The sequence below is a fragment of the Ochotona princeps genome, chromosome 2 (genome assembly GCF_030435755.1).
Source record: "Ochotona princeps isolate mOchPri1 chromosome 2, mOchPri1.hap1, whole genome shotgun sequence".
In the NCBI taxonomy this organism is placed as follows: domain Eukaryota; kingdom Metazoa; phylum Chordata; class Mammalia; order Lagomorpha; family Ochotonidae; genus Ochotona; species Ochotona princeps.
Genome location: NC_080833.1, coordinates 75571163 through 75643251, shown reverse-complemented (window position 1 = coordinate 75643251; position 72089 = coordinate 75571163). Strand labels below are relative to the sequence as shown.

Sequence of the window (72089 nt, the reverse complement as noted above, 5' to 3'; positions counted from 1 at the left end):
ATAAAAAGATTGGAGGGATCTATACACAGAAATTCTGAAGTAAATATATATATATGTAAAAATGTTTATATATATGTAAATGTTGATCATTATTTTGGTATAAACAATATGAACTATTTTTTAAATGATAAATTATGGTTTATGTGCACCTTCTATTGACCTAATTACATTTGTTAAGAAACTGAAACATGTAAAAAACATAAGAGATACTACTGGGTGATCTGTCTGCTGATGGTGTGGTAGGGTTAAAGCTTTCCTGTCTTGAGATGAGTCTTACATCCAGATTCCTCTTCCCTTCCAGCATGTATCAAGCAGGATAACTGTAATGTCTTTACGTGACTGTGAACTGAAAATTCAAACTTGGCACTGTTGTTTTTATGCCTACTTAAAACCTTTATTTTCACATTTTCTGTCTATGAACTCTTTAAAGCTCAGCTATTTACTGCCTACAGCAGCAACATCCCAATCACATAGAATCAGTTCTTGGTCTGAAATCAGAGTAATTATTCACACACATGGCCCTCCGTCTCTTCATTTTGTTTTGCAAAGGTTATCTATCTATCTATCTATCTATCTATCTATCTATCTATCTATCTATCTATCCATCCATCCATTCATTATTTGAAGGTCATAGTTTAGAGAAAAAGGAAAGAGAGAAAGATATCTTCTCCCATCTAGTGATTCATTCCCCAAACAGCTACAACTCCCAGAGCTACGCCAATTCAAAGCCAGGAATCAGGAGCTTCTTCCAGGTCCCCCACCTAGGGTCCAAGGATTTGAATGATTCTCCACTGCTTTTCCAGGCAATAATTAGGGAGCTGACTTGGAGTAGAACAGCTTGAATACCAACCAGCACCCATATGGGATGCCAGCACCACAGGTACAGACTTAGCCTACTGCGCCAGGATGCCAACCTCCAAATTTTTAAATTTGTTTTTGACACAACATTTGGTGGCGCTCCTTACTAATATATCCTGTTTTTGCTTACAATTATATGTTGACTGATGTGTTGTTCTGTGAAGTCATCTTATCGAGGGCAGGAGCTGTCGTGGATATTCATATGCACAAAACCAAATGTACAACCAGTCCAGTAAAGAGCCATTGAAGTGAATTTATAGCATTTTGGTGCTCAGTGCAGTTATTATTGAGAAACTACTCATAATGGAATACTTGCATGCTTAATAGTATATGTCTGTATTTAAGCACTTTATGAAATATTCTATCTACAGTGAGAGTTTCATTTGTTCATCTCAATAGCTAAGTAAACTGATGTAGTATGGGCCCGTTGTGATGGTTCAGTGGCTAAATCCTTGCCTCACATGTTCCAAGATCCCATTTGGCAGCTGATACATTTCTCAGCTGCTCCACTTCTCCTCCAGTTCCATGTTAGTGGCCTGAGAAAGCAGCAGAGGATGGCCCAAAGGCTTGGGACCCTGTACCCATGTAGGAGACTGGGAAGAAGCCCCTGGCTCCTGACTTCAGGTCAGCTCAGCTCCAGTCATTGCAGTCACGTGGGAAGTAAACCACAGATGGAAGATCTTTCCACCTGTCTCTCTTTCTCTCAGTAAATCTGCCTTTCCAATAAAAATAAGTAAATATTTTTAACAAAGAAAAATTGAAGCAATCAATATACATATAAAATGAAGTTCCATTTTTAGCATTATGATTGTGTTTTCCAGGGAGACCCTAAGAATGACTCGTGGATCTTTGCCCTGGCTGTGCTTCTGAGCAGCACCTTGGTCTACAACAGCCTGGGCACCATCAACCACCAGGCCCTGGAGCAGCTGCAGTATCCTTCCAAGAAAGCAGCCACCAGGTGTCACTGTGTTTAGTGCAATGGAATCAGACTTTCTTTATATGAATCAATTTTCTTGGTTAAGTAGGAAGGGACAGAGAGATATGCTAAGGTTTCTGCAGCTCGTTTCTAAGTAAGATGTGAAATTTGTGGTATGGGGTGTTTTTTTCTTAACTAAATCCCAGCTATGTGACTGAACTCTCTCAGTTAATCAGGACAAGAGCTTCCCCGACATCTGATGAAGCAGAGGACTGCACAGAATTTGTCCATTTATTCCCAGATTTTGTTTGGGCTGTACGGGATTTCAGCCTGGAGCTGAAGTTACAGGAACGCCACATCACGGAAGATGAGTACCTGGAGAATGCCTTGAAACTGATTCCAGGTATTTAAATGTGGACTGGGGGTGACTTGTTCAGTATAAATGTGGTCTCAACAGTCTTGTCCTTTTGTACTTAAAATAAATGTTTATTTGTGACAGCATTGAGGTTTGTGGTAATGGTGACTGATGAATGGCCATGACTTTACCAACCGTTACCGAAAATTTTCACAGGAAGAGATTTAAACTCCAAGAAGATATTTGGTGCTTTATTTATTTAATGTTTACTAATCAATTTGAGTTATTCAGTATCATGGAAAAATGTGAGGACTATGATCAATGCTGTCACATATGAGCCTCATGTATTTTATTACTTAATAGGTTAATTTCTTCTTCCTATACTATTTTGAAAAAAGTAGCGTATTTCAAAGTTAGTAAAAAAATCACTATGAAATAAAAAGAGCTAATTTTAAAAACAAATTTCACTTGATATATTTTACTCTCCTTAATTGTTTCATCCTTCATAATTACAGCCACAATAGTACAAGGAAAAAAACACTGCTATGTGCCTCTAATTATAATGCTGAATCTTCCATTTTTTGTTTAACATCATGGTTTTCTTCAGTCTACATCCTTAGGCAATGTGTTACCATTTTTCTACTCTAAATGTAGAGTGTTAATTGTATTAGAGGAGCAGAGAGCAAATAACACTTACTAGATCTATATCCTGTTTTTCATTCTTTTTTTTCATAATGGAGAAAATTTTTTTTATTCATTGATTACATTGTATTATGTGATACTGTTCCGTTGGAACTGGGAATCACCCTACCCCTCCCCGCATCCTCCCCCCATGATGGAGTATTCCACCTTGTTGCATATCCACTGTTCAAGTACAGTTGAGATTCCCTCTTTGCAAGCATAAACTAAACATAGAGTCCGACATCTTATAGTCCAGTCAAGTTCCTCGGCTTCTTGGGGAGACCCTGTCCGGTCCGAGGGCAGAAGCATCAGAGTATCAACCCAATCAATTAAAGGCTCCAACATACCCTCAGCAATAATTAACTTCGTTGTGTAATTAATAGTTATAGTATTGAGTAACCAATATGTTGAAAACAATCGCTATTTCTTAACCACCTTCTGTGATCACCTCATTGACAATTCAGTTTTAGTTTATACACAACATATAACATACATAAAATAACATGTTTTACATAACATCATATCCTCTTAAATTAATGCAAACATGTGGTATCCAACCTTTTGGGGTTGGCTCATTTCCCTTAGCATTATGGTTTCCAATTGGGCCCATATGGCCACAAAGAACTGCATTTTGTTTTTTTTAATAGCTGAGTAGTATTCCATGGAGTAGATGAACCATAGCTTTCTTATCCAGTCTTCTGCTGATGGGCATTTTGGCTGCTTCCATGTTTTTGCAATTACTGATTGTGCTGCTATGAACATAGGGGTGCATGTTGGTCTGTCTTTCATTCTTGTCTTTTATTCTTATTGTTTATTCTTTCAACAAGTAGTTATTTTGAAAAACAATATGGTTCTAAGAATCCTTCTTCAAAACACTGACAAGCCTGCAAAAGCTCACTTTGAGGAGCAGTGCTTTCCTCAAATTATATTAAGACAAACTTTACTTTGAAGTTTACTGTTGTAATGATGTATGAATTTTTTTCTTTTTTAACATTTTATTATTATTATTATCATTTTATGATACAATTCCATAGGCTCCTGGCATCTCCCTTATCCCCTTCCCAATTCCCTCGCCCCCCCCCAGTTCCTCTATATTATTACTAACATATAGTTCTTCATACACAGTCATATATCCATCATTGCGGGCATGGACAATGGCAGAGAGCCCAGAATCCTATTGTCAAGATATAATGAACAGTTTCATTATAAGTCCATCTTTGTCTGGAAGCAGCAATGCATACTACATTGTATCCTCACATCTGGATGTTAGTCTCCATTTCACAGCTACTGTACATCCCCTCAAATAAAAAGTCATAATACAAAATCAGGCAAGAAGAGAATGGAGTGACATATTCCAGATTCTAAAAGAAAAAAATTGTTGGCCTAGGATAACATATCCAGCAAAGCTTTCTTTTGTCTTTGACAATGAAATAAAAATCTTCCACAGTCAAGAAAAGTTAAAAGAATTTGCCTCTTCCATACCTGCCCTACAAATGATGCTTCAAGATGTTCTCTTCACAGAGAAGAGGAATAGCACCAAACAAAACCAAAGGCAAATGGGAAGAACAGCCCAGTAAAATGACAGCAGAAGACTAAACCAAGGAACAATCCATTCCTAAAGTGACAGGACCAACACATCATCCATACATATTAACCCTGAATGTAAATGGCTTAAGCTAAATCAAACGTCATAGATTAGTAGACTGAATTAAAAAAACAAAACCCATCTATTTATTGTCTAGAAGAGACACACTTCACCAACAAAAATCAGCAGAAACTAAATCTCATGGGTTTTGTTGTTTTCTGTTAGTTTCATCTCTTCAAAACACTGTGTAATGGAGACTGTCATATCTAGTAACATGTCATTTAACTACAGGCATTGTAAATTTCTATTTTTCTTTTCATTGTTGATTTTGTATCATGACTTTTCATTTAAGGGAATGTACAGCAGTTGTGTAATGGAGACTGTCATATCTAGTAACATGTCATTTAACTTCATGGCATTGTAAATTTCTATTTTTCTTTCTATTGTTGATTTTGAATCATGACTTTTCATTTAAGGGGATGTACAGTGGCTGTGAAATGGAGACTAACATTCAGATGTGAGGATGTAGTGTGGCATGCATTTCTACTTTCAGACAAAGATGGACTTACAATGAAACTGTTTACTATGTCTTGACAATAGGATTCTGGACTCTCTGACATTGTCCAGGCCCACAATGATGGACATATGACTGAGTATGAAGAACTTTATGTTAGTAATGATATAGCGGAACTGGGGGGAGGGAACTGGGGAGGGGATAAGGGAATATGAAACTGTACTATAAAATAATAACAATAATAAAAAATGTATTAAAAATAGAAAGTAATCACATTCTAAAAGCAAAAAAATCCCACTTTCTTCTGATTAAATCATTCAATGACTCATAGATCCTACAGTAGCATCATTTTCTGCAAGAAGGTTCTTGATTTTCATTTCTTCAGCTACACGTTAGTCATTTAGTAGCATGTTATTTAACTTCATGGTGATGTTAATTTCTTTTTTCTCCCTGATGTTAATTTTGTTTTGTGGTTTTTCATTTAAGGGGATGTATAGTAGCTGTGTAATGGAGACTGTCATATCTAGTAACATATCATTTAACTTCATGGCATTGTAAATTTCTCTTTTTCTTTCTATTGTTGATGTATGAATTATTGATTCAAAATATTTTCTTTTAATGCCTTGAATTTTATCTATTATCTTACATTGCCCCCCAAGATATCTGAATCTGATTCTTTCTTATTTCTATTATACTTTAAGTTCATGTTTCACTTCTGATGATTGACTGCAATATCATAAATGTATTTCTGTAAATTTTATTGTCAATTATTAAAAACATTTAGAAATAGTGATTCTATGTACCACAAAAGGTGGACCCAGGACCCAAAATAACTTTTTTATTTGCAATGGATACATCCCATTCCTCCTAAGAGTGTTTCTTTGAATTAGTTCTATGCAGAAATGGATTCACCATGCCTTGGGTGGATTAAACTAAGACTGTCTTGTAGAATTGTGAAAAGCAAGATTTACAGGGATAGATGCTACAGCAATGCAAACGCTCTTGAAAATCCCTCAGCTCCTTTGCCTTCAAACTACCTTTTCACTGAGTGTGCCTTTTGATATTCTGTAGGAGAGAATCCCAGAATCCAAAATTCCAACATGACTAGAAACTGCATCAGAGATTTCTTTCCAAAACGAAAGTGCTTTGTCTTTCCCCGACCTACAAATGACAACAGTCTATTAGCTCACATTCAAGAAGTGTCAGAAGATCAACTGGAATCCACTTTCAAGTCTCAATCAGAAGAATTCTGCTCCTATATCTCCACTCATGGAAAGGTCAAGACCTTGGGGTCAGGAATCACTGTCACTGGAAAGCGTGAGTTTCTTTAGTCACTCGTCTCAAAGGATGTCTCTCTGTGATTCAGTGTGGTTTGTCAGTTATTTTGTTTATTTCTGTATAGAACTGTGGCAGATATAACATACAGAGATGCAATTTCCCCAATAAATTATCTCTATTTATGCAGACTTACTGAGTCCTAGTTTATCTCCTGAAAGGAATTCATTAGTGGTGCAAGCAACTCATTAATGATGCTGTTAAAGAAAAATATTCAAGATAAGAGTTTCTATAGGATTTGAGTTTCTCAGTGAGAATACACAAAATGTTATAGAAGTTTAGGCCATTCAGAATATAACCAATAGACCATGATCAAATAAAAACTAATCAACAGTTTCAGAAAGCCATTTATGCCTAAACATACAGGACTTTCTTCACAGAAGTGGGATCATGTCAGTCACACAGTCCTCATGTTGAGATCAGCTCATGGTTGAATTAATATATTTTCTGGCTGGCTTAAAATGACTAAAGCTACTTTTGACAAAGGGGCTAGCATTTCATTTGGAATGTGAGTTTCACAAATTATGTAATTTCTTTTCTATTATTAATTTATTTTATCCTTTTTACTTGGAAAAGTGGTTTTCAAAAACAGGTAAGGTAATATTACAGTGTTAATTAATTATAGTTTAACTTTACAATTTGGTGAATTTGAGAATTAGAATAGAACAGATAAATAGGAAAGACAGCCATGTTGTTGCATAGAGCAGAAATTATAGGGAAAGATTGAAAATGAAGAACATGAGCAAACGCAGAAGAAGGGAAAAATGGAAGAAAAGGGAGAAGAGAGAATTTTCTAGAGAAACAGAATTTTGTGTATTTTAGAATGTTGACTTGTAAAGCTTGTGAAAATCCTAAGTATTACACGTTATTCAGGGCTGGGCTGTCTGGTAGAGATGTACGTGAATGCCATCAACAGTGGAGCAGTGCCTTGCCTGGAGAACGCAGTGACAACTCTGGCTGAACGTGAAAACGCTGCAGCTGTGGAGAAGGCAGCCGCCCACTACATGGCCCAGATGGCTGAGCGAGTGATGCTGCCCGCAGACACACTCCAGGAGTTGCTGGACATGCACACAGTCTGTGAGAAGGAAGCCATTGAAGTATTCATGGAGCACTCCTTCAAGGATGACAATCTGAAATTCCAGAAGACTCTCATGGTACACACTTTAACATTTATCCTTCCTGACTCTATACTTCTTGAATCTTGCCGAAAGTTTAACTTCTGACCCTATGATCATCTCCCTACTATAGTAGAAGAGATTTGCATTCTCAAGAATGGAAGAGATCTGTAGAAAGTGCTGTACCCTTTTCTTAAAGAAGGGACATTTTGTTTTTTAGAACTACAAAGTAATTATAATGAGTTTAGCAGCTTTAGAACTGCACATATTATTATCACACAGTTCTGCAGATCAAGCATCAATAAAATGTTTGGATCTTCTGCTCAGCGTAGACAGACTGAAAGAATATACCACATGGGCTTAGTCCAGGGGCTGTCATTATGGCGCCCTGGGTTAAGCTGTCTGCCACCTATGACAACAGAATGGCCTAGCAGTACAGGTTAAAGTCTTGGCTGTATCAGTTCTGATCCAATGCCCTGTTGATTCAACTAAGTAATCAGTGCGTGATGATTAAACTATTAGAACTCCTGTCACCCACATGGAAGATCTAGATGATTTTCTGGTTTCTGATGCATCTCAGGATGCTGCAGTCATCTAAGGAGTTAATCAGCAGTTGGAAACTCTATTTTTCTTTCTCTCCCATTGTTACTCTTGCTTTTCAAATAATTAAATGTATCTTAAGAAACCCAAATAAAATTTTAAAAGGTTGATGTTTAGAAATAAAGGACTTAGGACTTAAAGGAGGATTTTTAAGAAGCCCATTCCATTTTTAAGCTAGGAATGTTAATCAAATCTTTGTCCTGTTTCTGATTACCCTGATTTCCTTTTCTGACAGAGAAAACTTCCTTTGAAGGGCTTATAAGTTTGGTCAATGCCAAGTAGGATATTCTCCATTTGGAGCCAATGTGTGCTCTGTATCATGATCTAATCACAGGATGGTTGTCATCGCAGTTTCGCACCTAGCAACTACTCTGGGTATTGACATCAAATTAGGAAGAGTCATGGAAGATCCCATCATAGGCACCTTTGTTCAAAGTGTATCCTTCAGTCTGTCCAGATCTGAACTAAATAAACAAAAAATTTCCTTAGTTTGTACTGAGGAAATCCAGATGGAATTTAACTTTCAAGTCTAAACAAAAAATTTCTTCCGTACATATTCAAAAACTTAAGATACCATTAAAAAATTTTAAAAATATATTAAAATATGCTTATAAATTCCAGCAAATTTGATGTACCAATTTCTTATTTTGTTATATTTCTGCCCATAACAACCAGTGTGTTCTGAGAAAGTTTTATTTCCAAACTAAAATTCAATTTTCTGTTATTCAGTCTCAGTGAACTTAATCATCCTACATGTTAAAGAACTAGAAAACTCAACTCTTCCAGGCCATTCTTGACAAATATTCAGCCTGTTCTTAGGAGACATAAGGAGTTCTACAAATGTTAAAAAACCAATCATAGTCTGTTCCATTCTGAGAGGTCATCTGAGAGCTTCTCTCAAGGGTATCACAGAAACCCTCCCTTCAAATAACTTCTTTGTAATGTGTGTTCCTAATTTTCCCTGGCAGGAAACCATAGAGGAGAAGAAGGAATATTTCTTGGAACAGAATGAAGAAGCATCTTCCAAATATTGCCAGACTGAGATTAAGAAGCTTTCAGAGTCCCTGATGGAAAATATTTCAAGAGGAACTTTCTGTGTTCCTCAAGGCCACAAACTCTACCAAGAAGCAAGAAGAAAGGTTGAACAGGACTATAAGCTGGTGCCCAGGAAAGGAGTGAAGGTAACAAATTTTAAGGAGATATTGGGCAGGATGGATCAATAGAAGAGATTCCTGGGGTCTTAGCTTCTATCTTTAAGAATGAGGACCACAAAATTCTCATGGAGAGAAAGCAGATCATGAAAATCACTACAGTTTAGAACAGATGATGTGTTGCAGGCTTGGTCCTCAGTGTGATCATGTGAAAAGTGAAATGTGGCCTCACGAGAGGCCCTTAGGTCATGAGAGGCTGCCTTCAAGTGAGATTCAGCTAAGAGTTCTCAGTGGATCCTAAGTTCATTTTGCTAAGATCAAGTAGTCATAAAAGTCTGGCGGACACCTGAATTATTCTCTGTCTTCCTTTCTGGAAATATGATCGCTTCATTCTAAAAAATCTGCTGTGATGCCATGCTCTGTGACAGCCAGAGCCACCCTTTTCAGAGACATGTCCTGAAGCTTCCAGAGCTGTGAGCTAAATAAACTTCTTATTAAGTAGCCTGCCTCAAAGCTGTTATTAGAAAATAGAACCAGGAGACCAGCTTGGTGGCATAGCTGTCCAGGCCTCTGCCTGTAGCGCCAGCATACCATATGGGCAGCAGATCATGTCCCAGCTTCTCTACTTTTGATTCAGCTCCCTAATCATGGCCCAGGAAGGCAGCAGAGGCTAGTCCTTGAGTTCCTGCACACCGGAGAGACTCCTGCCTCTTCACTCCTGGCTGCTAACTTTGAATAGGCTCAGCTCTGACTAATGTAGATGTTTAGGGAATGACCAGTGGATGGAGGATCTCCCTCTCTCCCTCTCTCTCTTTCATTTTCATTGTCAACCTGACTTACAAATAAAAATAAATGAATTTTTATAGAAAGGAAAGTTGAATCAGACTCACTCAGCAATGTTTTGACATTTGTGGACTTTTAAAATCCATACATAGTTATGCATTCCTATACAAACGACAAATATTTCTTTTCAGATTCTTGGGAGTCAAGAAATCAGGTGCAATAGTTTTTATTTTTTCTCTCAAGTGAATAATTTTTATGCGGAGTATGGAAAATGGTTTTCAAGATGCTTATGATCATTGGGATGAACAAATTCATAGTGCATTGGATATGGTTTGAATTTGGTCATCATAGTGGCATGCACTGATAACACTGCTGATGACCACTGCTAACATTCATTGCACATTAATTCCCTATGCAAGGCATAATTTAAAATTATTTTATTGGGTTATCAGTTTAATTCCTAGCACACTATTAAGTAGTTCCTAAATCATTCCAATTATACATATAGGAATTGTGAGGCACTAGACATTTTAGCTGCTTAAGATCACACAATTAGCATGTAGCTGGGCTGATGAGACTGTTTTTGTACTTAAAGATATTAAAAATACTTTTTTTTGCAAAGCTTCATACTGTTTTCAAAATGGTGATAGCAATTTATACCCCACTAACAATTGTGCAAAAGATTTACCTTATTTCCACATACTGACCAGCAAGTGTAACCTTCTGAATCATCAATAGTAGCCATTATTTTTTTATTTTTTGAGAAGGATTTATTTTTATTTCTGTGAAAGTCAGAATGACAGAAAAAGAAGGAGAGACAGAGAAAGAGATCTTCAACCTGCTAGTCAATGTAAATAAAATAAGCATAAGAGTTATCTATGCCTTGCATGTTTGATCACTTCACAATAGCTAAGAAATGGAATCAACACACATGTTTAGTTCCTTACGACTAGTTGAAGAAAAAGTGCTTAGTACACAAGGTAATATTACTCATCCACAAAATGGATGAAATCCTGTCTTTTGTAACAAAGTGGATGCAATGGAGACCATTAGGCTTCGTGAAATAGGCCAATCCCAAAAAAACAAATATCACAAATTTTCTCTATCAGAGTGTAAATAGAAGTAATGGATTTGAACAAAATTGGCATCTTGAGATTTGATTACTACTGCTTATATCTCATTTCTACACTTGTAAACAATAGTGATCTTTTACTTACTACTTCCTGATTTTTTTTCAATTTTTTATTGCAAAGTCAGATATACAGAGAAGAGGAGAGACAGAGAGGAAGATCTTCCATCCAATGATTCACTCCCCAAGTGACCACAATGGCCGGTGCTGTGCCGATCTGAAGCCAGGAGCCAGTAACTTCCTCCAGGTCTCCCACATGGGTGCAGGGTCCCAATGCATTGGGCTGTCCTCGACTGCTTTCCCAGGCCACAAGCAGGGAGCTGGATGGGAAGTGGAGCTGCCGGGATTAGAACCGGCGCCCACATGGGATCCCGGCACTTTGAAGACGAGGACTTCAGCCGCTAGGCCACTGCGGTGGGCCCCTCTACTGTTTTCTAAGGGCACAATGTTGCAAATTACCATTGTAGCAAGTGTTAGTGGGTATCTTTCATGGTTTGGTGTGTATTTTCCAAATGTTTAGTGCCCCAGCCCTGCCTCCCTTGGCTTTGTGCTCCATTCAAGGAGCCCTGGTTCCTCAACACACCCAGCTCCAGCCATCCTTAGAGTCAGTCCCTAGCAATTCAAACCCCAACCCTGCCCCACACATGTAGGAGATCCCCAAAGATGTACTGGCTCCTGGTTAAGACTTGGCCTAGCCTTGACCTGCATGGCAATATGAGGAGTGAACCAGCAGAGTGAACCATCTCTTACTCTGTTTCTCCCTCTCCATAACACTACTGTTGAAATAAATAGATTCATAAAAGAACACTATAAAAGCAGGGGGCTAAATCCTGTGCTTTTGAAGCCAAAGCCAAAGAATCATTGCAAAGACTAGTGTCAGATGTCTATTCCCTTTTCTTTTCTACTAGTAGGTTGGTAATATCAAGTCTTCTGGTAAAACCTTGAATCTTTAACATTTACTTGATTTTTTTTAAAGATGTAAAATAAAGGGCCTGTCTCACTACCTTACAGTATCCAGATTTCCTAACATTACTTCTTGAGGAAAAACTTTTTCTCCCTGTGTCTTCCTGATACCTTGATTCAAATCAGCTTACCTTTTTTCAATCAGTAAATGACCTTCATTCAAATCAGCATGTGCCTGGCTTATTTCCTGGCTTTCTGTGCTATTCCACTGGTTTGTGTATTGGCTTTTATGATGATGCCAATGGTACTATAGCTGTGTGGTGATTTGTTAAGTTAAATAGGCGGATGCCTGAAGTTTGTTATTCAGGATTGTTTTGGCTGCCCAGTGTCCTTTGTTCTAGACATGAATTGCAGGATTGTTTTTGTTATTTTTGCAAAGAGCTCATTGTAATATTGATAGAGATTGTGCTGATGCCACAAGGTACTTGTGTAGTATGGACATTTTAACAACATTTATACCTCTAACCAATGAATATAAGAAACATTTGTTTTACCTCTTCAATTTTTTTCAAAAGTGGTTTGAACTTTACAGATAACATATCTTACACCATTTTGCTAATTTTATCTCCAAGTATTCTATGGCTTTATACTATCATAATGAGAATGTTTCCTTACTTTTAAAAATAGTTGTTAATGCTATATTTTATTATTTTACATTTTATATAAATTGTTATTTTATATTGACTTTATATTTTGCAATTTCATCTTATTTGTTAATAACTTTCAGTGTACTTCTGTGTGTATTTTCAAAGGTAAGAAAATCAGTAACTTGAATAGGTATTTATGATTACAGGGCCACTACCATGTAATGTACAATAGAAAAGGTTGGGTACAACCTATGTATCTATTAATGGATGAAGGGTGGGAACAACTCTTAAATACATTTAAACATTTATATACACACATGCACACATATCCAGGCATATAAAGAAACTCTGCCATTTATGATAATGCAGACATACAAAACATTGCGTTAAGAGACAAATACTACATAATTTACTTGAGGAAGAAAACGAAGTTAACATAATGACAAAGAGGAAAATGACAGTAACCAACTCCTAGGACATGGCAGAAAAGGGAATATTTGCAGGGGAGGAGGGTATGGTGTTTCAATCGGCTAATCTTCTGCATGTAAGTGTGCGTTCATGTCTTGGGTGCTCCACTTCCCATCTATCTCCCTGTTTATGGCCTGGGAAAGCAGTGAAGATGGCCCAAGCCTTGGGGCACTTTATACTCATGGGAGACACAGAAGCAGCTCCTGGCTTCAGATCAGCTCAGCTCTGGCTGTTGTAGCTATTTGGGGAGTGAACCAGCAGATAGAAGATCTTTCTGTCTCTCCTTATTTCTACAAATCTACCTTTACAATAAAAATAAATAAACCCTTAAAACAGGATAGGGAATACTGGAAAATAATTACATTATATTATGAGATGAAACATTTCTGTACAGTTAATGTACAGCAGAGTGAACATAGCTAAGAAACTGCGTTATATGCTTGGAAATGAGCCACGAGAGTGGATCTCCAGTGTTTTAACTGCAAAAAATCAAAATTATATGTGGTTATAGTTACTCTAAATAGGTTATAGTAAAAGCAACACAAGGCACGCATACACACATAAAAGCATCATGTTATACACCTTAGAATGCACACAATTGGTATTTGTCAATCGTGATTCAATAACTATGGGGAGAAACCACAGAAGGTATTTTAGGAAAGCCTGTTGCTGAAGGACGTAAAAGTTACAGGTCAAGTAACCATGGATATTATCCTAACTAACAAAGGGAACAGCATGCAAGCAGAAGAAAAGAATTTGCAAATCCTGTAAGCAACAGAGGCAATGAGTTGTAGAATTGCACAGCAATCAGTCAGGCTCTATCCTGAATAGGTAGACTACATCACGGGTACAGGAGATTGAACCTAAGAAGGGGACTATTCTGGAAACGGAATGCTTTACTAAAGAACTTGGCATTTCTGCTCTGGCCTAAGAAGGATCTAGAACCAACAAGTTTACATCTGTACTTCTTTAAAAAAAAACATTTATTTCTTTTTATTGGAAAGTCAGATACATAGAGGAGGAGAGACAGAGAGGAAGACCTTCATCCTCTGATTCACTCCCCCAACTGGCCACAACAGCTGGTACTGAGCATAACAGAAGCCGAGAGCCAGGAGTTTCTTCCAGGAATCTGACATGGGTGTATGGTCCCAAGGCTTTGGGCCATCCTCAACTGCTTCCCCAGGCCACAATCTGGGAGCTGGAGGGGAAGCAAGGTTGCCAGAATTAGAGCTGGAACCCACGTGGGATCATGACACGTGCAAGACAAGGACTTAAGTCACTAGGCTACAGCATTTGGATTTTACCGAACAATAATTTCCACATCAGGGCCCAGCGCAGTGGACTAGCTACTAAAGGCCTCACCTTACAAGTGTCAGAATCCCATATGGGTGCTGGTTCTAATATCGGCTGCCCCACTTCCCATCCAGCTCCCTGTGTGTGGCTTGGGAAAGCAGTAGAGGACAATCCAAAGCCTTGGGACCCTGCACCTGCGTGGAAACCTGGAAGAGGTTTTGGGCTCCTGGTTTCGGATTGGCTTAGCTCCAGCTGTTGTGGTTGCTTGGGGGAGTAAATCATTGGACAGATCTTCTTGTCTCTCCTCCTCTCTATTTATCTAACCTTCCAATAAAAATAAATCTTTAAAAAATATTAAGTTTCACATCAAAGATTTAGATACTTGATATGTTTTTCCTCCTTCTTGGCTCCCTAGGCAAGTGAGGTCCTCCGGTGCTTCTTGGAGTCACTTGAAGCAACAGAAAAATTCATCCTGAATGCAGACAAGGCTCTCACGGAGATGGAGAAGACATTAGAAGGTACAGGGACACAGCCCAGCTCACAGGAGGGTGGATGGGTTCTTTGGTATCTTCCTATGAATTGGGCAAGGAGAGTTTCTGGAAGCCAGAGTTTTCTGCCTCCTATAGAGCACATACTCTGCTAAAACTAAAAGTCACAAGAACAGTTGGGTTGCACATCCAGCTTGTTGGCGCCTTTCTTGCACATTTTGAAACATGCTCTGGTTGCATTCCTTGTGAGAATTCAGAGCTTCTCTTCCGGTTCCTGCCTGTCTTTGAAAGTTGATTGGTATAGAACTCAGGAAGATAGAACTCAGGACTGATTTTCTTTTCTTCTAAATTTTTGTGGAGCAGCTAAGAATACCAAGAGGGAGGCAATGGAAGATCAACACAGAATAACCCAAGAAGTCATCATCCACCTAAAGGAGAATTGGGAAAAGGAAAAAGAGAACCTCCTGCAACAGCAGGAAAAGCTGATAGAGCAAAAGCTGAGAGAGCAGGAAGAGAGGCTGAAACAAAAGCTGAAGGTGAGTGTGGTGGGAACTGGGAAGTGCCAGAAGGACAGGGTCAGGCCCTGGGTCCTTAGAACAGAAAAACCAAATTTGAAGCACAGGTGTGATCCCAGAGAAAATCTGAAAGATTAATGTTCCACTGCATCCTCAACTGCATCTGGCTCTGACTGGAGCATTGGAATCTAGAAGGTTCCAGCACATTCTGTAGTGTCAGATTTTGAGAGGCACACTTGGCATCCCCAAGATAGACTGCTAGTTGTTGCTGCTATAAGATGGTCTTATGAAGTACCAGTTCAATAGGACCTTGTTCCACTAGCGTGCAGGACTCCTGACACAACCTATAGAGACTTGAAAGAGATCTGTCCAGTCTGATGTAAAGTGTGGAATGCTGTAACCTTTAAATCTACCCCATTTGTTTCCTGATCTGCCTGGTGCCTCCTGTACAACTAAAGTAAACATGCACTCTTGATCAAATCTCACCAGTGTAAAACCAAGGCTTTCCATTATGCAAATCCAAATTTCTATTTATGCTCAACAGACTCTTACAAAACACTCTAAAATGGTGGAAAAGTAGGCATGTGTGCTTTAAACACCGACATTATTAAATACAACATATCGAATCACATTAAGAGGGGTTTTAAAGAGTACACTCTTTCCATTTTATAGGTTGTAGAAGAAATGCTCAATAAAGAATTTAAAACTATAAAGGAAGTAATTGAAGAGCTAAATCGACGAATTCCAGACTTTGGAAACAATGAAAAAAGCGATTTTTTCTCATGGATTCTAAATAATATTGTTACTCTTACAGATTTGTTTTGGAAAGCTAAGAAACTTTAAATGAGGCATTTTTTAAAATGAATTTTAAAAAGCAAGTAATTTAAATGCATTGGATTATAAAGGTCACAGCAAATGCATGATAATTCCTAGAACACAGTTCTAATCAATTTTTTGTTACTATTATATTAACACAAAAGGAACAATTTTCAGTGTGGTTCACTAATACAATTGTAATAATGTCATCATATTCCTGTGCCTCCTCTCTCCTCTCCCTTCCTTCTTTCCTTTCTTTTTTCCCCTCTCTCTCTTTGACTTTTTCTCTTTTTTCTCTTGACTTCCTTCCACCCTACTTTTCTTTCTTTCTTAGTTGAGAGATGAAAATTTTAATTTGCATTATAATTAAAGCTTGATGATGTTTTTCTTGTTTTAAGTTTGTGCCTATTTTATTTATTTTATTTTAATATACATATATTAAAAATTTATTTGTTTTCATTGGAAAGCTAGATATACGGAGAGGAGAGAAGAGACAGAGAAGAAGATCTGTTCGTTGATTCATTCCCCAAGCTGCCACAATGGCCAGAGCTGAGTCGATCCAAAGCCAGGAGACCAGAACCTCTTCCAGATATCCCACATGAGTATACGGTCCCAAGGCTTTGCACTGTCCTTGACTGCTTTCCCAAGCCACACGCAGGGAGCTGGCTGGGAAGTGGGGCAGCCGATATTAGAACCAGCACCCATATGGGATACTGGCACCTACAAGGTGAGGATTTAGCCGCTAAGCTACCATGCCTGGCCCTACATTTTTAATTGGAAAGTCAGATATAAAAAGAGGAGGAGAAAAATAGAGGAAGATCTTCCATCTGTTGATTCACTCCCCAAGTGGCCACAATGGCCTGAGCTGAGCCAAAGTCAGGAGCCTCAAGCTTCATCCAGGTCTCTCACATAGGTGCACGGTCCCAAGGCTTTGTGCTGTCCTCTACTGCTTTCCCAGGCCACAAGCAGGAAGCTGGATGGGAAGTATGACAGCGGGACACATATCAGTGTCCATATGGGGTCCCAGCACTTGAATGAGGAGTATTGGCCTACTGAGACATTGCACGAGGCCTTGTGTGCTCACTGTAAAATATGGATAGCATAGAAGTTTGGTTCAAGATATTTTAAAAATAAAGTGAAATTGTTAAAGATTATTAGGGCCAGATATCCCAGAGAACTAGCTTCTTTTTCAGTTAATTATTTTGAAAAAAAAAAATGGGAAACAAGTTGGGAAATACTGACAGCATTTATAGAAGAAATTTGTGAACCAAAATGACACAGCAGGATGAATAGGCGTAATTTGCATTACAAATCTAGAGGTATGATATAAACTGTGATGGGCCCTTCAATCAGAAATCCGAGTACTTTCTTGCTTCCATGTAAATTCATCAGAGAGCCACTGCCTGCCCAAGGTTGTGAAGCAATGCCTAATTTCTTCCCAGTTTCTCACCCAAAAAACTGGCATGAGCAATCTGCAGCTGAGCCAGTCCTCAGAACCCATCAGTACTGATGAGGAGAATGCTTGGCAGGTGGCACACTCAGATGATCTTGTAAAGGGCAGTGGGGTGGTGATGGCAACTGGCGTGACTGCTTCTCCTGCAACCTTCTCACTACACACAGTCAGCAATGGGTACATGACAGAGTCAACAAGAACATATTGGCATAAAATTATATAGATCAAGAAAGAATCAGGACAGAGATGCAAGAAAATAAAAGCAGAGTAGAAGGGATGTTCAACTACTCAGAAAATTAGATATACAATATCATTTGCAGTAATCAAATTTATTTAAATACACACAGCCAAGGCAAAAAATTTGTCACATACTTCAGCATTGATAATAATTGTGAAATTATTATCAGCTCTTCTGGGTCTCCCATGCGGGTGCAGGGTCCCAAGGCTTTGGGGCATCCTCTACTGCTTTCCCAGGTCACAAGTAAGGAGCTGGATGGGAAGCAGGGCCGCCGGGATTAGAACCGGGGACCATACGGTATCCTGGCATGTGCAAGGCAAGGACTTTAATCACTATGCTATCACGCTGGGCCCAGCTTTCCTTGCATTTAATCTATCTTAAGGTCAAACATTTTTGTTGTTACACATACCAAAAAAATGCTTTCTTTTCTAAATCACCAACTCCTACTAGGGCAAATCACATGCAAATATGCCACCTTATGGATTTAAATCAGAACTAGTTATTAGCCATCCACAGAAAACTTCTCTGTAAAATGGAATGAATGTTCACATTGCTCAAAACATATTTCCATGGACCAGCTCTGTAACATAGCAGTGGACATTCCACATGGTGGCCAGCTTGAGATCTTGCTGTTTCACTCCTGATCCAGCTGCCTGCGAATGCACCTGGGAAAGCAGTGAAAGAGCCTGAAGCCCTTGGACCCCTGTATCCATGTCTAGAAAAAGTTCAGAGCACCTAACTTTATTTTTTTATTTTTTTTTAAGGTTTATTTATTTTATTACAAAGTCAGATATACAGAGAGGAGGAGAGACAGAGAGGAAGGTCTTCCATCCGATGATTCACTCCCCAAGTGAGCCGCAACAGACCAGTGCGCGCCGATCCGAAGCCAGGAACCTGGAACCTCTTCCAGGTCTCCCACGTGGGTGCAGGGTCCCAATGCATTGGGCCATCCTCGACTGCTTTCCCAGGCCACAAGCAGGGAGCTGGATGGGAAGTGGAGCTACCGGAATTAGAACCAGCGCCCATATGGGATCCCAGGGCGTTCAAGGTGAGGACTTTAGCCGCTAGGCCACGCCGCCGGACCCCAGAGCACCTAACTTTAGACCGGCCCAGACATGTAAATTAGGACAGCCATCATGGAAAAGTTTTAAGGCTCTTCCCAAAAGAGTAAACTAGAACTGTCACATGACCCAGTATTTCCACTGTGGGTTACATGTGGGAGGGAAATAAAGACAGTCTGTGAAAGAGACAGCTGCACTTACAGGTTTATTGCAGCACTGTTCACAATAGCTAAGACAGAAAACTAACAGAAGAGTTCATCTAATGATGAATGGGGAAGCAAAATGGGCACATATCTACAATGGAACACAAACCAAGAAACTGTAAGGCCAAGCTAGAAATGGAGAGGACAGCTCCATTGCATGGGGGTAAACCATCAGTGATTTCCAAGGTTTTCTGTTCAGCAAGGGTTCAGGGAAATGAGGCCTCACATCAGGTTCTTCCACAAGGACCTCGGGTCATTCTGATGCAGTTCATGCAAGCACCATGCACTCTAAAAGTGGGTACACACAGGTGACTGAGCCTCACAGTTAAACCCAACAGTTGGTTGGAAGTAATGCTTTCAAGATACATGTATCCCCCCAAATGCCTCCTGGATACCCTGCAGACACAGAGGCACCCAGAGAAAGTGCTCCATGAGCAGCAAGCCAATATCCATGCCACATCCTTCAGCCCAAGCCAAGGAGACAGCCCAAGCCAAGGCTGTTCTGGGATTTTACAGTGGCAGTTGTCAGTGAAGGGAAGGAGCAGGGATGACACATGGCCTCTGTGCACTTACTCACTAGGCCAGAGCCCTACAGTCAGCAACAAATCTTTTGTAGCCTGTACTCACCTGCTGACTTCCTCTTCTGGTCTGACTCCTCTGAAATCCTCTATGTTGCTGAAAAGAAAAGCAAATCAGACCCCTAATATGAGGGCTGAATGGAGAAGAACCAAAACCAAAACCAATCCCACACTCCTGTCTGGGTAATTATGGAGATGCTATAACAATTTGCAGTCAGTCAGTAAATAGATAGGTAGAATGTGACTCTGAGAAACTCCCTGGCTCCCCACCTGTTTCTGTCACCTTGCTCTTCACAGATGGAGCCCTTGTCCCTCTGTCCACTCAGCTGCCCTTCAATCAGGCAGGAGCAGCCTGTGCCACATTCCCAGGTGGCCACCACAGGCACCTTCTTTGTTATAGTCACACTCCGGGGCTAGCTGAATACTCAGGAGAAGAGGTTCAGGGATTTGTCAAGAGGCCTCACAGGAACACACACTCACCCTCCTGAGATCCACTCAGGAAACTCCTCAGCAAGGGTTACTGGAAGGGTGCTCACCCTGGCTGCTGCTGGGGATTGGCAGGGCGGGGGAGACATAAGTAAGTACCTGGGTTTCAGGAAGGATCAGAAAGGACCACCTCTCACAGTCACAGACCTCATAACATGACTCTGGTGAGCTGAAGAATGTTTCAGATTCCCTGTGAGTAACTATCTCAAACCCTCCAAGTTCCCACAAAAAACAGTGAAGAAGAGGACTGAGAGAAAGATACCTGAAGACAAAGCCACATGCTTCTCCTGGTTAACTGTTGTGTTTGCCCTCTTTTGCAAGCAGATAGGAAATTTGTATTTCTAGAAAGAGAGATGAGAAAGTTTCTGAACCAACAAATTTCTGAAACACCAAGAGCCTGATCCCTGCAGATGGAGCCCCGTCCCTGTGTTTATTTGGCCACCCCTCATTGAAGCAGGAGCATTCTGAGTCACATTCCTGGTGGCCACCACATAGCACACACTCCAAAGCATGGTGACTGCCCTGGAGAACAGGTCCAGGGACTTGCCCATGGTCTGGCAGGTACAAGCCTTCATCTTGCTGAGATCCAGTCACAATTCTCAAGACTGGTTGCTGGAGAGGTGCCAGGGATTGGAGGCAGAGCTAGGCTAGCACCCTGGGTTCAGGCAGGCTTCAGAAAGGTCCCCTTCGTACAGTCACAGACCCTATGAGAGTAGCTCAGGTAAGCTGAAGAGTGTGCCTTATATTTCCCTGTAAGTGTCCATTCCAAATCCTCTAAGATCTCATTGAAAATGACAATCAAGGACTTTTGGCATGAGGAATCTTTCCATCCCTTGGATGTCACAGCGTTCCCATCAATTGTGAAAGACCTCAGTGTTTGAGGTGGGCAAGGGCACATGCCCATCTGTGATGCAAAAGAGGGGAATGCAGCAGACTACACATGTGTGAGTACCTGACCTTGTGCATAATTTCTGGTAGAGCAGTTGCTGTGAGCACAGTCCCCGTGGGCTCTGTCTCCGCACCTGGTTACTCAAGCCTCTTGGATCTAGATGCTTTACCAGCAGTGTCTACCTGTCACCTGTACTACATTTTAGAATACATTTCCCTAACAGATTCAGTTCATATGGAGACATGGAGTGCAACATTTAAGCATTATAACCTGATCTACGTGTTCTGGCAATAGGAAATAGCTCATGAATTGGCTAGAGGTTGACACTGTCCTCTCTCTTTTTTTTATGTGAAAAAGACATAAAATCTGCACGGCTCTGTCTGGCATCAACCTGTTCAGATTTGACTCCTTTTATTGAATTTTCATGTCCCAAAATCTTTTTGCTTTTTCCTATATTTGTTTTATTTTAAAGCTGTCAGTTTTTAAATGACTCTGTTGATTTTAGTTCACTGTTTTGTTCGTTCAGCCTAAACTCTAATCATCAAAACTTTGGTAATTATATTAAAAATTTCTATGTCCCAGGGCATGTAGCTTGTGTTAGGAGCTATAGGCATGTGACCCCAGAGCTATTAGTTCTGCCAACATCCTTCCCTCTACTGGCTGATGGGACCATGACAGCATGTCCCATCTGCCTCCTGAAAACAGTATCTTCTTCACCGCTTGGGAAGGACTAACAGGTTCATTTTCTTCAAAGCATCCCTAACCTATGCATCAGAAGTTGAAACCACAGACCACTGGAACATCTTCTTGATGTCCCTAAAAAAATTCCACACCCCAAAATGTTTTCCCCTGCACATAGTTGTTAAAAATATTGCATAAAAATTATACGTTTGGGTTCTGTATATAAGGTGTATGTCAGATATAAATGAATTTCATCTTCAAACTTGAGTGATAATTCCTAAACTTTTTGTTTTAAGGTTTGGTTGCTATTATTTGAAAAGCAGGTATAAGAGAGAGAGAAAGAGAGAGAGAGAGAAAGAATTTTCCATATGCTGGATCACTTTCCAAAAGGCAGAAATAACCAGAGCTGGGTGATTCTGAAATCAGAAGGCCAGAGCTTCAACTAGATCACCCACATGAGCACAGGATCCCAACAACGTGGGTCATCTTCTGCTACTTTCCCCATTGCATTGGCAGGGAGCTGGACTGCAAGTGAAACAGCCAGGACTCAAACTGGCATTTATGTGGGATGCTAACAGTCACACAATTTTTACACCATAATATTAACTTTGACAAATAAGAAACAACATGTGATATTTGTCTTTTAGGGTCTGGCTTCTGAATGTACGTGAATTTGTGACAAAGGCTATATTCCAAGAAAAAAAGGAAAAACTTCTTCACTTTTGTATATCCTTGCCAGATTTTTAGGTTAGCTGTGATCTGGACTGTCTCAAAGAATGAGGTTAAAGAGTCAAGCTCTGACGTCTGTTTTGAATGAATTTTATCAAGACCATTTTATGCTTATGGAATATAGAGTCAAAAAATTACTGCACGTCCATGTAAACTTCACATATTACCAAATGATTCTATTAACATTTCAGCTCCATCAGAGAATAGTAAATATCTTCATTACAAATGCATCTATTTTGTTCTATCCCTCTATCTGGTCTTTTACTATTCAGGTATTTGTCTTAAATTATGTTTTTAAATAGTGGTAAAAGAATTCAAATGGGAAATGAAGATATCAAACTGTCCTTGTTTTCAGATGACATAACCTGTATATAAATGAACCATAAATCTCAACAAAGAGACTACTGGAACTCATAAGAGAATTTGGCGAGGCAGCAGGATACAAACAAAAAAAAATGAACATAAATCAATGGGCTTAGTACAAACAGCTAACTTTATGGCTGAGGAAGAACTTGTACAAATCTTCCCATTCAAAATGGTAGGGAAAAATACCCTTAAATTCCTTGGAATAAATGTAACCAAAGACTTAAATAACTTCTATGATGAAAACCAAAAATCATCAAAGAAAGAAATAGAAGAAGACATTAAAAGATGGAAAAATGTACCAGCTCTTGAAATGGTAGAATCAACATTATCAGTAAGTTCATATTACCAAAGGTAATCTACAGATTTAGTGCAGTCACAATCAAAGTGTCAAAAACATTGTTTTCAGAACTAGAATGAAGATACAAAAATTCATCTGGAAATACAACAGACCACAAATAGCCAAAGCTGTTGTAAACAATAAAAACAAAATGGGAAATCACAATACCAGATTTTTAAGGCTTACTATATGGAAGTAGTAATTAGAATATCCTGGTAGTGGTATAAAAAATAGAGAATATAAACAGGACAGAATAGAAACTCCTGGAGAGAATCTACACATATATAGACAAGTATTATTCAACAAGAAAGATGGAAATAACCCAGGGGGCAAGGAGGAAAAGAAGAGGGTAGGAGGAGGAGAGGGAGAAGGGAGTCAAGAGATGAATGAAGACAAGGAAGAGAAGGAGAAGAAGTACAAAAAGAAGAAAAGAGAGGAAGGAAGCATTGAAGTGAGGGAAGGAAAAAGGAAGAAGGAAAGGAAGCAAAGAAAGAAGGAAGGAGGTATCACTATAACTGTAGAATTGTATCTATGAATTATATTAACTCTCTCCTCTTTGTATTAATAAATTATGTAAATAATTAAAAAATATGTGTTTTTCATGGTCCAGACCTGGGGGTCGGACAAGCTGGGCAAAGTAACTTCAATGACTGGCTAATGTGTGGATTGGTAATGGAAGAGGGTGGACAGGGCAGCACTGAGCAAACCTTAGCCCACAAGTAAAATTAGAAACCAGGATGGAGCACAGGTCACGCTGAGCTAGGCTCTTGCACCTACTGATTTGCGTGAGCCAGGGATGCTAAGCCACAGTGTGTAAGGCAAGGGCCAGGACAGGTGAGGCCTGTGCCAAGCTGAGTCAGAGCAACCACGTGATTTATGGCTGGAAACAGGCCCAGTTGGGGGAGCTAAGGAGACACCCTAGCCGGGTGTAGGTTCCCACCAAGGAGCACAGGGCTGGAAGGAGGGACTGCTTTCCGATCAGGATACAGTTGTAGTCTCACTTAGCACAAGCGTGGACTGGGACTGGACGCACCAAGCCAGGCTAGACTCCAACACCACCTGGTGTTCTGGAGGACCAGGGTAGATGTGGGACTGACTAGGTTAGGTCTCAGCCCCTACTGAGCCATGTGTGAGCCCTGTGTGGGTATGGATGTGCCGTGGCTGGGCTGAAACATCCAACAGTATGAACCAGAATGGGTTGAAGGCCAGTCAGGAAAAGCCACTGTTCCTGCTAGGACAGGAGGTGAACTGAGTAGGGCTGGCTCATAGACCCCCAGGTATGCGTGAAATCTGACACTGGCAGAGGTTCTGATGGAGGAGCCTGGGCAACTCCTCTTGCAGGATGCAGACCCGGCAGGTAAACGCAAGAAGCATGATAGGAAACGGCCCAGAATAGGCCATGGAAAGTTTCCCACTGGCATACATTTGGCATGGGTCGGGGGCAGACCAGGCCCAATCAGTTCACATCATTCACTGGCAAATCCGAGGACCAGAACAGAGTGTGGGTCGAGCCAGGTTCAGTCGCAACAAAAACCAGTGCTCATTACAGAATGCCAAGGTGAGGTTACCTGTACCAGATGTGACCGCAGCACTCAACCAGCACACGTGAGAACCAGGAAGGGAGGGGGCGGAGCTGGCAGGGGGAATATGGGGGTGGTCCCCTACTAGACGACTACTCCCACTGGAAACCGTGAGCTGGGATGCGTGCAGACCAGAAAAGGTAGGACTACAATACCTGTGGGCCTCATGTGCACTAGATCAGGAAAAGCCGGGCGGGGCTGACTCTTCCTGCTGGTGCAAGCATAAATCAGAGTGGATGTGGGTTGGTTGAGCTTAGCCGCAGCATCACCTGGCAGATGCTGACACAGGGGGGCTAATTCCTTCAAGTTAAACTGCAGAACTACCTGGAGAGTGCATGATACGGGAGTGGGAGTGAGAGTGGCCAAAAGGGAAATAGTGGGCTCCTCCCTCTTGGGTTACCACCCCCACTGGAGGGCACGAAAACCAGACAGGGGCAGGGGTGTGCTAGACAGAAAGGCACCCAACAGCATCTGTGTGGGCTGGATAGTCGGGCTGGTTGGGGTGAACTAGGCTTCAATGTCTATTGACATGTATGAGAGCTGTGTGCGATGTGGGACAGACTGGACTAGTCTGCTATGGCAAACCAGGATAGGGGGCAGGCCTGGTGGGGGTCATTGTGGGTCACTCCGACTAGGCTGCAGCTCACACTGGTTGATGTGAGGGCCGAGTATATGCTTGGTAGAACCAGGCTGGACTGCAACACGCATTGGTTCCAATGGAAGACAGGGCTGGAAAACAGAACCGACCCAGTGCCGGGCCCTGTATTTGCTAGTATATACAAGAATCTGGTCTGGGAACACCTCAGACAAAGTCTCTTTGGGGATCTCCCCAACTGAACTGCCAGACTCAGAACTCTAACCATGAAAAGAAAGAGGACAGCACAAGTCAATCAACTACCTCAGCCATATGTTGGCAATGAAAAACTGGGCAAACGGAGACTCTACGATAAACTATGTCAATCAGTGGATTCTTCAACGATCTCATTGCGAGATTGGCAGCAATTCATAACTGTTGAAATATCAAAACCACGTGAGTATGACCCTCGGAGCATGCCCCAGATCCGGGACCTGGGGTTGGTGGGAGACTGGGCAGGGCTTTTCCCTTAAAATCCCCCTTTACCTCAGATACATGAAGGAAACAATGTAGAAATAATAGTCTTGCCCAGTCTCCTGTAGCCCTTGAACCTTTCTACACTAATTAACTATGTAAAGATTGTTAAAAAATGAAAAAAATTAAAATCTGTGTTCTGAACTAATTTTGGATGTACCTGAATGTTCTGTAGCATCCCAAAAAGATACATGAAAACAAATAGGCTTCTTTGATATGTCAAATTATTTAGGAGGTATTTTTATAATAAGGAATAATATTTAACTGTACTTTAGTCGCATTTAGAAATATGTCAGCACTGCACATGTTCTAAAAGCATATGACATTCCAGTAAATCTTTTACGCTATCAGGGATAATATTTGGTTTTTATGTTAAATTTATGTATGCTATAGAAATAACCAAAAATCCTTGTCAATTGTGTCATTATTACATTTAACAGTTATCATTAAAAGGGGGGGCACGAAATAGGTGTTTTCTGAAACCTTGCAATATGAAGCTGGTTGAAGTGGTAATTGACTTGAAAAATCGCTGCAAGTGCTACAGTATCTCTGTGACAATCAAACTGAAAACCAGAAAACCTATCAACCAGTTTCCCTTCAAATCCAGACATAATCACTTTGAGTCTAACATCTAGAAACATGTTCAGTTGTCCACCCTACAGCTTATAGATTGTTCAAACACCCATTTTCACTTTTCTTCTATTTGTATTCTTCTATTTTTCTTCTATTTGTATTAGCTCACCCCTAACACCTTCAATACATACTTAATATGTCCCCAGTCTCTGTCTCTTATCTTGGAGCTTCTCTGTCTCCATTGTGTTCATGCCAAGTCAAGATTTTACTAAAGATTATTTCACTAAATTAAGGCATAAGCACCAAAACTTACGTAAAACTCTAGACTTAACGATTCAGATGTCAATAATCACCTTCTTAGGTAGCATCCTATTAGACTCAATTTTGAAATGTTTTATGGGAATTTCAATAATAACAAAATAAAAACCAATCTACCTGTGGAGCCCATTTTGCATCTTAGAATCTAAAGGATTTGCCAACTTCCTATAACTGACAAATGAAAAGTAGATCTGGAGTGCTTTGAACCAGCTAGAGATCAGCACATAAGCTGATGACATGCCACCCAAATGCAAACTTAGTGTAAGAATTACTACCCTTAATTCTTCAGGGAATCTGGAAAGTAAGTGATCATTGCCTGACTTCTTGCTCTATACATTGCACCCTGGATATTTTTTTAGCACCCTGACTTAGTGGTTTGCTTTCCTTGGGCTTTGTAAGGACATCTAGTTTGTTCTATAAAAATTCTTCAGACTTGGAAGTTATTCCATTACAGAGATGCTTCTTTTAAGTTCTGCTTTATTGCACCGTATAGAGACCTAGGAGCACACTTGTAATACCACTTCATGAAATGAGACACAATTGTTTAACAGGACCATTACCAGGGATGTGTAACTCCTATAATCAGTCTTTCACAATTCAACAACTATTTTGACCCTTCCCCTCTTTAACCACAACTAAGCACTTGGTGTGAAAATACCCTAGGAAGTTTCAGCCAATGAAATCTTGGGGTCTTGAAAATGATGTGCCAAAGTCTAGTATTGGGATTCTGTGAATACTTTAAACCAAAGAAAGGCAGCATCATGCCCAAGGTCTCTGTAACCACCTACCCTCTGTATCTGATTCTTAACTGCCTGAAATTCCCTCCTGACGTCTCACAGCCAATATTCTCAGCACACAAGAAAGGTAAAGCCATAAGAAAGGGGACTAAATGTCTCTACTTAATTCACTAAATAGACACCTATTCTGAAGAGTTCTACCTAAGACCTTATCTGCCTGAGAAGACAGATTTTGTTACTATTTATATTTTTACGCTTCCTTGAATATTTTGATGCCTATTACTGAGTTATTCTTTGTTCACAGCAAGAAACACACACTGCAAAAAAACTAATTTCCACAGCAGGTGAATAGCATAGGAGGCTCAGCCCCCATGCTCAGTCAGTGCCAGTATCCAGTATGGGCACCAGTTCAAATCCTGGGTGGTCTACTTCTGAAGTAACTCCCTGTTTATGGCCTGGAAAAGCAGCAAATGACAGGCCCTGAATCCACATGGGAGACCTGGAAGAGCTCCTGGCTCTTGGCTTCCAATTGGCCCAGTTCTGGCCATTGTGGCTATTTGGGGAGTGAACCAGTGATGGAAGTTCTTTCTGTAACTCTGCCTTTCAAATAAAAAATAAAATAAACATTTTAAAGCAATTTCCAGTTGAAAATTAAGAAAAATAAAATAGCCATTTCAAGAATAATCTTCACCTCAAGGCTGAGTGTTGTGATCTATTAGGTATTTATTTCTTAGAGTAGATTTCAGAAAGTGGTGAGTATGTATCTGTACATGTGGGGCTGCATTAAGAGGCCATTTACTTCAACCTCCCAGAGACTTCATTTCAATCTTCATTGAAAGGCTCAGATGTAACCAAAATTAGAATGAGGCATTCATGCCTTTATTTCACTGTTCCAATGAGCAGAATTTGCATGTTGAACTAAATGTTGCTGTGTCTGGCACTGTGAAACACTCTCATCCTGTCATGGCAACTTTCCCATCCTTGTACTATTATTTCAAGTTCAATTTTAGTGCTGAACATGTGTTTGGAAGAATAAGAAACACACATAATAAAAGATGTGAAGAATACAGGGCTAAAAGTAATTATTCTGTCATTTCTCAAACATTTTTGCCCCTTTATATTATGTCCATGGATACTAATTTCTGTTGTGTATTGCACATGAAGACTATATTATTCACATAATCCTTACATTCCAAAATTCAGTTATGCAAATACATACTTTGCATATAATTTATTCACAAATGAAAAATTGCGGAAGCTTTCTTACATCATTCCAAACTGAATTTCCAATTTCATTTCATTTTTATTGCTATTTTCAATTTAAAAAACCATTTATTTATTTAAAAGCAATGAGAGAGGAAAGGGGAGAGAGAGAGACAAGAAAGTACTTTACCTACCTGGGACTGGGAGTTGGCCCGGTAGAGAAACTTCAGGGACTTCCTTGCTGAGCTGCTACTTCTACTGGTGAGCCTGAGAGCTGGGTCTAGGAGTGGGCCAGACTGGGCTAGGTCACAACACTAGCTAGCAAATGCCTGGTCTGGATGCAAGTAATGTCAGGACCACAGTACTCACTGGCAGGCACAAGATCCAGGACTGGGGACATGTGTGGAAAGGGACCTAAGGGCACTCCCCTGCTAAGATGTACCCTATTGCTGGTGAGCACAAGAACCATGAGCGGGGCAGGCCAGACAGGACAAGGTGGCAGCACCTGTCAGCATACATGAGGGCCAGCTAGGGGCAGGTCAGGCTGAACTAAGCCATATCCGTGTGTGCACAAGAGACAGATAAGATATGGGCTGAGCCAAGCGAGGTTGCAGTAAAGGTTGGCACAAACACAAAGTGGGGCTGAGGGAGGCCCTGGTAGAGGTTATTGGGGGTGGATCTGACTAGACTGCAGTACCCACTAGTATTTGTGAGGACCAGCTCTTGAAAGACTGACTAGTATAGGCTGTAGCACCCATTGGTTCACAGGAGAAATGGGGCTGGGACCAGACTGATTAGGTAGCTACATTCACTGGTATGTGTGTTGGCTGGTGCAGGTGACAGGCCAAACCTGACCCTGCACTAAGGGGTACACAAAAGAGTCAGGTATGAGGTCACCCCAGGTGAGGCTTCTTGGAGGACTCTCTGACTAGATCACCCTACTCAGACATGGCCACAGGGAGAATCACAGCATGTGTGGTCCAACCTTGGAGTGCATGTGTCTAGACGGGGCCTCATCAGTTGCTGATGCCTGAGTGATGGATAACATGTCCAGATACACACAGGAGACATGAAGGCCAATTCGTGTAGGCCAGCTGAGGACATCAACTGCCTCTTTAGAGTATGGAAAGCAGGACAAGTTGGACAATTCTCCTGGCCAAACTTTGTAGCATGTTCCTAGGTCTGTGAATGCAATAAGGTAGACTTTGCCAACCAATAGACCTTGGAAAGATTTTCTCCACCCTGAAGCAACAAAGCCGACAACTTCTCAGAACTATCAAACCACTCAAGTTACACCTTCAGAGCACTCTTCCCCACACTGGAGTCTCTAAGGCATCATCAGATGACCCTCCTCACCCGTTACTACTGGTGTACTTTGATAGCAAGAGCGGCCGCTTCCACTCCTCCTCTGAAGGCACAGGAAAAAAAAAACACTGAAACTATGTCCCTCCCACCTTTCTCCAGACCTGACGCTTCCCATCCTAATCACAGGCCCACATAGGCATTCATCTCCTTCAATTATGTAAACAATATTCTTAAATAATAGTATTTTTTTAAAAAATAGAGTTGGCACTCAATCTAACAGATGTAACAGACTCTCAGTTTCTCAAAATCCTTGATTGTTTGGTGTGTTGTCCAAGCTGTTTCTCCTCGCCCTCTGAGACAAAAGAGAGGCTACACAATCTTATTTTCCTCATCTTTTATTGTCAGTAAAGTTAAGCATTTTCACTCTTTATTATAGTTACTTAGCAACATGGTTGTTGTTCTACTGTCACAGATACAGAAGGATTCGTCACAACTTAAATGAAAGCTCTTCCTCTAGTACAAATCACACATCTTTTCTTCATCTTGCCACAGCTTTTAGCCTTGTTTGAACCAGTTTTATAGACAGTTTCATTACACTCAAATTTGTATCCTATTGGATATAATAATTAATTCAATGAAAAGTCTGTTTTTAGGATCTAAGCTTTCATATTCAGTAACTTATTTTATTTCTTAATATTTTTGATTGAAACTATTCTAATACATATATTTTTAAATGGGCTGTTACGTTATTAGAGTTTTTTTTCATTCCCTCACCCCATGGTGGGTTCCTCCACCTTGTTGCAAGTTCACATGAGATTCTTTCATTGCAAGCATCTACCAAGCATAGAGTCCAGCATCTTATTGTCCAGATAAGTTCAATGGATTGTTGGGGAGACCATCTCTGGTCTGAAAGTAGAGCCGACAGAGTATTATCCCAATCAATTAAAAGCCCCAACATAACGTCAGCAACAATTTATAACGTTATGGAATTAATTGACATAGTATTGAGTAACCAACATGCGAAAAAAATGCAAGTTTTTTAACACATCCTGCGACTCCTTCATTGTATGTTATTAGAGTTTTAAGAATCCTTTTTTATATTTTCCCTTCCAGGACCTTTTAGCGCATAAGTCCTTTTGCAATGTCAGTTATCACTTTCAAAGCAGCTGGATTCCGCGAAACCGCAACACCAAACACTGCCAAAGCACCCGTCACTAACATCCCTATGAGTTTTTCAATCTCCTTATCCCTTTCTAGAATCTTCTTTTTTAACCCATCAATTTCTTTTTCTAGCTTATTAACGTGTTCTTCATTTCCTTCTTTACGCATTTCTTCTTGAACCTATAAAAGGGAAAGTTCACTTTTAAAAACTCTTAGAATTAAGAATGAGAGTTTTCATTACATAGTTACCATACATCCCCTTAAGTGAAAAGCCACAAAACAAAATAAAAAACAGGAAGAAAAAAGAAATTAACAACACCATGGTGTTAAGTAGCATGCTACTAAATGACTAATGTGTCGCTGAAGAAATGAAAAAGAAATTTAACCTTCTTGAAGGAAATGATGCTACTGTATGATCTATGAGTCATTAAATAATTTAATCAAAAGGGCTTTTTTTCTTTTTTTATTGCATTTCATTTTATGACATCGTTTCATAGGCTCTGAGGTTCCCCCAACCCCTCCCTCTACCCTCCCCCCATGGTGGATTCCTCCACTTTATTGCAGTATTACAGTTCAAATCCAGTCATGATTCTTTCATTGCAAGCATGTACCATGCATAGAGTCCAGCATCTTATTGTCAAGATCAATACAACAGTTTCCTGGGGAGACCATCTCTGGTCTAAAAGCAGAGCTGGTAGAATATCGTCCTGACCAATTAAAACTCATAACATAGCATCGATAACAGTTTACAAAATTATGGAGTTAAGTGACATGGTATTGAGTGACCAATATGCTAGAAAATGCAAATACTTAACCACATCCTGTGACTACTTCACTGACATTTCAATTTTAGGTTATATACATCCGGCTACAATACACCTTAAAATGGCTATAGGATACTATTCAGCTGTCTCGTGTCTATTTTCATTTTAGCATTTAGCAGTTTATTGTATTGAAGCATAATTTTTACTGAACTTGGCAGATTTTAGAATCATCCAAACTGGCTTATAACTCTAACAAGGCATATGTCAACAGATGAAGCGCAGAACAGTTTTAGGAGGGGTGTGCAGAGAAATCTTCAATACCTTAGTGAGGAGTAACTAATCTTTGTGTCTTACCTAGTAAGGTATGTGTGAGTCCACACTGTTTCCTGTCTGATTTTAAGATTTCCTTGTTGTTCTCTATCTATTCTAATTTTTTTTGGTTGTTGTTTTTGTTTTGTTTTGTTTTGTTTTGTTTTGTTTTGTTTTGTTTTGTTTTGTTTTGTTTTTAGGGAGGTGCTCGGGGGGACCCTGATGGTCATTGCAGGAGAGGGTGGGGATCCCAAGTTGGAATTAAGAACCAGAGAAAGCTCCTTCTCCCTAGTCCTGAAAGGACTAACAAAAAACTAACAAAAAAATCCATGAGATACAGTTTCTGCTGATTTTTGTTGGTGAGATATGTCTCCTGTAGGCAACAAATAGCAGAGTTTTGTTTTTTTAATCCAGTCTACTAATCTATGACATTTAATTGATGAGTTTAAGCCATTTACATTCAGAGTTAACATGAATGGGTGGTAATTTGGTTCTGTCATTTTAGCAATGGTTTGTTCATGATTTAATCTTCTGTTGTTATTGTACCGGGATGTTCTTCACATTTGCCTTTGGTTTTGTTGGGTGCTATTCCTCTTGTCTGTCAGGAGAACATCTTTAAGTATCATTTGTAGGGTAGGTTTGAAAGAGGCATGTTCTTTTAACTTTTCTCTACTGTAGAAGAATTTTATTTCATTTTCAAAGACAAAGGAAAGCTTTGCTGGGTATGTTATCCTGGGCTGACAATTTTTTACTTTTAGAATCTGGAGACTATTATATCTAGTAGCATGTTATTTAACTTCATGGCATTGTAAATTTTCATTTTTCTTCCTGTTGTTGATTTTATGTTGTGACTTTTCATTTAAAGGGATGTATAGTAACTGTGCAATGGAGACCATCATATTCAGATGAGAGGATACAGTGCAGTATGCATTTCTACTTCCAGACTAATGATGGACTCTCAGTGAGAATGTTTACTATATCTTGACAATAGGATGCTGGACTCTCTGCCATTGTCCATGTCCGCAATGATGGTCATATGACTGTTTATGAAAAGCTATACTATAGTAATAATATAGGGGAACTCACGGGGAGGGGAGTGAGAGGGGCAAGGGAAACCCCAGTGCTTGTGGAACTGTATCATAAAATTATGATGATAATAATAATAATGCAAAGAAGTAAAATTAAAATAAATTTTTTTAAAAAATGAGAGTTTATGTTTAACAATATCAACAATTTAGCATATACATGTATATTTTCTATCATGAAGAATGCTTTTTTGAAGAACAGGTCCTCCAACATAACCAAAGGGCTTAACTTACATGGGGGAAAATCAATGATTTAACTCTAATGAGATTTCTCCCATCCAAGTACTAACAGGCACGACCCTGCTTAGCTTCTGAGATCGGACGAGATCAGACATGTTCAGGGTGGTATGGCTGTAGTCTCCAGCAAGATTTCTTGAACATTATTTCCACAGAGGTTGGGTTTTTTTTTTGTTTTGTTTGTTTGTTTGTTTGTTTGCTTGAGTTTAGGCACCAAGAAATTCTTTCCACTAGGAAAGAACGTGGATTAAATTCTAATTAAAACCTATTTCCCCTGAGTAGAACAGCTGAACATAAACAGGAAATGCTAGTGCTGTACAGGACAATGGATAGCAAACACGTTGCTGTGACAAAGTGTACATTTTACCCTAGTTGTATAGGAGAGTTCAGGCAGATCTGGAAACATTGAGCAAATTCAGAATCTTTGGTGTTCCCTACATTCTATCAGGTAGAATTTTTCTTTCCAGACGAGACAGACCTATTCTAAGTCTCTTTGTTAATTGTGACAGAAATCTGAAGCACTCGTGGACCAAGGCCCCTTTGAACAAGTGCTCAGTGAGACTACCCCATAATAGCAATATCTGCTTTTGTCCCCCAAACAGGTGGGTGTCATTTGTGCACTCCAAAATCTAATATTTCAAAGTTTCTCTTAATTTGCATGCACATTTAATTCAGATGCAGTTGAGGTCACTGCGGAACATCAACCTTTTAGGTCCCCTCTTGGACCACACCTGTACTCCAGATTAGGTTCTTCCCTACATGACGTTGTGGGGCATCATCCCTCAGGCACTGCCAAGGACCCACCATACTCACCTTCAGCTTATGCTCCAGCATCTTTACCTGTTCTCTTCGCTGAGCCTCTATTTCCTTTATATTCTCTTGTAGCTGAGCAGTTTGTTCAAGGAAAATTTTCTCTTGAGCCTCCATCTTTTGCTGTTGCTCCTTCTCCTTCTGTCTTAGCAGTTCCAGTTCCTTCTCAGCTGCTTCCCTCTTGGCCTCCTCGGCTGTTCCACAAACAATTAACAAGGGAAGAAAATCAGTTCTGAGTTCAGAATCAAGCAGCTTTAAAAGCCATGCTGGAAGCAGAAGGGGAAGCCCTTCCCCTGAAACAGCAAGAGCATTTTTCAGACTGTGCTGCACAAACATTTGATTGCCGGATGTGCACCCAGCTGCCCTTGTGGTTTTCAGGTGTAACAAATCATGTGCTCCAGTCAGATAAAGCATCCTGCTCCAGGAGAACCTTCCATTCAATCCATAAGCGGGCATCACAGGAGCCTACCCACCCTCCTGCGAGGTGCTTGTTGCCCCTGTACCTGCTAAGGCCTTCTGCGCATCAGTGAGTGCTTTGCCTGCTAGCAAGATGGATTTCTCTGTTGCTGTCTGTGACTGTAGGAAGCCCTGGAGAACCTCATTTCCCTGGGAAACCAACAAGGTATAAAAGGACTTTAGGCCTAACTTTCTGATGTAGAAATTATTGTACAATTAAGTGTAAATGAACCCCTAGAAATTCTGCATCCTTCTGAAGTTTCTCACAGCAGAAACTGAGGTCTTTGATGAGGCCAAGATACTCTCTATGGGCTACTGTTACTCAGCTATGCAGTCTGCTCTCCCAGCAATGTTGCATACCACCATCCTCTCCTCTAGTCAGAGCCAATGTGATTTATACGCAGTTCTCCAGACATATATCCTCTCTGCTTGCAAGATTGGCATGTTGTTTTTCTTGTGTTTGGATGCTGCTCTATCCTTTAATAAGGATAACATGAAAGGACTTCAGTATGTGGTATTACCTCCTTCAACAAGACTTCCTAAGCTGCTTCCTGAAGTTTTCTCCCTAGTTTTACTGGCTCATGCTTAGTAAATATCAGTTATGTATAGTAAAGGCACATGGTATGATGTTTTGAGTGCATGTGGATGCACTGTCAATTTCTTACTATTAAACTGACCTGTTTATAACAACATAAAATTCAATGTTGAATTAAGGACAAACTTGTGATTTGTCTTAAATTACAAGTGCAGCTATGCTAACTACAGTCATCCTGACATGCTACAGATGTTCAGAATTTATTCATTCTATAATTGTATGGTTATAACTTTTGCCAAAATACTCCGTTTTCCTGTCACAACCTACACCTTGATAACCTTCATTTTACTCTTTGTTAACATGAGCTCAACTTTTTCATCCATATAAAAGAAAATCATGTAATATTTGTGTCTCTGAGTCTAGCTTATTTCGCTTGACAAAGTGTTCTCCATGTTTGTCCATGTTGTCACCAACAGAAGGATTCCTCTATTTTCAAAACTGAATAATGTTTCTATATGTGCTTATGCCTCTGTGTGTGTATGTGTGTGTGCACGTGCATGTTCGTGTGTATGGGTTTCTCAACTCTTCATCCACTGTTGGATTTTTCTTCAAGTTAGTAAATGCAAACCAATTTGCTGTAATGGCTGTTATTCATGACCAGTATTACCAAAAAAAGTGCAGCAGTTTGGCCACCACTTGCGACTCTAACATCCCATTACTGACCATCCTCAAAATGCTCTGCTTGTAATATAGCTCCATGATATTATGCTTTTAAAAATTAAATAATGACCCAAAAACTTGGTCCCCTACAGTACACATGAGAAATCTGGATGGAGTTCCAGGATCTTGGCTTTGTCATGCCCCACTATGAATCTTGCAAGCATTTGGGGAATGATTTGTAGATAGAACTTTCTCTGTTTCTCTTCCCCTCGTTCTGTCACTCTGTCCTTGGTTCATGATTCAAAAGGTAAAACATGCTTGCAAGAATGTGGGTAAAAGGGAAATTGTATACAGATACAACCATTATGAAAACAGAATCAAGCCAACACAAAAGTAAAGGAAACTGAGTTTCTAATGGTCTAGTAGAACAGCTGTGTCAAACCTGCTACTTACTTAGTATGTTACCTGGACAATGGGGAGATGTTAGCAGCTGATTTATAGTATTCTGAGAATTAAATTGGCAAACCAATAAACTAACCTAAAATTACTGAGTATAGAAAGTGAAAGTTGCAAAGTCATCATCATCATCATTCTTACTATTAATAAGCACCGTTATGGTAACCATATCCACACCACATCCAATTCACGAGGGATTTCTCCATTCTAGATAAAAATATAATCATTTCAGAATAGTTATGGTCACTCATCATAAAATCTACCACTTTGATAAATAAAGTGACTGCTGTACTTGGATTCATAATTCTTCTCTGGGAAGAACTATTTCTGATTTACCTAAGAATATCTAACTATACATGAATTTTTAAAATGACCAAAATGCTAAAATAAATTAGTTGTTTTTCATGATTCTAACAAAATCCTTGAGACATGCTGCTTTATAAGGGGTTATTTAGCTCACAATCTGGAGGTCCAAAGTCACAACACCTGCCTGAACATGAATCTGGCCAGCAAGGCACAGGCTCCCCCAGGACGGCATCACAATGGAACATGTTGAGTAAAGAGATCATATTACCGGACAGGAAGTCATAGAGTGACTCAAGGGTCAGTCCAGGCTTTTACCACAAATTAACCTCACTAGAACTAACTCAGGGTCCAATGGGAACTACTACGTTAATCTGTTTTGAAGGCAGATCCAATGACCTAGGAACCTCCCAACACACTCCATCTTCCAATGTTTTTACCATCTCATATGGCCATAATGAGGTTGAGAACAAAGCTTTCAAAACATCAATCCTGGGGGCACCAACATCCAAACCATAGCACCTACAACTCACCTCTGTTGACCCACTCCCACCTCATTCCTCACCTTCACTCCTTTCCTGGGCACCAGCTCATATTCCTGTTCAACCTTTTTCCTTGCTTGTAAGTACAGACTGTGGCCTCCGGGAACAAAGAACGTTCCTCCTGAAACACTTTCCATCAGGTGCTCTGAAAGCCGCCTAAGCTCAGCTTGGCAATATTTGAAAGAAGCCTCTTCATTCTGCAGCAAGAAATCTCCTTTCTTCTCCTCTATGGTTACCTGCCAGGAAAACGTAGTGACACACATTAGAAATAAAGAGTGGAAGGGAAGGTCTGTCAGTGACACACATAGGAGCAGGTCTCAGAGTGCACCGGAACGTTAAGTGCACCTGCAGGCAGGGGAGTTTTTTCAGTATCGCTTGATGGCTGCCATCATAAAATCCTTGATTATCCTGAGGCTCAACACCTGCCAGTGATGGATCAGAAGATCTGAACTCTGGTTCTCTAAGATATAATATGGTTAACAGAGGCCTAACCACTAAGATTGAACAATAGAAAGTTGAGTTTTGGCTAGAATTAAAATGTCCTCAAAGCACATGAATTTCTATGAAGAGAAATATAAATTCATATAATTCAGGTCTCATTAATGACTCACTGTATTTTTGGCCAACTTTTGAACTTTTTGTGAATTCTTTAGAGAATTTCTTGAATTTTTAAAATGTAGAAAAATAATTTCTTTTTTGTTCTTGAAATTTTCCATCTAGCTAGATTTGTTCCACACAAAATAAGAGAACTGTTTTTGCTTATTAGCTCAGGCCTAGACAAGACAGAAAGATAAATTTATAATGAATGTGCATATTGTAAATACAATTAATATTTCCCATAAGACTGCTCTTCTTTTGGTGCCCATATCCTTCATATTCCTGGGTTTGAGAATATGGTTGGTATTACTTCTTTGATCAGGTCATGTTATATCACACACATTCACTTTACAATGAAAGGAACACTATCAGGCTTTACCCAATCAATAAGCCTTTTAAAAGTAGTTTCTTCAGTTTTTACAAATTATTATTACTATTTTAAAGGTTTATATTCTTTTTATTTCGATGGAAGATTTATTAGAGAAGGAGAGACATGGAGAGAGGACTTCCATCTGCTGGTTTACTCCATAAAGAGCCACAAATGCCAAGATGAGCTGATCCAAAGCTGGGAGCCTGGAATTCCTTCCAGGTCTCCAATACGAGGTGATGTGCCCAAGGCTTGAGTCAGCCTCCGCTGCTTTCCTAGGCCACAAGCAGAGAGCTGGATTGGAAGTTAACAGCTACGACACAAAATGTGCCCACATTAGATGCCAGCACCATAGGCAGAAGCTTAGCCTACTATGCCACTGTGATGACCCCATATTATTTTAAATTTAAGTAAAATGAGATTTCATATTTTCACAATGCATATTTAAAAGCATAGTCATTCAGCCTTCTCTTATCTCCCTGCTCTTATTTCCCAAATTACTATAGCATATTCATTCACTTCACAGTAATAAACTTCACTCTCTACTATTTAAAGGTATTATGGCATAGCAACAGTAGAGGAAGAAAAAGAAAGAAAAAATAGGTTAACATACAAGTAAACTAAATGAAAACTTTACTGTCAGTGACAACCATAGTCTATCTGTGTTCAGCAGTTAATTCCCAGGATGGCAATCTCATTCAGAGATTAATCAGAGATTTTTTTGTGCTTTTTGTGTTAGCAGTCATGGATCAATAATGAGAAACATTACAGAGATTTTAGACATTTTTTATTAAGAATTAAAGATCCTTGACCCTCGTCAGACTAATTAGTTGTCCACATGAGCATGCATCCTTCTCAACTGTGTAAACATCATCACAAATAAAATAAATTTTAAAAAAGAAAAAAATTAATTAAATTTTAAGCTACAATAACAAAGCATCTCTACTACCTAAAAATAATTAGTAAATTAGAGTGTGTACAATACATGTTCTGCAAAAAACGAAGGCAGCATTTTACTAAAATACTTAATAACCCCATTCTTTTTCACCATCACCCTATTAAACTGTACCTGAGAGCAAAACCATTAAATTAACAATTAACTGAAAGAGTGTTTTTTTTTTTTTTTTTGGTCTGAAGGCATTAAAGACATCTGCTTCTGTGCAATGCATTGTTAAACTGGAGGTCTTCTATTAACAGGAAAAATAAGAATCACAGAAACATTAAATAATACAAAGACTTGGTAAGAAAAGAATCAGTGGTTAAGAAAACCTGATGTATACTGGTATATGAAAGATGTAAACCAAAATGAGCAAGAAAATAACCATATAGTTCTTACGTTCAAGATTCGAAATGTCTGAAGGAATAAGCCACGTATGATCTAGAGTTCATAGTTCCTGAAATTTTAATTCTGCCTGATAATAAAATACACAAGAGTTGAGTAAATTTCTTATGCATTGATAAGATTTTGGTATGGGAATAGATTTAAGCTATGAATCAGTTCTGCATGATTTCAGAAAAGGTGAATTGTCACAAAACAACATATCTTAAATGCTACACAGCAAGAATCTAATAAACTGTTCACGCACAGTTATCTACAAAGTACTGTCTCTAGTGGTGTCAGAAAATGACAGACAAAACAGAAACAACACAAAGATTTGAAGTAACACTCCTCCTTTAACAAATTTTTAAAAAGATTTATTTATTTTCATTGGAAAGGTAGATTTAAAGAGACAAGGAGAGATAGCAAGATTTTTCCATCTGCTGGTTTATTCTCCAAATGGCCGCAATGGGTGGAGCTGAGCCAATCTGAGGCCAGGAACCAGGTGCTTATTCCAGGCCTGCCACATGGGTGCTGGGTCCAACGGCTTTGGACTACCCTCTGCTGCTTTACAAGGACACAAGCAGGAAGCTGGATGGAAAGTAGAACAGCCAGGATATGAATCAGTCCTCATATGTGATGCCGGCACTTAGAGGTGGAGGATTAGCCCATTCAGCCAGTGTGCCAGTTTCACAACACTTGTATTTTACAGATGTAGAGCTCCCAAGCCTTAATTTGAGGACTAAGATCACTTGGCACCTCTATCAATCCGAAAAGAAAGCAGAGGACACAGACACCCTGACAGGACTTCTGATATACTGAACTGGTAGAAATTTGTGCTCTTTTAAGATGTTAGACTTGTGATCATTTATTTTGTAGTACTAAAGCATAAAGTGCCTTTCCTTAGGCTAAGAGTAAACTGAAACCCATAAAGCTCTTCCATTTGCAAGAATCAGGATGCCTTCCTTCTGCTGCAGGTCACAGAGCAAATTTTAGGCCCCATTCCAGAAAAGTTGCTGTAGGGAAGGATAAGTTAATGTGTACCTTAAGTTTATTCTGGAATTCAAGACTGTCATCCTTAAAGGAATGTTCCATGAAGATTTCAATGGCTTCTTTCACACAGACTGTATGCACATCCAGCAGCTCCTGGAGTGTGTCTGTGGGGAACATAACACGCTGGGCCATCTGTGCAGTGTAGTGGTCAGCTGCCTTCTGCACGGCTTTGGTGTTCTCACGTTCAGCCAGAGTTGTCACTGCGTCCTCCAAGCAAGGAACTGCTCCACTGTTGATGGCATCCACATACATCTCTACTAGACTTCCCAGGCCTGAATAATATATAAGGTTTGAGAATCAATATTCTAAAAATATTCTACTTGAAGTATTTTTTCTTTACTTGCTCCTTTTCCTATTCCACCCCTCTGTCCCTGTTCTGCTTTTCATCCTGTTTTTTCTTTGCCTGTTGCTCTCTGACTCCTTGTCTGTATAACATGGATGTGCTATTATTCAACCTTTCTATTATAGTTGCTAAATTAACCAAAGGGCAAAATTATATTATTGATTTTAAGAAATGTTGTTTAGGGCTTCCTAGAATAAAAAAAAAATGCCTTTTCATGTAAGTAAAACCAAGATCAATCAAACTAGGAAACTCATAATTTTTCCTCATTCCCAAGAATGCTAGCCCACTTATTGAAATTTCTTTAAGCGCCAGCTACATGGCATGCCAAATCAAGCCCACTGTGGTGCATGGGGACTGTGTGCTTGACAAACTCACACTTCTAATATACATAAGCCCTATCTGTAAGTTTAGGTTTCCTTTTTTTCAGTCTCCTGATGGGATTTCATTGGATTACTACTTATTGTTTATTTTCTGACTGATAGAGATTCCTACAGTGTTCTGTGCTTTCTAATAGAGAAACTCTCATCCTGTGGGACTGCTCATATGGAGATTGTCTCGGTAACAGTATTTTCTGTTTAGTGGGTTCCTTTCATGAAATACAAGATATTTCAGTAAGCCAGCATTTAGGGAAAATTTAAACAAGAAATATCATTTCCAGCTGTCATAGGAGCATCTCCTTCCATATCCTCCTATACAGAAATAAACAAAATGAAGAATCAGCTTCATCACACACTGAACCACAGAGAGAAATGTTTTTGACAGAAAGAAACTCACGATTTCCAGTGACAATGATCCCCTGTCTCAGGGTCTTGGTCTCCCCATTTGTGAAGATATGGGAGCAGAATTTCTCTGTCTGATTCTTGAAATCTGGTTCCAATTGGTCTTCTGACACTTTATCCAAATGAGCTAACAGCTTTTTGTTACTTATGGGCCAGCTAAAGACAAAACACTTCCGTCTTGGAAATAAATGTCTGATACACGTCCTGCACTTGTTCGATTTTTGCATTCCGGGGTTCTCATCTGTTAAATTATAAAACAATCAGTCATTGAAAAGATAGCTTGCAAAAAAGGGGGGTGTTGAGCAATTTTCAAGGAATGTCTGTGATATTGCAACTCCCATACCAATAATTTTCCTTCATTCAAACCTTCAAAGTAATCAGGCTTATCTACCCAAAGTATGGGGAATCCTTTTTAGCATAGAACCAAGCATCAAGGAATTACTCTGGAGTAGAATGGAAAGTATCCATTGCAAGTGAAGAAACCTATCATGGATATTTATGCATTGTGTTGGGTTGAGTAAAGTGACTATCTTCAAGTGATGTTAAAGAATCAACTAGTAAAAGAATTTAGAAACACATGTCTGATATTGTTGTCCTTATGAGAAATGGTACGTGAACTTTAAAATACTGTTGGAAATAAGCATGGAATATTTTGGAAAAAAACAGCATGAGAACAAATGATATTCAAGTTCATAACTTAAAATATTTCAAAATTATAGTCAAGAAATATATGCACTATTATTATGTTTATAAAATACTTTACTAGTAAACTTCATGATATTTGGATTCTCAAGGTCACCTTAGTATTAGTAAGGAGAGTGAATGAAGAGGGATTCTGAGGCATATACCCTATTTCAAATAACAGTCTATAAAAGAATGAATAAAGGAGTGAAATAAAAGTATGGCGGCTTTAAGTACTGTTACTTCTCTATTCCTCCAAATAAAATCTATGCACTAAATTTGTAATACTAAAATGATAATGAATTCCCAAGGCTGTTGGATAAAGAAGGGAATATTGTAAAGGAAACAAAATGACTCTTCTGTTAGAGTCACATAGCAGGTAATTTCCCTCCTGTGCTGTTGACATCGTAAGTGTGCTTCTGTGAAGCACACAGTGGTCAAAGAGAATAAAACATACCTATGAGGCTTATTTCCAACAAATATGTCATTTTATTTTCAAGTAGCTCTGTGTTTACTTTTGCATTTATTTTTCTCAAAATAAAGTAGCAAGAATACTTAACTTTATTTGTATCACAAATACATGAGTCTTTAGAAGTAATAACATTTGTTGCAGTTGTCACTTTCTATAAAATTTTACTTATTGATCTAAAATTTCTGAGGCAACAGTGAACTCTAAATGTCCTCATTGAACTTAACTCTGAAAAAATCCAGTAATACTTGTTAAAACCTTGATCACCCGTCAGTCATCAGTCATCATTAGCATGGGCCAAAATCCAGTCTCAAACCTTTATTTCAAGTGTTGTAGCATGTTCTTGTTTGATTCCGACCTTATAACGGAATTATCCATAACTAGAGAACATTCCGATACCTGGAGTTGACTTCAAGGCATTCTCGAGGTACTCATCTTCTGTGATGGGGCGTCCATCCAAGTTCAGCTCCAGGATAAAATCTCGTACAGCCCAAACAAAATCTGGAAAAAAACTCACAAACTCTGCGGAGTCTTCTACTTCATCAGATATGGGGGAAGATCTTGTCCTGATGAACTCTGTGAGTTCAGTAACAAAGCTTGGATTTCAGTGAAGGAAGAATTTCCTTACAGCATGCTGATACTCCAGATTTCACTCAGAAACAAATTGAATCAATATTTCCTTTATCCCTGTGTTCACCCTTAGTGAATCAGAAAAATTAAGTCACATAAGAAGGAACACTCTCAGCTCTTATTCCCCTAAACTTAGTGAAATGTGACAGTTCCATTCCTGGAAGGATACTGCAACTGCTCCAGGGCCTGGTGGTTGATGGTGCCCAGGCTGTTGTAGACCAAGGTGCTGCTCAGGAGCACAGCCAGGGCAAAGATCCACAAGTCATTCTTAGGGTCTCCCTAGATAATGCACAACAGAATAAGGAACTTAGACATCTACTCTTCATTTAGTCATCCATTCATTTATTTGGTTAGTTGTTCACTCTTTGGCTATGCTATACTTTAAAATGAGTGAAAACAAAATTTTTAACATAGTGATTAAAAAAATATGATTTTAATATGTACTTTGATAAGTTAATATAGCTATCCAAATGAAGAATATTGTTACTGTACATGAAGTATTTAATAAAGTACTTAAATATTGGTGCTGACTAGGTAAATGTAAAAATGTGTCATTACATTTTTACTCAATAAGACTATACTAAGGAAAAAAATCCTGACAGTTAAGTTCAACAAGTCTTTACCAGGACAAATCCTGTATTTGGTTTTCTGCTAATAAAATTCCATCTCTACCTTCAAGGTGATGGTTATATGAAGCAACAATTAGGTCAATACACAAACCAAGATGACAACCCTTTCCATGACTGGATTCCAAAGTTGCCTAAAACCAACCAATCAAGCAGAACCAAGGCTAGGAGATGCAGGCCTATGTATGTGAATACTCTGATTATCTAAATACTCTATTGATCTAAAACACTCCATTGATCTATAGATGAGAAGTGAATCTGTGTAACAAGGTATGGTGGTACTAAATAGAAATTAGCTGAGCTTTAAAAAGTTAATACATAGAAAATAGATTTATGGAGATGAACAGATTAAGTGGGCAAAGAACTAACAATGATCAAATTAAAATTTTTAGCTCACAATCAAAGACATTACAGACACTTCCCACTTGGTGAAAGCAGTGAATATATATTCTAAAGTGGAATTGGAGATTGGAGATTAGATTTATGTGAAGACATGAAAGGCTTTACCCTCTCATAATATGGATCAAAAGATCACTTGAAAGTATCTCTGGCATCATTTTACATTTTTAGATGCTTTGACCCCTTAACAAATTTAATTACATTAATAGAACACTCATCTAAGCCATATTTAAACAGTCCATAGTCATCATATTGAGATAACAATTAGTAAAGTGAAAATGAATTCTTAAATTAAATTTCTGAGCCAGTGCTTTTCTCCCATGCAAGGGAAATTTAAAAATTATTGCTTCCTCTTTAAATGTAAAACCAAACACGTGAACAAAGTAAAAATGTTACTGTTATTACATATTTGAGGTTGAAGTGGTCCATGTTTTCAAAGAAGTCAGTAAAAAAATTATTTCATAAAATAATAAATTAGGATTAAAAGCTAAATGATAAATAGCACATATTGTAAAGATGATTTAAAAATATTTCTTCACAGAAGCCCTATTCTCATAGTTGATACCTCCAACTCAATCTCACATTTTCCATAGATTGTATTGATCCAATGGAATAAAGTGTTCCTTAAATCAAATGATTAGATTTGTTTCCTACCGTTTGCACTGTTGGTACTCTGTACAGATTACATTGTAGTCTTTCCAATCAGGCTCTACCAATTACCTTATTTACACTTGTATCTTTATTACTTAGTGTAATGTTCTGAAACTGACCTGTTCATTCATATGTATTAAACTAAATCATTAAATGCAGAATTGAAAATAAGAATACCTCCTCATCTTATACTTAAGTATCCCAGGTTAACAAGAAAGTTTGAAAACAGAATTATGCCTCATTGCGGACTTTGATTAATAGTACAGAGAAGGTGAAGTAATGTCGCAAATTAAAATATAAGCATAATCAAGAATAAACATTCTCTATCTTACCTTCTCCACGTCACCCAGGCCTTCAGTGTCCAGAAGGACCACTGTATGATTTGGCTTCAAGGGGTGGGGCACACACCACATCCAGATGCCCTTGGTTTCAGATCTTACTGTGGAGCCCAGAGGGAAGCCTAAAGGAAAGAAGAGAAATGATGGCTGAATGACCAAGATGGCTGTGGGTTACATTTAGTAAATCTGTGGGAATGGATGTGCTAGTCAGGAAATGAGCCTTTTCACTTTCAGCGAGGAAACCTAATTCCAAATATATATATTCATTCTTTCAAAGATTTAAACTGTGTCACATGATAGAATTCATATGTGTATTAATCTCTGTCATTTCATCCAACACTAAAGAATTCTCTTGTTGCTCGAATTATAGATTACACTGAGAAGCTTTGCAGAAGACGTGAAGGTATATTCCTTTCGCTTGCTTATTGCTGGGCCACAGTGTCTTGGTAGCTCATTCCTTTATCTCAGTTCATAGTTCTTCCATGCAGCTTCCTCTGAAAGTTCCTGTCATGACTGTAATTGGGCATCTACTCTTTGCTTGTCTCTTGAGGGTATAAATAATGCATATCTGGTCATTGTTATTGCCTTTTTGTGGTGCCATCTGATTCCTTACTATTTCTCTTTACCACACTTATTCCATTAGAAGTGGTCCTCCATTGATCTCTCATTTTTTATTTTTTGAATTGGATTTCTGTGCCCTGCCAGAACTTAGACTGATATTCTAGAGCTTGTATTTTTCTAATTTCAACTCTTCTTCATTTTTTCCCTCTTTCTTTCTCTTCTTTTTATGAGTCCTGTGTTCTTGGCCTCAGGAGGAAGAGTTAAGTAACAAAAAATCAGAAAAGAGATGAGTCCAGTTATCCTTCTCCATACGAGCAACCACCCAAGGGAATGATTTGATCATTCCCAGTAACTAGCAAATTATATTTTCTCTCTAAAACACAGGGTTTTGATCATCTGTCACAGGGCAATGCTTCCTTCAACTGAGGAAAGAAACTGAGGTGACACAGTGGAAGTTTATGGATCTACAGGGCTCAGATCATTCCATAGAAGGATCAAGGTGTGAATAGCAGTGGTCACAGCAAAATGACTATGGGAAAATGGAACTAAATGGTAAATCAACTGGCACAAAAATGCTTAAATATCACATTTTTTTCAAAATGTACAATTTAAATTGCATGGATTTTATTTTTAAAAGTACCAAAAGTAGCTTATCTTTCAGTTTTATATTCCACACATTATAAAAAATAACTTAATATAAAAAGAAATATTGATTGTAGTCTGCTCATAACCTGGACTGCAACTGACTATATTTCTTTCTGTTTTCCTAGAATGTGGCAGAGTAGTCAAACATCAGAACTGTGATGTTTAAAGCATTTTAAGATCACAGACTTTTAGCAGAACACATATGATGTACCTTAGTGCTCTTTAAGCCAGTATTGAGTGAACAATGTTTAATGTTCACTGTTTAATCTTTCTTTTTCATACCCGTCTCTTAAATATGAGACATAGTCTTCAACATTGCTATCCTTCAAAGGGTGTCCTAAACATGTATGTGACATAAACAAGTGAAAATGTATTCCAATGAATGATGAAGAATGTCTCTAAGAGAAAATTAAAGTGTATTGCTCAGGAGATAGGGGAAGATTGAAAGTAAAAAATAAAAATGGGAACAAGAGAAAGGAAGGTAGATAAAAAGAAAAGTCTAGAGAATGGGTGGGAGGGAGAGATAATATAAGGAAGAGAAATAGAGAGGGAGAGAGGGAGAGAGATGCAGGCCTACGAGTTCTCACAATTTACTCTACTGAAGGTGTATTCCTAATGGCACTGAGCCAGACAGGAATTCGGCTATATGAAGAAAAATGATTGCATGATTTTTAAAATAGAAAGGACAAATACTTAAATAGCCATATTTCCCCCAAATGACAGTAAAAATCAGCAAAAACTAAAAGAGGTAACTGGCAGGAGAATAAAGGAAACTTCACTAAATATAAAATACAAATGAGAACATGCTCAAACTTAATCATCATGATAAAACTATAAATCTATAGATCAGCCAAAATTTAGAAGTTGACTTATTGAACTTAGGCAGTATGTACAGTTTTTTTCCTTTAGTGTTAACAAACATGTAAATTGTACATATAATTGTTTAATATGATCAGGAAAGGCTGAAGACATACATTAATCTGATTCTTCAATTGCATTCTAGGATATTCTGTTAAGAAATTTATACATGTAAAAAGGGATATAATACAAGAACATCCTTGACAGCCTATATCATGAATGATATAAACTAGAAATATCAGTGTTCATCAGTAACAAGTAGATAAGTAAGGTATAGTATGGGAAAACAGAAATCTGCATGGATTCTACCAGTGTAGAACCGTAACCAACTGTAATCTTGTGAGAAAACTCCAAGAATTCAGGAAAAAGGCCCTGAAGCAGTTGGAAGAGGAAAACATGGGTTAGGAACCTTGTAGGAACACAATTGATTGGAAGAGGACAATGCAAACCCATAACCAGCTGTGAATCTGTGAGGAAGCTCCAGGAACTCCGGTGCTGAAGAAGTTGGAACAGAAGACCATTGGCAGAAGAACTCCCCAATCCTCAAGCTTTAATAACAGATCAGAGACATGCTTCTAATCGTGTATGCTCTTAGTTATTAGCAGCCTGTTATGTAAATCACAGCCTGTCTCACACCCTCCTTCCTTATGCCTACATGACTCCCAGTTTTTAAAAGTCTTGGTGTTAATAAACTTTGGTTATTGACCGTCAGTAGTAGTCTATGTGTGTGATTATTCGCTCCATGCACAAAGTCCCTCACTGCTGGTCGATGAACAATATAGTATTCTCAGAAAATGGCATAATGTAAAGAAGTGCAAATAAATAAGTTTAAGATCAAAGTGAACTCATGTTAGAGTACTTACAAAACACATAGAATAGTTCTTTGAAAAGCAAACTTGTAAGAAGTGATGCTGAAAATCAAGTTATTGATGAGCTCTAGTAGTATGACTATAAGGGGTTGTGAGTTGAACTTTTGATGCTGAAAAGTTTTATTTATTGATACCAATTTCACAGGTACTAACTTAGTGTTAACTAACTTTATGTACTTGCATCCATTATGTATTCTTTTATATGTGATATACTTTATATACTGGAAAGTGTTTAATATAGAAAGTGAAGCAGATATAATTTATTATGGCATGAAGCATAACAGAATACCTTGTAGTCATTTTATATGTTAATAAACAGCAATCCCATTATTAAATGCTTTTGTGTACTTAATTTTAAAAACATTTAAAGTTTATGTTCTACTCGGTTTGCACACATAGTTTGTGGAAAAACGCCATAAGAAGTAACAACTGCAGTTTATCTCCTGAGCAAGCTATACTGGAAAGGATCAAATGGCAAGTGGATGGTTGGAGTAGTGATTAAGACAATATGTGGGTCACCTTTACCACACCAAAGTGCTTGGGCTCAAGTCCCACTTTTTCTTCTAACCCAGGTTCTTACTAGTGAATACCCTGAGGTACAGCAAGTGAATTATGAATCCTGGCAGGGGGGTTTTGGGCTCCGCTTTTGAGGACATTTAGGACTGAACCAGTAGAAAGAAAACCTTTGTCTGTATTTGTATCTTCAAACAAATAAAAATAAATAATAAAATATAAAGAGTAAGATCTATGGAGTGAATATTTTGACAGAATTATGGAAACATTTATTAATAGACTAAATAGATATTCTGGACACATGAGATTGAGGTTGTAGATTTAGAGGTGAGAATTAGATTTTTTTCCCTTTAGGGTAGTCATGTTCTCTTTAAGGTGACTCCAGACAAGGTGTGTTCAGACTGTTTTTATCACCAGTGCAAAGCAAATGACCCTTCTCCAGGGTCATACTCACCATTGTTCTGTCCTGCCAAGCGGTTCATTAGGTAGGATTTTCCTGTGTGATATAACCCTACAATGCCCACTACCATCACAGGTTGAGATATCTTGTTAAGAATATCCAGTGCCTTTGGATTTACTTTAAGCTGCTGGTTCAAATTCTCCACTAAACAGATGGGGGCCTTCATGATGATTTCACTTGCCATTGTAACCTGTAACACAAACATTTCATTCAGTAAAAAAGCAGATTATTCAAGACTCATGCATATGAGCATTCTGCTTGTGGAACATATATGTAAATTTCCCAAGTTGTATATATCCTTAATAGAAAAATACCACATCTAGCATGTCAAGGCCTCATTATAGGTAACTTACATACCTTACTTTATGATTTTTACAAAAACTCTAAAAAGTCATTGCCCTCCTACCTTAGTTAGTGAAGCCATGTGGCGAGTAAATTGACATAAAGAATACTAACCCACATACTCTCTCTCTGTATCAATCTCTTTTTCTGCATTCTAACAGAATAAATATTTTTTTTTTTATAATCTATTTCATTGTGTTGTTGACAATCTTTACATAGTTAATTACAGTTAAAGAAAGAAAAAGAAAAAAAAAAGGTTCAGGGGGATAGGGAAGTGGGTAATACTATTATGTCCACATTGTTTCCATCTTGTATCTGAGGTAAAGAGGGATATTGAGAGGGAAGCCCCACCTGGTTTCCCGCCCACCCCGAGTCCCAGATGTGGGGCATGCTCTGAGATATGTGCTCGAGTGGTGTTAATAGTTCTCCGGTTATGAATCGCTGCCAGTTTCACTCGATGAGGTCGTCCACTGATTGATATGGTCCATCATAAAGTCTCCGTTTGCCCCATATATCGCTGCCAACATATAGCTGAGATGAATGATTGATCTGCTGTCTTCTGTCTTTTCTTGATTAAAGTTCTGAGTCCAGCAGTTCGATTGGGGAGATCTCCAGAGAAACTTTGAGGTATTCCCAGACTAGTTTCTTGTATGTTCTAGCAAGCACAGGGCCCGGCACAGTCCATCACCCCGATCAGCTGGTGGTTGCAATTGCTGGGTTGGTTCTGTTTTCAGTCCCGAGTTGCACTGGAACCAATGGGTGTTGCAGTCCAGTCTGGTTCCGCCCAGCATGTACTCGGCCCTCACACAAACCAGTGGGAGCTGCAGCCTAGTCGGGGCGACCCACAATAACCCCCACCAGGCCCGCCCCCTACCCTGGTTTGCCAGTATGTGTAGCAGAAGACCAGTCTGTCCCCCATCCCATTTGGCTCTGGCACTTGTCAATGGGTATTAAAGCTTAGTTCTATCTAACCAACTCAACCATCCAGCCCTCACGGGTGTTGTTGAGTGCCTCTCTATCTAGCCATCCCAGCACCCATCCTAGTTTTCATGCCCTCCCACGGGAATATTGACCCAAGAAGGGGGAACCCACTTTTTCCCTCCCAGGTCTCTCTGTCCCGGTTTATGCACTCTTTAGGTGGTTCTGTGATTTGACTTGACAGAATTAGTCCCCAGTGCCAGCTTCTGCGGCTATGCCCAAACATCCCTCACCCACTCTAATTTATGCTTGCACCAGCAGGAATAATCAGCCCAGCCTGGCTTTTCCCTGATCTATTCCACATGCAGCGCACAGGTGTTGTAGCCTTGCATAGTCTAGTCTGTCTCTATCCCAGCCCACGCTCTCCGGTGGGAGTAGCTGTCCGGCGAGGGAACCAGCCCCTTAATCCCCCCGCCAGTTCTGCCCCTCCCTTCCTTCCTGGATCTCATGTGTGCTGGTTGGGTGCTGCATTCATATCCAGTACAGGCAACCACGCCCTGGCATTCCATAATGTGTACTGGTTTTGTCGCGACCAAACCCGGCTCATCCCACACTCTGATCTGGTGATCGGATTTGCCAGTGGGTGATACAGACTGATTCAGCCTGGTCTGCTCCTGACCCATGCTGAATGTGTGCCAGTGGGAAACTTTCCATGGCCTATTCTGGGCTGTTTCCTATCATGCTTCTTGCGCTTACCTGCAGGGACTGTGTCCTGCCAGAGGAGTTGCCCAGGCTCCTCCATCAGAACCCCTCCCAATGGCAGGTTTTGCGCATGCCAGGGGGTCCTTGAGCCAACCCAACTCAGTTCACCTCCTGCCCTAGCAGGAACAGTGGCTTTTCCTGGCTGGCTTTCACCCCATTCTGGTTCTTGTTGTTGGATGTTTCAGCCCAGCCATGGCTCGTCCATACCCACATACAGCTCACGCATGGCTCAGTAGGGGGTTGAGACCCAGCCTAGTCAGTCCCACATCTACCCCCTGGTTCTCCATGGCACCAGATGGTGTTGGGGTCTGAACTGGCCTGGTGCATCCAATCCCAGCCCACACTAGTGCCTCGGGTGACTGCAACTGTTTCCTAGATAGAACGCAGCTCCAATTCTAGCACATACGCCCCTTGGTGGGAACCTTAACCTAGTTAGGGTGTTACCTCCCCGATTGGGCTTGTTCCTAGCTGTAAATCATGCACCTGCCCGTGGTTGCTCTGTGGACCAGTAGGTGCAAGAGCCTAGCTCAGTATGACCTGTGTTCCATGCTGGTTTCTAGTTTTGCTTGTAGACAAAGGTTTGCTCAGTCCTGCCCAGTACATTACGGTCCATTACCAATTTACACATTTTGGAGCTACTATGCCCTGCTAGTCTGACCCCCAGATTTGGACGGCATGTTCACCAGCGAGAGCTATGACTCGCCAGGGGAGCTTCCCAAGTACCTCCACTTGATCCACTCCCAAACCCAGTTTACATACATGCCATTGGTTTTTAGGCCAGTGCCCGGTGTACTCTGGCCTCCCATTTGGCCTTGTATGAGCTGGTGAATGTTGCAGCCCGGCCCACCCCACAGCCTATTCAGGATGCACATTTGGGTGCTGCTGCCTTGCCCAGTCCAGTCTATGGTGGATCCCTTTACCTGTGATTGATGGCAGGCTCCTTGGTCACACCTAGCTTAGTCCATAACCACCTAAAATTTAGGTTTACCAGTGGGGCCAAACTTTCTACAGGGTGTGGCCCACACATCCTGCACAGAGTCCACCCCAGTATAAGGTTCTAGAGTGCTAGTAAAAATTATGGACCTGCCTAATGTGACCAGTCTCCTGAACCAACATCATGTCAGGCAAAAAAATATCCTGCTAGACAATCCGGGGCTTATCATTTGCATTACAGGTGTTCAAATCTCAGCATTAATAACTGATTAGAAGTTCTTCAAAAGAAGAGTTACTGGCATTGGGAATCTTTAGGATTGACTCAGAACCCAGAAACAGTGGGGTCACCCTAGAGCTATCTAAGCAGCAATTCGGACATCCCTTACCCCAGAGCTCCCCGGCCGGGCGGTCAGCAGGCAAAGCCTGGCACCACATGGTGCACTGGCCGCCCTGGATGAGGCCGAGGACTCGTTCACTGCCTTGCGGCAGTGTCTTTGGCGTGAGCCCCCAGCATTGGGTCCGACCCGGCAGGGGCACCCCCCACAGCCGCCACACTGTGAGGAGCGGCAGTTGCCCCCGAATCCCAAGGCCCGAACCCCTCCCAAACTCACCTAGCTGCCAGATATTAGCAGCTGGGTGGAGCTAGGAATTTTAAGCCAGTTCCCAAGTTCCCACATGGTGCACTTACCCTGAGGAATGAGCTCTCTTGGGTCCTGGATGAGGCCGAGGACTCGTTCACTGCCTTGCGGCAGTGTCTTTGGCGTGAGCCCCCAGCATTGGGTCCGACCCGGCAGGGGCACCCCCCACAGCCGCCACACTGTGAGGAGCGGCAGTTGCCCCCGAATCCCAAGGCCCGAACCCCTCCCAAACTCACCTAGCTGCCAGATATTAGCAGCTGGGTGGAGCTAGGAATTTTAAGCCAGTTCCCAAGTTCCCACATGGTGCACTTACCCTGAGGAATGAGCTCTCTTGGGTCCTGGATGAGGCCGAGGACTCGTTCACTGCCTTGCGGCAGTGTCTTTGGCGTGAGCCCCCAGCATTGGGTCCGACCCGGCAGGGGCACCCCCCACAGCCGCCACACTGTGAGGAGCGGCAGTTGCCCCCGAATCCCAAGGCCCGAACCCCTCCCAAACTCACCTAGCTGCCAGATATTAGCAGCTGGGTGGAGCTAGGAATTTTAAGCCAGTTCCCAAGTTCCCACATGGTGCACTTACCCTGAGGAATGAGCTCTCTTGGGTCCTGGATGAGGCCGAGGACTCGTTCACTGCCTTGCGGCAGTGTCTTTGGCGTGAGCCCCCAGCATTGGGTCCGACCCGGCAGGGGCACCCCCCACAGCCGCCACACTGTGAGGAGCGGCAGTTGCCCCCGAATCCCAAGGCCCGAGCCCCTCCCAAACTCACCTAGCTGCCAGATATTAGCAGCTGGGTGGAGCTAGGAATTTTAAGCCAGTTCCCAAGTCCCCACATGGTGCACTTACCCTGAGGAATGAGCTCTCTTGGGTCCTGGATGAGGCCGAGGACTCGTTCACTGCCTTGCGGCAGTGTCTTTGGCGTGAGCCCCCAGCATTGGGTCCGACCCGGCAGGGGCACCCCCCACAGCCGCCACACTGTGAGGAGCGGCAGTTGCCCCCGAATCCCAAGGCCCGAACCCCTCCCAAACTCACCTAGCTGCCAGATATTAGCAGCTGGGTGGAGCTAGGAATTTTAAGCCAGTTCCCAAGTTCCCACATGGTGCACTTACCCTGAGGAATGAGCTCTCTTGGGTCCTGGATGAGGCCGAGGACTCGTTCACTGCCTTGCGGCAGTGTCTTTGGCGTGAGCCCCCAGCATTGGGTCCGACCCGGCAGGGGCACCCCCCACAGCCGCCACACTGTGAGGAGCGGCAGTTGCCCCCGAATCCCAAGGCCCGAGCCCCTCTCAAACTCACCTAGCTGCCAGATATTAGCAGCTGGGTGGAGCTAGGAATTTTAAGCCAGTTCCCAAGTTCCCACATGGTGCACTTACCCTGAGGAATGAGCTCTCTTGGGTCCTGGATGAGGCCGAGGACTCGTTCACTGCCTTGCGGCAGTGTCTTTGGCGTGAGCCCCCAGCATTGGGTCCGACCCGGCAGGGGCACCCCCCACAGCCGCCACACTGTGAGGAGCGGCAGTTGCCCCCGAATCCCAAGGCCCGAGCCAGAATAAATATTTTTTAAAAAAGTTTCCCAGAAATGTTCAGGATAGATGAGAAAGACAAGAAATAATGTCGCTGCCTTAACAACATTAAATTTTGAGATAAATAGTGGAAGAATATGATGTTAATTCTACAAACGCGGGGGAGGGAATCAAGATGGCAGAATAGGGTAAGGACAAATTTAAACAGATGGAAAAACATTTAATCAGGATGAAGCAGAAATGACACTTTCCAGGAAATAGAAAAGGACAGAACAACAGCAGAGGGGTACCCGGTGATGGACAGACACAGGAAAGCAGCGGACACAACGGTGTGGTGTTGCAGTGACTGATACTCCAGCAGCATTCAGCTAATGGTGATCTGAACTCCACCAACAACCAGGGGGGGAGATACTTTCACTGGGAGCTTGGGAGGTAAACCCCCCAAAGACCTGTCCATCCTGCTGGTCCATTTGATTTGACCAGGAGCAGAGACAGAGCAGCAGATCCCAGATGGACAGTGTGAGAACAAGGTGGATTTCACAGCCTGATCAGCCCCCTAGAGCCTAATTGGGCGCCATTTTGCATAAGGAGGCAAAGGACTGAGCATGCACTGAGCTGGGAGTGAACTCATTTCTGACTCAGTGAACTGCAGCAACGTGGCATTCTATGGGTTCCACTAAGACAGGTCTGGGTAGCCCTCAGACCTGATGGCCAGCAGATCAAGAACTCTAGTAGGAGTACATCAGATGCCATTTTGTACACTATGGCAAAAACTTTAGGATTGCAGGGGACAACAGTGAACTGCACGTGTGCTGAGCTTGTGAGAACTCACTGAGTTCAGTGGATTGCACTGGTCCCACAGGAAAATAATACTGATTGTGGCATCGTACAGGTCAAAATAGGTCCGTGTGGCACCCAGACCTAACATCCAACAGCTTCCAACAAGATCAGTGCCACCAACAACCTAATTATATACGACACCTGGTGTCTCTCTAATCCTGGGACATGCTCCAACCAGAAGTGGGAGAAAGTTTGCAGAGACAACAGCACAACATTAGCAAGTATCACAGCAGGTAGAGAGTAGTGAGCCAGGAGCTGGGGCTGTGGAGACCATGGTGGAAATGTGACATAAGAACCCAAACCTGGAACTCACTGGAGGGAGTGGTACAAGTGGCTGCAAGCAAAGAGTTGTGTACCAACAGCAATAAGTAAAATCGCATTGTAGACCTGTGGGTGACACAGCTTAGAATCCTGCCCCAAGCAGAAGACTCTGCTAACCAGAAGTACAATGATCAAGAGCAAAAGAAGAGACAAAGGCACAATGAGTATTACAGAAAACTCCCCTGCAAAAGAGCAAAACCCTATGCCAACCTCAGAGTTCACTGAGGAAGACATCGAGAAAATGGAGGACACAGAATTCAGAAAACTCATTTTAAAGCTTCTGATCAACAATAAGAAGCACATACAAGAGTTCAAAGAATTTAAGGAAGCAATAAAGCAAATCAAGGCTGTTATATCAGAAATTGAGAACACAGTAGAGCAAATTAAAAGTACAGTGGAGAGTCTCCAGAGGAAACAAGCAGAGGAAAGAATCTCAGAATTGGAAGGTATTTCCTGTCACCAGGGGGAAGCAAACAAAAAACTGGAAGCAGAGCTGGATCAGGCCAAAAAAAGTATTCAAGAACTGAAAGACACTATTAAGAGGCCAAATATAAGAGTTATGGGAACCCCAGAAGGTGCAGAAAGAAAAACTGGTTTTACAAATGTATTTAATGAAACAAAAAAGGAAAATTTCCCTAATCTAGAGAAAGAATTGGGAAACAAGTTCCAGGAGGAGCACAGAACTCCCAACAGGCTTGATCAAAAGTGATCTTCACCAAGACACATGATCATCAAGCTCTCTTCAATTGAACATAAGGAAAAGATCCTTAAGTGCGCACGTGAAAAAAATCAATTAACATATAAAGGAATGCCAATTAAGCTCACAGGAGATCTCTCATAGGAAACTCTACAGGTAAGAAGAGAGTGGCGTGACATATTCCAGATTCTAAAAGAAAAAAATTATCGGCCTAGGATAACATATCCAGCAAAGCTTTCTTTTGTCTTTGAAAATGTTATAAAATTCTTCCACAAGGAAGAAAAGTTAAAAGAATCTTCCTCTCCCAAGCCTGTCCTACAAATGATACTTCAAGATGTTCTCTTCACAGAGAAGAGGAATAGCACCCAACAAAACTAAAGGCAAACGGGAAGAACATCCCAGTAAAATGACAACAGAAGACTAAACCAATGAACAACCCATTCTTAAAATGACAGAACCAACACACCATTTATACATATTAAACTGTGAATGTAAATGGCTTAAGCTCAATCAAACGTCATAGAGTAGCAGACTGATTAAAAAACAAACTCATCAATTCATTGTCTAGAAGAGACATTTCACCAACAAAAATCAGCAGAAACTATATCTCATGGATTTTGTTGTTTTCTGTTGGTTTCATCTCTTCAAAACACTTTCTTCTGATTAAATCATTCAATGATTCGTAGATAATACAGCAGCATCATTTTCTTCAAGAAGCTTCTTGATTTACATTTTTTCAGCTACATGTTAATTATTTAGTAGCATGTTATTTAACTTTGTGGTATGGTTAATTTTTTTTTATCTTCCTGTTGTTAATTTTGTTTTGTGGCTTTTCATTTAAGGGGATATATAATAGCTGTGTAATGGAGAGTGTCATATCTAGTTACATGTGATTTAACTTCATGGCATTGTAACTTTCTATTTTTCTTTCTGTTTTTGATTTTGTATTATGGCTTTTCATTTGAGGGGATGTACAGTAACTGTGAAATGGAGACTAACATATCCAGATGTGAGGAAACAATGTAGTATGCATCTCTACTTCCAGACAAAGATGGACTTACAATGAAACTGTTTACTATACCTTGACAATAGGGTGCTGGACTCTCTGCCATTGTCCCTGCTTGCAATGATGGACATATGACTGTGTATGAGGGACTATACTTTAGTAATGATATAGTGGAACTAGGTGGGGCGGAGCGAATTATGGAGGGGATAAGGGAAATGCCAGGAGCCTATGGAACTGTATCATAAAATGATAATAATAATAATAAAATTTTAAAAATTCTACAAACGTTTCATGACTACCTACTGTGTCCTGGGCCTGTTCCAGTGTGAAACTACAAACAAAATTAACTGAAATTTGTTGGATGAAGCTCTGTTTAAGTGAGGGGAGAATGCACAAAACAAATAAGTAAACAAAAGCGTACTGGATAATCATAAATATCGAGTTGCCCTGGTACATTATAGCTAATGCTGAACTTGAAATACAAGTGTTCAGCTCAGGGTTTAAATCACAGATTGCTGCTGTTTAAAAGTTGTGTGGCCACAATATAGGATCATCCAAGGTCTTCACCATCAGATGAATGGATTAATAATATGTTATACAAACACTCATCCATAGACACACATATAGACATATAAACAAACACTGAAATGTTATTCACCTATAAAAATAGTGATATTCTATTATTTGCATCAAAATGGTGACAAATGGGGAATGTCATGTTGAGAAAAGAAGCTGAACACAGAGAGATGGATACAACCTCTCATCTCTAATATGTAGGAGCTAAAATTTTAGAAAAATTGTAAAAAGTAAACAAGTCAGAAACTCCTTTGTGTATCAGTACTATTGCAAATAGAGTTTGCAAAATTTTGTTTAATATCTTTATCAAACAAATTGTTAAGAGCGCTAATCATAATTTTGAATGTCTAGGGTTATTAAAAAATTTAATGTATGCAGACAGAGAGAGCAGTTGGAGTAAAAAATTGCAGCATGAAGCTGGAGAAAGAAAATTACAGCATCAGCTGAGCAAAGCTCTCAGGAGGTCACTGGAGGGAAGCAGGAACTATGCAGAGGAGAAAAACTGCTGCAGCCAGCTGCCAAAGAGGAAGGTAAGCATAGGGAAGCTGTGGGAAGGTAGCCCAACCTGCAGACAAAAGCCTAGTTAGTGGATTTGCAGCCCACACAAAGGGAACAGGAGCAGTACCCAATGTACTGCCATATCCTTCATGTGCATCTGTGTATGCCATCCAATGCTCTTAGTACTCAGTGCATCTTAGCTACTTAGTAGGCCCAGTTCTGACACACACTCCACCATCAGACCATAGATCCTGTTGTCCTCCCCATGATTGGAGTTCTGAATCCAGAAGGTCAGTTGGGAGGATGCTGACATAAACCTTGTCTAAGGCAATCAAAGACCTGCTATTGTATGTGATTGCCAGTTTGGGGTTTGGCAGTCAATTAGCCAATGCACACACTGGTAATTGTAATTGCTGGGTCAGTTCTATCTCCAATCTCATCTCTTACATAAACCAATGGATGTTGTGGCCCAGCCCAACACTGACCAACACACACTCTGCCCTCACATCAATCAGCCAGTCCTTCAACCTAGTCTGAATGAACCTCTAATAACCCCCTTAGGGCCCATACCCAGTCATGGTTCATTTGTGTACTAGTATATGCAGCACACTTGCCCAGTATGTCCCATATCGCATTTGGCTCTCATATACATCAATGGGCACTGAAACTTAGCTCAACCCAAATAATCCCACTATTCAGCTGTCCTACACCCACCCTGGTACAGAAACATAGGGTATGATCACTGGAGCAGAATAGAAACCCCAGGAGCAAGTGCACAAATGGACAGCCAACTAATCTTTAAAACAAAACTCAAAATAATTCAGGAAAAAAGCCTGGTCTCTTTAACAAATGTTATTGGGAAAATTGGAAAGCAGCCTGTAAAAATAAGGAACAAGACACCTGCCTTTCACCATATAAAAAAATCAAGTCTAAATGAATAAGGACCTAAGTGTACACCCAGAAATCATCAAATTATTTAAAAATAACATAGGCAACACTCTATAAGACATAGGCCTAGGCAAGGACTTGCTGGAAAAATTATCAAAAGCACAGGTCATTGATTTTTTTTCTTAGTTTCATCTCTTCCAAACATTTTCTTCCTCATTAAATTCTTCAATGACTCATAGATCATACAGTAGCATCACTTTCTTCAAAAAGGGTCTTGATTTTCTTTTTCATTTCTTCAGTGACACATTAGTCATTTAGTAGCATGTTACTTAACTTCATGGTGTTGTTAATTTGTCTTCTTTTCTTCCTGTTGTTGATTTTGTTTTGTGGCTTTTCATTTAAGGGGATGGATAGTAACTGTGAAATGGAGACTATCATATCTAGCAGCATGTTATTTAACTTCATGACATTGTAATTTTCTATTTCTATTTCTCTTTCTGTTTTTGATTTTGTATTGTGGCTTTTCATTTAAGGGGATGTATAGCAACTGTGTAATGGAGACTATCATATCCAGATGTGAGGATACAACGCAGTATGCATCTCTACTTCCAGACAACAACTGACCCCGTAAGATAGAGGTCTAGGTAAGGACTAGTTAGAAAAGTCATAAAAAGCACAGGCCATCAAAACTGAAGTGAACAAATGGGACCACATCAAACTAAGAAGCTTCTCTACAGCAAAGGAAAGAGAACAAAGTGAAGAAACAACCAACAGAATGGGAGATATTTTTTGCACACTACATAACAGATAGGGGGCTATATCCAGGATACGCAAAGAACTCTAGAAAAACAATAGCAACAAACCAGTTAAGAAATGAGTGAAGGAAATCAGCAGACATTTTTCTTCTTTTTTTTTAAATCTATTTTATTGTGTTGTTGTTGACAATCTTTACATAGTTAATTACAGTTAAAGGAAAAAGAAGAAAAAAAAAGAAAAAAAAGGTTCAGGGAGATAGGGAAGTGGGTAATACTATTATGTCCATATTGTTTCCATCATGTATCTGAGGTAAAGAGGGATATTGAGGGAGGAGCCCCACCCGGTTTCCCGCCCACCCAAAGTCCCGGATGTGGGGCATGCTCTGAGATATGTGCTCAAGCGGTGTTAATAGTTCTCCAGTTATGAATCGCTGCCAGTTTCACTCGATGAGGTCGTCCACTGATTGATATGGTCCATCATAAAGTCTCCGTTTGCCCCATATTTCGCTGCCAACATATAGCTGAGATGAATGATTGATATGCTCTGTCTTCTGTCTTTTCTTGATTAGAGTTCTGAGTCCAGCAGTTCGATTGGGGAGATCTCCAAAGAAACTTTGAGGTATTCCCAGATTAGTTTCTTATATGTTCTAGCAAGCACAGGGCCCGGCACAGTCCATCACCCCAATCAGCTGGTGGTTGCAATTGCTGGGTTGGTTCTGTTTTCAGTCCCGAGTTGCACTGGAACCAATGGGTGTTGCAGTCCAGTCTGGTTCTGCCCAGCATGTACTCGGCCCTCACACTAACCAGTGGGAGCTGCAGCCTAGTTGGGGCGACCCACAATAACCCCCACCAGGCCCACCCCCTACCCTGGTTTGCCAGTATGTGTAGCAGAAGACCAGTCTGTCCCCCATCCCATTTGGCTCTGGCACTTGTCAATGGGTATTAAAGCTTAATTCTATCTAACCAACTCAACCATCCAGCCCTCACGGGTGTTGTTGAGTGCCTCTCTATCTAACCATCCCAGTCCCCATCCTAGTTTTCATGCCCTCCCACGGGAATAGTGACCCAAGAAGGGGGAACCCACTTTTTCCCTCCCAGGTCTCTCTGTCCCGGTTTATGCACTCTTTAGGTGGTTCTGTGATTTGACTTGACAGAATTAGTCCCCAGTGCCAGCTTCTGCGGCTATGCCCAAACATCCCTCACCCACTCTAATTTATGCTTGCACCAGCAGGAATAATCAGCCCAGCCTGGCTTTTCCCTGATCTATTCCACATGCAGCGCACAGGTGTTGTAGCCTTGCATAGTCTAGTCTGTCTCTATCCCAGCCCACGCTCTCCGGTGGGAGTAGCTGTCCGCCAAGGGGACCAACCCCTTAATCCCCCCGCCAGTTCTGCCCCTCCCTTCCTTCCTGGATCTCACGTGTGCTGGTTGGGTGCTGCATTCATATCCAGTACAGGCAACCACGCCCTGGCATTCCATAATGTGTACTGGTTTTGTCGCGACCAAACCCGGCTCATCCCACACTCTGATCTGGTGATCAGATTTGCCAGTGGGTGACATGAACTGATTCAGCCTGGTCTGCTCCTGACCCATGCTGAATGTGTGCCAGTGGGAAACTTCCCATGGCCTATTCTGGACTGTTTCCCATCATGCTTCTTGCGCTTACCTGCAGGGACTGTGTCCTGCCAGAGGAGTTGCCCAGGCTCCTCCATCAGAACCCCTCCCAATGGCAGGTTTTGCGCATGCCAGGGGGTCCTTGAGCCAACCCAACTCAGTTCACCTCCTGTCCTAGCAGGAACAGTGGCTTTTCCTGGCTGGCTTTCACCCCATTCTGGTTCACACTGTTGGATGTTTCAGCCCGGCCATGGCTCGTCCATACCCACATACAGCTCACGCATGGCTCAGTAGGGGGTTGAGACCCAGCCTAGTCAGTCCCACATCTACCCTCTGGTTCTCCATGACAGCAGATGGTGTTGGGGTCTGAACTGGCCTGGTGCATCCAATCCCAGCCCACACTAGTGCCTCGGGTGACTGCAACTGTTTCCTAGATAGAACGCAGCTCCAATTCTAGCACATACGCCCCTTGGTGGGAACCTCAACCTAGTTAGGGTGTCCCATTGCCTCCCCGATTGGGCTTGTTCCTAGCTGTAAATCATGCACCTGCCCGTGGTTGCTCTGTGGACCAGTAGGTGCAAGAGCCTAGCTCAGTATGACCTGTGTTCCATGCTGGTTTCTAGTTTTGCTTGTAGACAAAGGTTTGCTCAGTCCTGCCCAGTACATTACGTTCCATTACCAATTTACACATTTTGGAGCTACTATGCCCTGCTTGTCCTACCCCCAGATTTGGACGACGTGTTCACCAGCGAGAGCTATGACTCGCCAGGGGAGCTTCCCAAGTACCTCCACTTGATCCACTCCCAAACCCAGTTTACATACATGCCATTGGTTTTTAGGCCAGTGCCGGTGTACTCTGGCCTCCCATTTGGCCTTGTATGAGCTGGTGAATGTTGCAGCCCTGCCCACCCCACACCCTGTTCAGGATGCACATTTGGGTGCTGCTGCCTTGCCCAGTCCAGTCTATGGTGGATCCCTTAACCTGTGATTGATGGCAGGCTCCTTGGTCACACCTAGCTTAGTCCATAACCACCTAAAATTTAGGTTTACCAGTGGGGCTAAACTTTCTACAGGGTGTGGCCCACACGTCCTGCACAGAGTCCACCCCAGGATAAGGTTCTAGAGTGCTAGTTAAAATTATGGACCTGCCTAATGTGACCAGTCTCCTGAACCAACATCATGTCAGGCAAAAAAATATCCTGCTAGACAATCCGGGGCTTATCATTTGCATTACAGGTGTTCAAATCTCAGCATTAATAACTGATTAGAAGTTCTTCAAAAGAAGAGTTACTGGCATTGGGAATCTTTAGGATTGACTCAGAACCCAGAAACAGTGGTGTCACCCTAGAGCTATCTAAGCAGCAATTCGGACCTCCATTACCCCAGAGCTCCCCGGCCGGGTGGCCAGCAGTCACAGCCTGGCACCACATGGTGCACTGGCCGCCCTGGGTGAGGCCGAGGACTCGTTCACTGCCTTGCAGCAGCGTCTTTGGCGTGAGCCCCCAGCATTGGGTCTGACCCAGCAGGGGCACCCCCCACAGCCGCCACACTGTGAGGAGCGGCAGTTGCCCCCAAACCCAAGCCCGAACTCCTCCCAAACTCACCTAGCTGCCAGATATTAGCAGCTGGGTGGAGCTAGGAATTTTAAGCCAGTTCCCAAGTTCCCACATGGTGTACTTACCCTGAGGGAAGAGCTCTCTTGGGTCCTGGGTGAGGCCGAGGACTCGTTCACTGCCTTGCGGCAGCGTCTTTGGCATGAGCCCCCAGCATTGGGTCCGACCCAGCAGGGACACCCCCCACAGCCGCCACACTGTGAGGAGCGGCAGTTGCCCCCAAACCCAAGCCCAAACTCCTTCAGACATTTTTTAAAGAACAAATTCAAATGGCAAACAGACATATGAAACAATGTTCAAGCTTTCTAGCAATAAGGGAAATACAAATAAAAGCTACATTGAATTTCCACTTCCTGCAGTGAGAATGATCTACTTACAGAAAACTACTAGAAGCATCTGCTAGTGAGGATGTGGGGGGAAAGGAACCCTAATCCACTGTTGGTGGGAGTGTAGACTAGAGTCATCACTATGGAAATCAATATGGACAGTACTCAAGTAATGGAAAATTTAGCTACCATATGATTGAGCTATCCCACTCCTAGGAATATATCAAAAATGGCTGATATATACATATGAGAAAGCAACTTGCATCCCTGTGTTCACTGCAGCAGAATCAACAATAGCAAAAACATGGAAACAACATAGATGTCCATTGAAAGAGGATTAGATAAAAAAAATGCTACATTTACTTTGTGGAATACTACTCAGTCCCTAAAAAGAACAAAATTCTACCTTTTGCAATCAGTGGTCCCAACTGGAGACCATCATGCTCAGTGAAATGAGCCAGATCCAAATACCATATGTTTTCTCTGGTATAATACAGCTTCCATCCAAAATACAAAACAAAAAGATGTAAAGGTAGCTATGTATACACTTGTAATCTCACGAAGGAAGGATGTAGTGGAGACTGGAGTACAAGGAATCAAAGATCAGCAGAATGAATCCCTACTCCTGGATTAAAGTAAGCCCTCAATTAAATGTTTAAATGTACCCAGACAACAACGTACTAGACTTGCTACCATTGCTTAGACCAAAAATGGCATGACCCATGTAAAGAGCAGATTGTTGGACTTAAGACTACTGACAGACTCTATTATTATAAAACACAGGGTAGAATTGAGAGGAGAGAAAAGGGAGGATGAAGGCGACAAGGGAGGAAGCCCTATACCTGCAAAACTTTAAAACAGAAAATAAGAATTTTTAAAATAAATATGTGTAAATGAAATTGACATTCTCTTGATTTGTTATTATTCATAGCCTTTGTCTCTTTATTCAACTAGGGTCTTTTTACTTTTCATTTATTAAACTACTTGGTAGAACATTAAACCTCTGATTATAATGCAAATTCACAATGTAATCTCAAAAACTCAAAGAGAAAAGAAGGGAAGAAGGTAGAAAAGGAACAATCATTATATTATGAGTTGTATCCATGAAGCACATTAAATCTGTTCTCTTGAGTCCAGTGCAGTGGTCTAGTGGCTAAAGTCCTTGCCTTGAATGCACTGAGATCCCATTTGGGCAACAGTTCTGATCCCAACAGCCCCACTTTCCATCCATTTCCCTGCTTGTCACCTGGGAAAGTCGTTGAGGACAGACAGCCCAAAGCCTTGGGACCCTGCACCCACATGGGAGACCTGGAGGAAGTTCCAGGCTCCTGGCTTCAGATCGGCACTGAACCCGCCATTGTGGCCACTTGGGAGGGGTGAATCATCGGACAGAAGATCTTACTCTCTGTCTCGCATCCTTTCTGTATATCTGATTTTGCAATAAAAACAAGTAAATTCTTAAAAAAAATCGATTCTCTTTATATTGTATCAATAAAATATTTTAAAATAAAGAAAATAGCTTAAAATATTTAAAATAATTCAAATCATTATCCATTGCCTGAGTCTTCCTTGAATATGCACTTTATTTTTGTAAACTTAGATTTTTCTCATCAGTGTTAAATGTAATTAGTAATGACTATTTAATTCATTAGTGTATTACTGAGAAAAATAGAATCACTGGGAACTTTTTAAGCCATGATGAAAATACTTTTCCACAATAAGCATGTAATAAAATGCATTAGCATCAGCTCACTTGCTTTTTAAGATGAAAATTATCAAGGGGTTGCAATGGTGGTTGAATAGAGAAAAGGCATTCTGATTTTGAACAGGGAAAGCTAACAAAAGAAAAAATAGAGTAATCATGCTTCTAGGGGAAGTTTGAGGGAAGTTTATGAGACAAGTTCCAGAAAGCAGAGAGACATGCTGGAGCAGCATGGAGAATGTACTCATGTGAAAACAAGTAGAGAGAGAAGATGGTGGATCTGGAGAGGTGAGAGCAGACCACCGCAGCCAGTCACTGGCAACACTGCCAGACATAGAATCTCTGGATTTGGACTTCACGACAGGCTGGATGCAGGGTTCTCCCAGATCATGGTAGAGGTGGTAAGGTGGGGGAAGCAAATCTCTTTCTGTTATAGCCCCACACAAGTGCCCAGGTGAGAGGGGAGGTAGTGCCATTTGGGGGAAGGAGAGTTTGTGCTCAGACCAGCCAGGAGAGACCATCGTCTTTAGACTATTAGTCTCAGCAGGGCTTGTGGGATTATGGAACATGCCAGGTTCTGTGTGGGCATGATCAGGTGATCACACCAAAGTCATAAACTCATGGTCTCCACTAACTCTGAGTTAAGGCTAGTAGCCTGGCAGGGAGCTGCACACTCATCTAAGACTATGAGGAACGCATATGCCCACACCCAGCTACAGGCTCTGGAGTGCAAGCTTCTGAGCAGTGTACTCATAAATAGCTGGCACTGGGCATGCCTCCTAGGACCCACCCACAGGCAAAGTGGGTGCACTCAGGGCTGGGTGAAACCTATGCCCTATTTGATTGTGGTATCCTAGTGCACAAAGACTGTGGAAACTCTGTAACTGCATGATAATGTGTGGTGTATAGCTGGATCTCAGAGGATTCAATGTGTCTGACATCAGAGACTAACAGATGCCCATTTACCTGATGTGGGTCATTGCAGGTCTATGCTCAGACAGAGGGCTTCATCAATTTTTTGTGTGGTACAAGTCCTGGTATGGGTGGGAGTTACAGTTACAGTTGCCTGACCTCAGGTGTTGAGAGGTGGGCTGTGATTACTCTAACATTATGCTCAAACTTTAAGCAGTGAAACATAAAGAAAAGATTTTAAAATATGCATGAAAGAAACATCAGTTTACCTTCAAAGGCTCCCCCATTAGACTAATAAATGACTTCTCATCAGAAATAACACAGGCTTGGAGAAAATGGAAAGACATGGTCTAGGTCCTAGGAGAAACTGCCATCTTAGAAAACTTTCCAGTAAACCTCTCCTTTACAAATTAAGGTGAAATAGACACTATCCAAAACAAACAGAAATTGAGTTTACCACCATCCATCTGGGCTATACTTGTGCTTATGAACATGCTGTATATAGAATAGAGAATTGTGGGCCCGGCATGATAGCATAGTGGTTAAGGTTCTCAGCTTGAACGCACTGGGATCCCATATGGTCACCGGTTCTAATCCCGGCAGCCCTGCTTCTCATCCAGCTCCCTGCCTATGGCCTAGGAATGCAGTGGAGGACGGTCCAAAGCTTTGGGACCCTGCACCTGCATGGGAGACCCGGAGGCTCCTGGCTTTGGATTGGCTCAGCTCCAGCTGTTGCAGTCACTTGAGGAATGAACCATTGGACAGAAGATTTTTTTCTCTGTCTCTCCTCTCTGTACATCTGCCTTTCCAATAAATCTTTTAAAAAAACTGTATCTAAAAAATAAAAAGAATAGAGAATTGTAATCCTTGTAAATGATAGAATGTGAAGATAGAAGATCTTGTAAAAGTACAATGAAAATCAACAGCTAATAGTAGAAATATTTATGGAAAAACATTACAAGTCATTACTTTTCTGTAATAGACCAGAATGCAAATAGCCCAAATTCTCCAATAAAAGTACACAGAATGAAGTAATGAATTAGAAAACAAAACCTATCTATTTGCTAACTGCAGGAAATACACCTCACCAAAACAGATAGACATGGAGGGAAAATGAAAACGTAGAAAAGATATCGCATGCCAAGAGAAAGAAAAAATGAGCAGAGGTAGCAATTCTAATAGAAATAGAAATCTATGAAATAAAATAGATTTTAACACAGAAACTGTCATAAGGGACAATGAAGAAGAGCTTAGTCTGATGATTAAGGGATCAAACGGTAAGATTTCCCTATAGTAAACATATATGTGCCCAACCAGGGTATCCGGCTATTTGAAACAATTGTTAGCAGGTCTGAGGACAACACAGAGAAAGAGCGCTGCAGGCACCACTCCAGGACCCGAGATCATCCTTTCTCTGCCAGCACCCACAATCTGTGCCACTGACTGCACTGAGAATTGCTGCCCATCATTGTTAGTGAAGGAAAGGGTCGTGGGCAACCCAGGACCACCATCCACTTACCCAGCCGAGGTACTGGAATCAGCACCAGGTCTTCTGCTACCCACACTCACCTCTTGCACTCCAGCACTGGTCTGACTCCTCTGAAACCCTTCCTTAAGAAGCTGAACCAATGATAAGGATACAAGTGAAAATGAAACCAGACTCAGGTGTAGTCAGTTGGTTTGCAAGCAGTCAGAAAAAAAGATTTGTGAGATGCGTCTGAATTCAAGTCTATAATTCCAAGCTAGTTTCTGAATCCACACACAGGGATGGAGCCCCTGTGTGCCAGTTCCCTGGTGGCTGCCACGGACACTGCCTGGGTTACACTACAGACTCCAGGGCAAATTGATTGATCTAGCAAACAGGTCCAGAATCGAGCCCAGGAGAGACAATTGTATTTTTTTTCTTCTTGTACCTGGGGAGAGTGGGGAAAGAAGGTGACAAGCTTTGTCCCAGCAGCTTCACTGCATCAGTACCCAGAAACAGGGGAGAGCTGCCCCATCTCATACCAGGGATCCTGAAGTGTAAGGGCATTGCTAAAGTATTGTTTGTTGTTTTGTTTGTTTGTTTTATTGCTCTGAGATGCTGTTGTTTTCATTGCTCCAAAGTTGAGGAAATCTTTCCAAACTCCATTGGCTGAAAATCTGCCTCTAAGGATAGCTTTTTTTCATCAGACAAAGGCAGAATCACATGTTTGAGTCCACATAAGATACTGAATGTCACTAATGTATCTATAGGTAGACCTTGTCTCATGAGGCACTTTGGCATTAAAAGGCTGAAGAAAGGAACAAAAGACATTATTTCCAGAATTAATAGTAGCTAAAAATACTGCATTTAACAGATGTAGTGTAACATCTGATTGATTGCCCAGCTTACACCTCTAATCTCTCAAAATGTCAGGCTATTTTCTCATGCATCAAACTCAGCTTACGTCCCTTCATACGTCTGCTTTATTAAAAATTTTCTACCAGAAATGTAAAGTTCATTCTTATTGTTTTAAATGACAGGAAGACAGACAAGGAAATGAAGAAATGCACACAGAAAAAGGGAGAATTGGTTGCTGTCTACTCTTTCACATCTCAATGCCCGCACTGAATATACCTAAGCCTGTGGACTCTCCTCTTGGCTCAGCTCTTTCTTCGCCTGTCTGCTACATAAATCATAACAACCAACTTCATTGGGGGTTTTCCAAGAACATGAACATGAACTCTAGCACCACTATCAGGACACAGATTAAAATTTAACACCCTCATAAATAAGAATGAAAGCAAAAGCAGGCAAGATTTCTCTGAAATAGAACTATTGCCAGGAAATCAGCTGTCTTCCCTTCTGACCAATCACATTTATTGTTTAGATTGGGCAACCAAAACAGTTCAGAGACAACTGAATGTTTTGTGAACATTTACACAATAACAGAGCATCTGACCTCCCATCCAATTCCATTCCAGATTAAGTAGGTCTACGTCAGTACATACATTTAGAGATATTGATTATAAATTATTTCACTTTGGTATTTAGCATGATTTTATTTGCAGAAAATGTTTATAAATATGCAAAATGCATGTATGAAGAGATTTCAGATTCAATGTCGTTACTATCCCATTGAATGAGTCAATGTTTTTTTAATTATTTTCTGTTAATTATTAATGTCTGTTCATGAATATAGGCTATTTTATAGCTATTGGAATACACACACAGCATGAAAAATTCCCATTTTAAACAAAAAATCACTGATTTTAATCAATAAGTTCTAGTGGGAATTTTTTTCAACTGATCATTTATTCTTAGATGCAGTTTTCACAAACACACACCAGTTATGGGCAAGATACTGTCATATAAGCTTCAATGGGCACACAGGAATTAGTTGTATACAGATAGTCCATATGGAAAGGACCTCTTGGAATAAGAAATTGCATAATGACCATAGGGCTGCACAGAAACCAAGCTTTGAGAGAGTTATAGAAGACAAAACAGATACTTTATCCTCCCAACACAACATAGTGAGATAATTCAATGACAAGAACACTCTGGAACTGGAGCAAATTACTGTTGTATTTATGTGCTAATTTGCTTTCTCTGTTTCAGCTGTGTGCTCTGTCTGTGTAGATACTTAACCTATCAAAAACCATAGCATATTATATCAGCAGAGGAATTTTCCTCTTCTAGAATAATTACCTAAGGAGATTACTCAGGAATTCACTTCTTTGAATGGACTACAAAGCATTTGATGAATGGTTCGAACTATTAGTAATAATAAAGTTACTGGGGTTGGAAGCATGGGTTATGACAAGAGACATGAATTGGATCTGATTGCTAAAATCAGCAAGGCATAAGGAACAGCAGATTGAGAAGCTCCTGCCAGTTTTGTTGTGTAGAGTAGAATCTGCTGTACTCCCCATTGCAGACTGAATCCTTCCCTGATCTGTCTCGAAGACAAGTTTTCCTTCCATTAGAGTCTCACTCTGCCATATGTTTCATAGAGAGGACCTCCCCAGGCGTAAACAGTTTATTCAAAAGATCTTGCTGTTGGTGGTACACACAACATAGCAAATTAAAATGGGAATTTAAAAAATTGTACTGTAAAGCACCAACTCAAATGTGTGACTGTGGGAATTTAGCATTTCTAATTTCTAAACACCAGCAATACTAACATTATCAAAGGAACTTAGACAACCACCAATAGCCATGCATCTTCTTCAACACAATAGAAGTGGACGCAAAGGAACAACATGGAGTTTGAGAGGACCCCTGTTAGTACCGTGGACAGTGTAAAAACAAAACTAAAACCCATAACTACAATGTCATGACACTTAAATAGAAGAATGTTGGACTTGTGAGTGTTGTTGAAGGACTATACTATTGTAATCATATGGGGAAAATAGTGGGGTTGGGGAAATTAGAAGGGGAAATTCCTGACCCTAAGCAACTCTATCATGAAAAATAAAATTTTAAACACACACACACACACACACAATTTTCAGTGGTCCAAGAACATCAAAGAGTCAAGTAGTGTGGTCAGTGTCTAACTTAAGGGATCCAGAGTCCCTACCATCGTTCAAAAATTAAGAGTTATAATCCAAGAAGGGCATAGGGTGTTAGAATTGTTCCCTGAGATTATTGATCTGAAGGATAAATACGGAGGGAGCCACAGAGAAGGGTCTAGGTGACATTGAGAAGACAGGCAGTCTTTCCAGGAAGAAAATGATGTCTTGGATGGGCTGCATGGAGAGCCTGTAGCTGGTAAAAGGGGACAAAAGACAAAACAGCATGTCGCTACAGTGATTGATGTACAAGGGGGAAGAAACAAATGGGAGAGCAAGTGGAAGGCTGAGTTATTGCTGCTGCCGTGTCTACCGTGGCACTGTTCTCCAACTGACTTCTCTACTGCCAGGATAATAGGAGAGCAAGAGGAGGGAGTAAGGTGAGGACACATTAAAGCAGAGAGGGAAGGATTACCAGAGAAGAAGCAAAAAGGGCACAATCCCTGGTTATAGGAGTAGGCAAGCCAGTGGTGTAGGGACATCTGGGGACTTGTAGACATGGGGAAACAGCAGAGAAGGCAGAGTAGCTGTGAACAGATACCCCAGCAGTAACTGGGCTCCCAGTGGGAAGGGGAGGCCACTGTGAGTGCAGGAAGTGAATTAGGCATAGATTGGTATTTTAATCTGTTCATGAGGCAAAACAGAGCAGTAGAACCCTTGTGGACAGATGTGGGAATGAGGTAAAGTTCAATACACAGCCTCCCAAAAAGCACCACAAGTGCCACATTGGGTGCATTTTAAATAGAGGCAAAGCCCCTTGAGGGGAGAGGAATAAAAACAAGCAGTACATGCTCTGAGACCAGGGAGAACCCACTTTCTGCTCAACAAGTTCTGCTCAACAAGTTCTGCTAGTCCCATTGGGAAAATCATACCAATAGGGCATTGCAGGGTTCATCCTAAAAAAAGGTCTGCGTTTGGCAAGTTCCAACCAGAGAAAAAAGAATAAGAAAAAGGAGGAGGAGGGAGAAGAGGAGCAGCGAGGAAGAAGAGGGGGGAGGAGGAGAAAAAGAAAAAGGGGAAGAAAAATAAAGAGAAAGAGGAGAAGGAGGAGAAGAATCGATATGCTTCCATCAAGAACAGGTGCCACCAACAGCTCTGTAATCCAGTTTAAAGGCACAGCTGTAATCTCCCTAATCTCAGGTGATGCTGGAACCGAATGAGAGAAAGACTGAGCAGACAATGGTGTGAGTGAGAAAACTCAGGTGCCCTGGCTGTGGAGGCAA

General features: G+C 40.8%; 2 protein-coding genes across 2 annotated transcripts in view; one reads left to right on the top strand and one right to left on the bottom strand.

Moving 5' to 3' along the window:
• LOC105941639 (guanylate-binding protein 3-like) overlaps window positions 1–16179 on the top strand; it is a 24746-nt gene extending 8567 nt beyond the window's left edge. Inside the window, exons 4-11 of the mRNA XM_058681313.1 lie at window positions 1680–1789; window positions 1981–2177; window positions 5981–6226; window positions 7118–7398; window positions 8928–9140; window positions 14749–14851; window positions 15185–15357; window positions 16009–16179. Coding sequence (XP_058537296.1) covers window positions 1680–1789; window positions 1981–2177; window positions 5981–6226; window positions 7118–7398; window positions 8928–9140; window positions 14749–14851; window positions 15185–15357; window positions 16009–16179 — 1494 coding nt within the window. The remainder of the gene's footprint in view (window positions 1–1679; window positions 1790–1980; window positions 2178–5980; window positions 6227–7117; window positions 7399–8927; window positions 9141–14748; window positions 14852–15184; window positions 15358–16008) is intronic.
• Window positions 16180–31116: 14937 nt separating this feature from the next.
• On the bottom strand, window positions 31117–67949 carry LOC101527790 (guanylate-binding protein 7). The gene is made up of 11 exons (XM_058681307.1): window positions 67897–67949; window positions 49467–49662; window positions 45561–45688; window positions 43722–43831; window positions 43322–43518; window positions 41768–42013; window positions 40642–40922; window positions 37339–37551; window positions 34867–34969; window positions 34367–34557; window positions 31117–31338 (listed from the first exon to the last, which is right to left on the bottom strand). The coding sequence occupies exons 2-11, from the start codon at window positions 49654–49656 to the stop codon at window positions 31117–31119; spliced, it is 1881 nt and encodes a 626-aa protein (XP_058537290.1). The 5' UTR covers window positions 49657–49662; window positions 67897–67949.
• Window positions 67950–72089: the final 4140 nt, after the last annotated feature.

Bases quoted from the DNA above. Each gene is read 5' to 3' on its own strand.
- LOC101527790 (XM_058681307.1), bottom strand. From the start codon at position 49,656: ATGGCAAGTGAAATCATCATGAAGGCCCCCATCTGTTTAGTGGAGAAT. The intron at 37,552-40,641 runs GTACACATTAAC...TTTTCCTGGCAG, and splicing joins AATTCCAGAATAAACTTAAG to GTAACCATAGAGGAGAAGAA. The intron at 31,339-34,366 runs GTGAGTATGGTG...TCCCTTTTATAG, and splicing joins TGCTGGAGCATAAGCTGAAG to GTTCAAGAAGAAATGCGTAA.